The following is a 72089-nucleotide window of genomic DNA, read 5'->3' as shown; positions in this document are numbered from 1 at the left end:
GTCAGTTGATTTACACGAAGACAGTGAGATATCAAATGGACTAGCCAGGGAACGTATCGTTAATTGTGCCAGTTGTAAACATACTCATTCATTTTGGAATTCTGATAAGAGTAAAAATAATTATTTTGAAGTAAATGTTAGATAGTTTTATGGATTGAGAGTTATTGGGAAAGGACACACTGCAGCAGAAACAATGTGTGCCATAATGAATATGCCACACCCACCTTGTAAATTCGAAAAGTAAGCAGGATTTATTGGAACTGCTGTGGAATCTGTTGCATGTGAGTCAATGAAGGGTGTTGCAAATGAAGCTGTTGAAATAAATGATGGTATGACTGACATACCAGTAGCTTTTGATGGTACTTGGCAGAAGTTCTAAGAATTCTGTTGCTACAGTGACCAGTGTGGATACTGGAAAGGCAATAGATTTCCAGATTTTAACGAAACTGTTATAAGTGTAAATCAGAGAATGAAGAAGGGCATATCTGCGACAGAAATTATGAACAAGTCGTGTTATGGAGGCCTCTGCAGCTACTGAAATTTTTAGTCGATCTGTGAACGAAAGGGGAGTGTGTTATACAAAGTTCTTAGGTGATGGAGACTCAAAAACAAATAACAGTTTAGTAGCCGCTCAGCCTTATGGTGAGAAGATTATCACAAAACTGGAATGTGTTGGGCATATCCAGAAGAGGATGGGCACCAGCTTGAGGAAGTTGAAACAAAGTTTGAGAGACAAGAAACTTTCTGATCGTAGAACCATAAGAGACAGGCTGACACGCAAAATGATTGACAAACTGCAGCAGTATTATGGGATGGCCATTAGAAATAATACTGACGATTTGTTGAAAATGAAGCAGGCAGTGTGGGCTACCTTCTTCCACAGACTGTCAACTGATGAAAAACCAGTCCACCACCTTTGCGCTCTTGGACTCGATTCATAGTGCAATTACCGCAATGCCCAGCACTCAAACACTTCATACAGCCATAAACATTCCATCCCAGCAGCAGTCATGGATATCATAAAACCTATTTACAGAGATCTGGAAAATTACTGGGATTACTGGAGAAGTGTCTGCATGGTCAGACTCAAAATCCCAATGAGTCGTTCAATAATCTTATATGGACTCGCCTACCAAAAAATGTCTTTCTTGGAATGAAGACACTAAAGTGGGGCAACATCGATAGGGTGAAAGTGTTACAGCTTATGGGAATTAATCCTGGAATCTGAATCAGAGAACTTGAAAGGATGGACAAGGTTCGCAATGATAAAGCAGAGTATGCAGCTCAGTTGGCCACTAAGGAGTCCGGAAAGAATAAAAGAAGAAAAAACTTGGAAAACGATCAAGAGGATGATATACAGTATGGTGCAGGGTGCTTCTGAGTGACTAAAAATAAAAAAATAAGCATATGTTAAGTGAGTTACAGTCTTTAGAAACTTTAGAAGCAGTTCCTGAAAATTTACATTTTCTGTTGCATTTTTCCCTAAATCTCAGAAACCACTTCGAGTAGAGTATTCAAATTTTCAGGGAGTAATAACATACATATCTTGAGTCTACTGAACTAAAAGATCAACATAATGTTATGTATAATTAAAACTATTTAGGATAACGTACAAAAAAGTACACAAAATTTTAACTGTGTAATTAAAAAACTGTATTTCCGAAATCAGTGGCTAAAATGCAATTACTGTTGTTCAGTTGACTCAGGACATACAGTTTAATGTCCCGTAAAAGTTTCATGTCAATGGTTACAGTGGTTTCTGAAATACTGGGAAGCAAAGTGACTACATTTAATATTGTCGGGATAGGGCGTCCCAATTCCCCTTAAAGGTGGTTCGATGAACCCTCCTCCAGGCACTTAATTGTGAATTGCAGAGTAGTCATGTAGATGCAGAGGAGACGATGAGCACATACTCGTTGGGTCCAACTGTGGTGTGGTGAGCCTGCCTCCATATAGTTCCATTACTTCTGGAAAGGAAGAAGTGTGACTGGTACGTGTTACACAACCACATGTAACAGACACATACATCGAACAATAATAATATTTTCTGATATTCACCCAGGCCAATAAGTGAGTTTAGCCAACCGTCATATCCATCATTTGGGATATTATATGTATATCCTCATCGTTTTCCTGTCAATAATAAAGCATTCCCATCTGTGTCTGTGTTGTCAAAGTGCATCTAAAAATAAGAGAAAGCAATACATAAGCACTCTATGCAAGTTTAAATTATTGTTATTATTATTATTATTATTGGTAGAAGAAGTGGTAATAGTAGTAATACGTATCTGTTCCTCAATGCCCAGAGTCATTCCCCAGACTAGAAAATGTTGTCATGGCCTATGACAGCTCGATGTTGGTACGGTCTATAGAAAAAAACAGGAACAGATTAAGTATTGCATTGAAGAGCGGCAAAAATTAAGACCATCACATGTAAATGAGTATACTTACATTTGCCCACCTACAAATCAAGCATCATTAAAGCCATAGCTTGACTGTCAAGGTGCAGGGACGTCAGGCTATTTTCCTCCCACATATATACATGAGATCATTCAGAACAGCTAGGAAAAAAAATCTTATAAGCCTTGTCCACGGTATTTTTTGAAAAAAAGTTATACACAACGTGTAGATATGTGTACTTAGATACCTGCGAGTCATTCAGGAGGATAGTCAAAGAGCAATGTCAGTACGTCGTTATTACCTGATAAACGAGTACGCTTACCCGCACCACCACCACCACCACCACCATGAAGAGAAGCTGCTCGGACCGAATTATCGGAATGCATGTTTCAGCTTGCTCGTTCTGATGATGTAATCACCAACTCGTTCATATCGCAAATGTGCGTCTGCAAAACTTTTCCAGTTCCATATTTCATCATATCGACAACTCCTGACAGGATGAGTGCTCTAAGCAGTATGACTGCACGTGCTTTCACCACTTTTTCACGGCACGGAAGCAGTCAGCCGGTCACAGGACCGCACATGCATAATTTAGGGAAGTCAAATTACGCCACAGCGTTTACTCCACGGAGAGATTGCGTGTGAATGTCCACAGTGCATGCAGTACCACATGGAAGTGGGACTGCATGTACATTCGATATTTTTTCTTCCGTGATACTGAGCAGGCAGCCATCGGCGTTCGTGCTAAGTACACCGCATACACTCGCACATGCTGGTCTTGGGCATGGAGGCTGAGGTGTGTACCTCAGTTCATATTTTAAATGACTGGCATTGTACTATAAACAGAAAGGCCTGCAACGGCGTATGGCAGGAGGCTGCTGTGGACATTGTTGTAGGTTTAAAGTATATTTACGAATCTTCGACGTCTCCCGTTAGACAATATTCTATGTTATTAAGATATAGGAAAAGTACAAGTGAAGGTCATTATTGCCCAACTTACTGTGGTTGGATACTTTCTCCTTTACCGATTCAACAAAGACTTTGTAACATGTTTATTTGAGGCGGTACTCTTGCGACACTATATGTCGGAATAATCTTTACAATGCCCTGCCTTGGTGACATTTGACTGCAGCTCATATTACTCTGAGGCTCACAAAGACAATGGTATAGGTATGAGTATTCAAATACAGAGATATGTAAACAGGCAGAATACGGCGCTGTGGTCGGCAACGCCGATATAAGACAATAGGTGTCTGACGCAGTTGTTAGATCGATTATTGCTGCTACAATGGCAGGTAATCAAGATTTAAGTGGATCTGAACGTGATTTTACTGTCGGCGCACAAAAAATGGGTACAGCATCTCTGAGGTAGCAATAAAGAGGGGACTTGCCCGTGCGACTATTTCACGAGTGTACCGTGAATATCAGGAATCCGGTAAAATATCAGATCTCCGACGTCGCTGCGGCTGGAAAAAGATTCTGCAAGAACGGGACCAACGACGACTGAAGAGAATCTTTCAAAGTGACAGAAGTGCAACCCTTCCTCAAATTGCTTCAGACTTCAATGTCGGCCTATCAACAAGTGTCATTGTGCGGACCATTCAACGAAACATCATCGATAGGGGCTTTCGGAGCCGAAGGCTCCCTCGTGCACCCTTTAGGACTGCACGACACAAAGCTTTACGCCTCCCCTAAGACCATCGACATTGACATGTTAGTCGGCCGCGGTGGTCGAGCGATTCTAGGCGCTCAGTCCGGAACCGCGCGACTGCTACGGTCGCAGGTTCGAATCCTGCCCCGGGCATGGATGTGTGTGATGTCCCTAGGTTAGTTAGGTTTATGTAGTTTTTCTAGGGGACTGATGACCACAGATGTTAAGTCCCATAGTGCTCAGATCCATTTGAACCATTTTGACATGTTACTGTTGATGATTGGAAACATGTTGCCTCGTCAGACGAGTCTCGTTTCAAATTGTATCGAGCGGATGGAAGTGTACAGGTATGGAGACAACCTCACGAATCCATGGACTCTGCATGTCAGCAGGGGACTGTTCAAGCCGGTGGATGCTTTGTAATGGTGTGGGAAGTGTGCAGTTGGAGTGATAAGGGCCCCTGGTACGTCTAGATACGACTCTGACAGGTGACACGTACGTAAGCATCCTGTCTGATCACTTGCATCCATTCGTGTTCATTGTGCATTCCGACGGACTACGGCATTCCAGCAGAACAATGCGACACCGTGTACGTCTAGAATTGCTACAGAGTGAGTGCAGGAACACTCTTCTCAGTTTAAACACTTCCGCTGACCACCAAACTCCGCAGATATGAGCATTATTGAGTGTATCTGGGATGCCCTGCAACGTGATGTTTAGAAGAGATCTCTACCCCCTCGTACTGTTGCCGATTTATAGACAGTCATGCAGGATTCATGGCGTCAGTTCCCTCCAGCACTACTTCAGACATTAGTTGAGTCCATACCACGTCGTATTGCGACAGTTCTGTGTGCTCGCGGAGGCCCTACACCATATTAGGCAGGTGTTCCAGTTTATTTGACTCTTCGACGTATTTTTATATATGGAATCGCCTAAGATTGTAATGCTGGATTGCTTAATGCATTTTGAAGGTATGTTGAGAAGCTGTCTGTGGTTATTAGCTGTCGTGCAGCAGTCAAAGGGACGTTCCCTAAAACTTTCTGATCAGTTATCAGGACAGAGTTAAAGACAAGAAAGGTAGTAATGAGAAGAAAACTCCACGCCCCATTAAAACACTAAGACTTACACGAGACGACGTAAGTTCCAAATGCCAGGCACTTTTATTTTTCATCAGTCAGCTTACTGGCATCAAATCTTTGCTACTCAGCTGATTGATACAATACGTTAGTTTGAAGTGGTTCGTTGCCGGCTGTCAGAGATATGGATTCGACAAGCCTAGCATCTTACATTCTTGCAGCAATAACCACAGCATGGAATTATCTTATTTTCTGAAAGTGATGCAAATGTTACAGGTGAGCGTCAACCCTGCCATTGTCTAAAGGCCTCTGCTTGTTCCTCGAAGTTTCTTGCTCTCTGGCTACTTGGTTACGTGCATCTTGTGCTGTCTGGCAGTAGCGCGTGGCACTTAAGTTTTGAAATGTTTGTCTGGTGTACTTGTGGAACCATGCATTGCGAGCCGTTGTGTGTCTTTTATGAAATTTCGGAATACATTAGTGTACGTAACATACTTAAGTTATTAACATTACAAGATCATAGGCTAATGTAAGCGCGAGATAAGCCATTGCAAATGGGAAATGCTGGCTCGTTAATAACTGGTGTAACCGCCAGAATATTGAATGCAAGCATGCAAACGTGCATGCATTATGTTGTACAGGTGCCCGGGAGCTACATGCTTACTGCGCTTGGTCGTTCAGTACAGAGACTGTTAATGCAGTTTGTGGATGACGCAGGAGTTATTGCCCAATGATGTCCCATACGTGCTACATTGGAGACTGATCTGGTGATTGAGCAGGTCAAGGCAGCATGTCGATATTCTGTAGAGCTTGTAGTGTTACAAGAGCGGTCTGTGGACGAGCGTGTTCCTGTTGGAAAATACCCTCTGGAATGCTGCTTATGAGTGGCAGAACAAGTCGAGACACTAGACTGACGCAGAACTTTAGAGTTAGGGTGCGTGGTATAACGACGAGGGTGCTTCCGCCGTCATACGAAACCGCCCCCAGACCACAATTCCAGGTGTAGTTCCAGTGTGTCTAGCACACAGACAGATTGGTTGCAGGCCTCGACTTGCTTCCCCCTAAACAACACACGGTGGTCTTCCATCTCTTCCAGCGACCATACTTTTCCGAGGCTACCGCTGCCAGCAGTCACTCTACAGTGGCTGCATTCCTGCCAAGTCTTTCAGCAATATCGCGGAAGGAACATGCAGCTTCTCGTAGCCCTATTAAAAGATCTCGTCCAAACCCTCTGAGGTGCTGATAATGGTGTCTTTGTTGTTTAAAAGGCATTCTTGACTAATATCAATTCACCATGTCCAATATCAAAGGTAACTAACTCTCAGGTCCGTTAGAGCGTGTATTTAAAGCAAACCTGATTTGCATCCTCACAGTGGCACTACTAACGCCACTCGTACGCGACTGCTGCGAAATTTGAATAGAGATCAGCCTTCAGATGTAGAAACACTCCTTCCAAATATATTTTATGTCTCACAACCCCATCCTTGTGTTGTGATTTTTTTTTCCGTCAGTGTATTTATGTTTTAACGTCTGTTGGGCGTACCCTACTGCGAGGCTGTCAGTTCCTATTTTAGGTGCCCCGTCACCTTGGTGCTAGTGCGGTTTACGGTCGGACGTGTTTAGTTTGTAATGTCCGTTTAGTACAGGGCTTAACAACTGGCCGGTTTTGAGCGCGAGTACTCGCGTCTGCTCAGACACGTGCTCACGAGCAGCTGCAAGGTCGCTGAGTAGGGAAGGAGGGGAGGGAGGGGAAATGCGCGCGCACTTTTGAATAGGGCCGCAGCGTGCCTATTGAATTCGCGCCGACTGTGTAACGTTTAAAGTACTACGATCAGCTCTTAACAGTCACTTCGCTGGTCAAGAATTATGTGAAGTCACCGTTGTGTAACCCCAACCATACTTTCGCAGTTCAACCCCCATTGGGAGGAATTGTATCTGTTTACTGAAAAAGATGGTGTTGCAGTATGTTTAGTATGTCACAAAACGCTGAATTCTTTTACGAAATTTAATTTGCAGCGACATTATATGTCGTACCACGCGAAAGACTACGGACGTGGAAAATGTGATTGACCAGAACGCGCACATGAAGTTATTAAACTTAAAAGGAAGCTATCCGAAGAAGAACTGGACGACGAAGAAAAATCAACTGAGGCAGTCTCACAGTGGGTTACAAAATTGCTTTGCTTTTAGCAGAATCCCTGCGCCCCTTAACTGATGGCGATTTAATAAAAGAATGTTTGGTAGTTGCAGCGGAACATTTGTGTCCATCTCAAGTTGAACAGTTTCGGATTGTGCCATTATCTAACATTACCATTATGCGTCGCATACAGGACATGGCAGACGACGTCCAGAGCCAGCTTGCAAATATATGTAAAGATTTTATGGCGTATTCTCTAGCTCTGGACGAAAGTGTTGATATCACTGGAACAGCGCAGCTTGCCATATTTATTAGAGGTGTTAATAGAGATCTTCAGGTGAGGGAGGAGCTCCTCGATGTAGTAGCCATGAAGAACACAACAAGTAGTGTTGAAGAAAGTGTTGAAAATATAGGATTGTCGTGGAATTCTTTAGTTTCTACAGATGGTAGAGGCATACACTAAGCTAATAAAATTATGTGGCACGTGTACATTCTCCTTTATTTGTTTCATTTGTAGCAGTAATAATTCGTGAGTGATATCCCTGCAGGTGGCCGCGGATTTACATCGACTGGCGGCTGCTGTTGTGTGCCCCACGTGACTCTCCCCACTCTCCGCTCTGGTCCGGTAGTGGGGGTAGCGTGCTCACGCTGCTCCGTGCTCGCACCTTGCTGCTCACAGCTTGCTCCGCGAGCACGTATGTTGTGAAGCCCTGGTTAAGTAGTACCTACTGCGCAGGTGTTATTATTTCCCAGTAGGCGTGTCGCCAAGTTGATACTCGCGCGCTTGTGCATAGGAAGTAGCTTTGCTCTTCCTGCTTTGTATTCACTTAATCTGCTTAATGCTTCTATAGAGCAATTGTTATGATGTGTGTCGGGTGCGTCGATCGCTGGTGCTTATTTACCAAAATGTCACTAGCAAAGTCTGCTTAATTTGTGTTTCGCCATGTTTTACAGGCTCTTTTAAGTCAAGTGATATGACAATGTACATGAATGGCAAGCATATTAATGAAGTTTATTATGTTGCGGACAATATTTAGAATCATTATCATGGGTGGACTGTACATGTATGATATCATCTCCTGCCTGTTCTCAGTTAGTCCTGTTCATCTCCACAAAACATTTTTACGGAATGAGTTTTTGTAGCTGGCCAGCTGAATAAAATGATATGCCCCATCATAATTTGGTGAGTGGTTGTTTTACTTTATCCGTTTCGATTAAGATGGTACTTGTTCTGTTTATTGGCCAAGTATGTGTCTTCAGGATTTTTTGTATGGTTTTAGACGTTCCCATTTATAATATTTTAAGCTTGCTCCTCGTTAAACATGTAGCTTTAAAGTTTTACTTTTCGATTGACTACAATATCTTAGGGGCGAATACCATGTAATTATTTTATTAAATTATTACGAAACTTTTCGTCTTCCCTTGTGTGATTCTGTTATCTGGATTTCGCAAATTTTATTATCCATGGGCGGCTTTATAATTCACCAGCACTGGATTTTATCATTAAAATTTTGCGTTGCAGTTTATCTCTATTGCTGTAAAGATTTTGTATTTTTATTTCGTCCTGGTTAATTGTGGTAACTTTAACTGATTCTTCTAATGGTGACTAAACTGTAAATTATGCAAATGTGTAACCTTAGGAACTGTAGGTAATACGTAGATCCAAGTTATCTATGTTGGAAGCTACGCATTTTAATCTCGTACTTTATTTCTGGTGCCTTGTACTCTACAACTCAAGTTAAAACTACAAAACGGAAAAAAATCTTAATAACTTTTTTCATTTGGCACAAATAGTTCTTAAACGTTGGGTGCCTCACCTGACCAGTTTAAGTTATGCATTTGAAGGTTAATAAGCTGGTCAAACATTAATATCATATTCTGGATTGCCACTCAGGTTAACACGCCATGATTAAAAGTATGCTAACATGTTTGCTTCTCAATAGTTTACTTTCAATAATTATTATTAGCGCTACCGACCTATTGTTGGAGGTCTTACTCGTTACCTGTATTGTATTTGTACACTCCTGGAAATGGAAAAAAGAACACATTGACACCGGTGTGTCAGACCCACCATACTTGCTCCGGACACTGCGAGAGGGCTGTACAAGCAATGATCACACGCACGGCACAGCGGACACACCAGGAACCGCGGTGTTGGCCGTCGAATGGCGCTAGCTGCGCAGCATTTGTGCACCGCCGCCGTCAGTGTCAGCCAGTTTGCAGTGGCATACGGAGCTCCATCGCAGTCTTTAACACTGGTAGCATGCCGCGACAGCGTGGACGTGAACCGTATGTGCAGTTGACGGACTTTGAGCGAGGGCGTATAGTGGGCATGCGGGAGGCCGGGTGGACGTACCGCCGAATTGCTCAACACGTGGGGCGTGAGGTCGTATATCGATGTTGTCGCCAGTGGTCGGCGGAAGGTGCACGTGCCCGTCGACCTGGGACCGGACCGCAGCGACGCACGGATGCACGCCAAGGGGACCGCACCGCCACTTCCCAGCAAATTAGGGACACTGTTGCTCCTGGGGTATCGGCGAGGACCATTCGCAACCGTCTCCACGAAGCTGGGCTACGGTCCCGCACACCGTTAGGTCGTCTTCAGCTCACGCCCCAACATCGTGCAGCCCGCCTCCAGTGGTGTCGCGACAGGCGTGAATGGAGGGACGAATGGAGACATGTCGTCTTCAGCGATGAGAGTCGCTTCTGCCTTGGTGCCACTGATGGTCGTATGCGTGTTTGGCGCCGTGCAGGTGAGCGCCACAATCAGGACTGCATACGACCGAGGCACACAGGGCCAACACCCGGCATCATGGTGTGGGGAGCGATCTCCTACACTGGCCGTACACCACTGGTGACCGTCGAGGGGACACTGAATAGTGCACGGTACATCCAAACCGTCATCGAACCCATCGTTCTACCATTCCTAGACCGGCAAGGGAACTTGCTGTTCCAACAGGACAATGCACGTCCGCATGTATCCCGTGCCACCCAACGTGCTCTAGAAGGTGTAAGTCAACTACCCTGGCCAGCAAGATCTCCGGATCTGTCCCCCATTGAGCATGTTTGGGACTGGATGAAGCGTCGTCTCACGCGGTCTGCACGTCCAGCACGAACGCTGGTCCAACTGAGGCGCCAGGTGGAAATGGCATGGCAAGCCGTTCCACAGGACTACATCCAGCATCTCTACGATCGTCTCCATAGGAGAATAGCAGCCTGCATTGCTGCGAAAGGTGGATATACACTGTACTAGTGCCGACATTGTGCATGCTCTGTTGCCTGTGTCTATGTGCCTGTGGTTCTGTCAGTGTGATCATGTGATGTATCTGACCCCAGGAATGTGTCAATAAAGTTTCCCCTTCCTGGGACAATGAATTCACGGTGTTCTTATTTCAATTTCCAGGAGTGTATTTCTTACAACTTACTGGATCGTGTTGTAGTAAAGTCTGTGTGGTGTCACCGCCAGACACTTTAGTGTACACTTTAGTGTACGTCGGATCCGCGTGTCGCCACTATCAGTGTTTGCAAACCGAGCGCCGCCACACGGCAGGTCAAGTCTAAGACTCCCTAGCACTCGCCCCAGTTGTACAGCCGACTTTGCTAGCGATGGTTCACTGACTACATACGCTCTCAATTGCCGAGACGATAGTTTAGCATAGCCTTCAGCTACGTCATTTGCTACGTCCTAGCAAGGCGCCATATTCAGTTACTATTCTGAACAGATAATATTGTGAATCATGTACCGTCAAGAGCGACGTTCATCATTAATGGATTAAAGTTAAGTATCAACTAATTTCGTCCCCTTTCTGAATTCTAATTCCTTGTCATGTTCCAGGTCTCACGTCAGTATAGTCCTTCCCTCCTCATGCCAGCCTGCGTGAGCTAAATCGCGTGCATTTCGGCCTCCTCTGGTAACACAGTGTTGGCTCTTCAGCCAACACAACAGTTTGTCTTGTTAAAACTGTTTATAATCTCTGGTCCCAATAACTTAACACTTCCCGAACCAGCTCCTGTCTTTTCAGTTTCGTTTTTTCTGTGGTAATGTTACGAAGCACCTACTTCATGCAGTTTATCCCTATGACTAGAATAGTTATCGATTTGTGTTAGTCTTAAAGGACACTTTCGTCGGCAAGACGTTGTTGGAGCTCTTATTGCTCTAACAATGCCTGAGAAAACGGGAAAGGAGGATTCACGGTAATTCTCGATATCCAGCCTGTAAGACATCTTTATAGTGGTGGTGCAGCATACACACAGCATACAGTAATTGGAATAGGATTTTACAATTGGACTTGAAATACAATTAAGAGATCACGTTCTAGACATGTGAATAGCGTATTTATAGACTTGAAATAGTATTGGGGAGAGTGGGTTACTTGTAAAAATTAGCTGGTGGAATGTTCGTGTTTCGACACAGCGATGTGGGCTACCACCTGCAGGATGATGTTGGAAGGTGGCGTGCAGGATACTTTGCCTGAGTGGTTTACTGTGTTCGAATGTTACATGTGCATAACATGCTAGAGACTTATTCTGCATTGCATAGTATAACACCTAATTGGTGCAATACTAGTATCGTAGCGGTTGGCGGGACGTCTTTGGACCACCTCTTCTGACAGATGTTTTGGGTCTTCCAAAGGCTACAGATGAGTTAGAGATAACGACAGTTTACAAATCGTGTCAAGTTATAGCATGATCACGTGAAAAGATGGTTCTGTAATGGGTATAAAGGTTCTGTAGTGGGTATAAATTCTTCTTTCTAGGAAGTGTTTTAGTGTAGAGCCCGCCTCCTTTTCTGGATACAGAAAATGTTCGACTGCTGCCCTGGCCAGCACATTCTCCAGATCTCTCACCAACTGAAAACGTCTGGTCAATGGTGACCGAGCAACTGGCTCGTCACAATACCCCAGTCACTACTCTTGATGAACTGTGGTATCGTGTTGAAGCTGCATGGTCAGCTGTACCTGTAAACACCATTCAAGCTCTGTTTGACTCAATGCCCAGGCGTATCAAGGCCGTTATTACGGCCAGAGGTGGTTCCTCTTAGTTCTTATTTCTCAGGATCTGTGCACCCAAACTGCGTGGAAGTGTAATCATATGTCAGTTCTAGTATAATATATTTGTCCAATGAATACCCGTTTATCATCTGCATTTCCTCTTGGTGTAGCAATTTTAATGGCCAGCAGTGTAGTTTATAAGCACACTTAACAGCTAAAAAAGAAAGAAAATGGGCTGCTGCAGACGAAAAGGCAGAAAAATCGAACCATTTGGCAGTAACAGGAGAGAAACCGGACTAGGGAGTGACGTCGAACAAACGGAGCAGGTCATAAATGCGAGATACCTGGCGCTCATTCTGTATACACCTAGGCCCCGCGTGCTAAGGATTTCTTATTTTACAAGACATATTATAGACCTGATTGAATGTTCAAATCGCAAAGACAGCACGTAGACGCTAACAAATATAAAGTACGGAGGCTACAAAAGCTTTTAAGAATGCGCTTGTAATGACTCACTATCTACTATTCAGGCTTAAATAAGAATGGAAGACTAATTTCTACAATATTTTTTTTTAATCGCTTATCTTCGTCTTTTGAAACCTGAACAGGTAATTCACTTGTTTTGCAATCAAGGTTAAAGCCACAGAATTATCTTCCACAAGCTTTTGGACTCACGTGTTCAAGGAGACAAATATTACGGATGTTTCTCGCAGCTTAATGGTTAGAAGACTGGAGTGATAGATAATCTGAAGGTGCGGATTTGAAAGATGCATTTTTTCCACAGTGTAGCTAAAAACTAGATATTTATTAGTATTCGAGAATATACTTGCTTTGTGTTTGTTAAATTACTGATTGGAGAAAGAATGATGGGATTTGGATGTAGATTTAAATTAAAAGTTGAGTTAATCGGAATGTTATTAAGAGAACTCAATCACATTCTCAGTTCGAATATAATAAATTTCCTCGAGACAGAACACCTTGTGTCCACAAGTCAGCATGGTTTTGGAAAGCACTACTCGTTCGAAGCTCAGCTGTCGCATTTCTTGCGTGATATCCTGAGAGTCATGGGTGAGCGGCAACAGGCAGATTCCATATTCCTAGATTTCCGAAAATCATCTGACAGTGCCCCTTTGCAGAGTGATAACAAAGGTATGAGCATGTGGAATAGATTCCCAGATATGTGAGCGACTCGAAGACTTCCTAGTTAATAGAACCCAATACACTGTTCTCCACGAGTGTTTGTCAGAGACAAGGGTGTTCTCAGGAAAGCCCTAGGAACGAGTGACAGGACTGTTATTGTTCTCTGCATACATAAATGACATGATAGATTGAGCAGCAGTCAGCAACTATTTGTTGATGGATGCTGTGGTGTCCAGGACGGTAGAAAAATTTAAGTTAATTCAGGTGAATACGAAAAAAAATCCTGTAATGTTTCGGTACAGTATCAGTACGGTGCTGCTTGACATAGCTACATGTAACACAGAAAAGCAATGTGAACAGAAGCGTTTAAGGACTCTGGTAGTGATGGAAAATGGTCGACGTCGGTTTGATGGATGTTTTTTAGGACAGTTTGGCTCTCCTTTAAAGGATCCCGTGTTTAAGACACTTGTGTGACCCTCCGCTACGCACCATATGATGGTTTGCGGCGTATGTGTGTGTAGATGTAGGATAACACACTACTATTTACGATTGCTTCTTGTTCATTAGTTCTGTCGTGTGCAGGCAACAGCTGTTTCAAATACTAAATATTACAGTGCTTACGTGAATAGCAGTTACGAACGTTTTTTTCTGTTCTTGAAGGAGTATTTGCTCTAGTAATGACACATTTTGCCTCGTTGACGTAATTGGTTTTCTGTTGGTGTGTATCAAATAATCAAGAAGTGAAGGAAGTGATGTGAAAAGCGTACTGTATTTGTATCGACAGTAAATGAAACTGGAACTCCTAAACGAATGTTTGTTTGCTTACTGTTAATACTGCTTTTTGTTCGTTACATTTTCAGCTTTCAGCTGGCATGCACAACATTTTTAATGGACGCGTTTGCAAAAAACTAACCTACGTATTCTTTGATGGCCCATAAACGTGTGCAACGAGGAAAGAAGCAAGGGATGTTATCGTATCTTGCACATATCAACAAAGTGAAAGACTATTGAAATGTCAAAGTAACAGAAATACATGGTGGTATACCACTATGAAGAATAGAGTTGTTGTTTTATTAGACTCTCAGCGCATTTGTTTCATTGTAGTTTACAGATTTTATCACTTTGAAATCTTACCTATTATGCGTCAGTGTGTGACTAATAGTAGCAATTTACGGGGTGTAAAACGATATAATTTTTTAAACATGTTCCAACATTATGCAACACGGTAAATGTCATTCAGAGAACGGTCTCAAACGCTTAAGCCCCGTAAAAGGATATTTTTCTTTAACATGCATGTAAGTCACTTTTTACTAACCTATATAACATGGAGGTGTACCTTTCCAACAGTAGTCTATTTGCTTCTTTCCCTAGAGTACTTCTGCCAGTAGCTCTGTCAGTTTTTCAGGAATAAGCAAACATGTAACTATTGGAATTGACGTCTACTCTGATCATCTGTTTCATTTTAATTTTGAATTTCATTTTGAGGATTTTAAAGTATGTCTTTACCATGCTTTGTGATATACCAATAGTTCATTTCATTTTCCATGTATCATTTACACGATAAATCTTAATGATGTGGAATGAATCATTTTATATTAACATCAGTTTTTTATAACTATGCCTCCACACTGATCGTTTATTAGTTTTTTGTTTTCAATTAAAGACAGATATTAGTCAGTAATTCCTACCACCACCATTTACGCATCACAATAATAGATCAGGAGTAATTATCAAAGAGACACGTTTTCAGTTTATTTTCGAATTTTACTTTGGTGTCTGTCAGGCATTTTATATCACTGAGTAAGTGATAAAAACTCTTGATCGAAGCATTGTAAACCCCTGTTTATGGTTCAGACAACCTTAATGTGGCCTAATGAATATCATTTTTTTCTTATGGTATTGTAATTATGTACATAATTTTTCCTGTTGAATGCAGTGCAGGCAGTGGTGGCCGAGCGGTTCTAGGCTCTTCAGTCTGGAACCGCGCGACTACTACGGTCGTAGGTTCGAATTCTGCCTCGGGCATGGATATGTGTGATGTCCTTAGGTTAATTAGGTTTAAGTAGTTCTAAGTTCTAGGGGTTGCTCAGAGCCGTTTTTGAATTTGAATGCAGTGGTTTGTTTACTACAAACTTCATGAGGGAATAACTGTACAGTGAAGCCGATAGATTGCTAACGGCCAGCAGCAAGCAGGAACGCCTAAAAAAGTATTCACTTAAATTTTCTGCCAAAGCCTTCAGAACGGAAGCGCGCGCGCACACACACACACACACACACACACACACACACACACACACACACCACACGACCGCTGTGTCCAGTTCAATCCAGGGTATGTTTTAATGTGGAAAGAAATTTGAACAATGAATAATTATCGACGGGAGGAATTTAGGGCATGCTATGGAGCACCAACAACCAGCGTGATCACTTACCCATATGTTGTGGGTGGACGAGACCGTTGATGCAGTGTGGTTCTGATGTAGGAACGCTTGCGGTTTGGAAGACAATGAAAAACACAGAAAAGATTGAGAGGAAACAGCGCAGCCATAATTCGTGTACACGGTATAAAGTACTGCTTCAACGGCTCCACTTACGAATGAAATGTGATATCTTTAAACTTTGGATTACAATCGGCTCGATTACTACACCCCTAAACGAGACAAGCTGCCATTTTTGATGGAGCAACTGCGCCTCCACACAAACAAAGCACAAGGTGCTGCTTAGGATACGATCAAAAAAGCTGACACCGTTCCCCAACGGTCAAAACTAAGCGCGGTCACATCAGGGTGATATCACGGGAAAGCAGCTCCGAAGTGAACCGTGAGGGTATAACTACCTAATGTTTTGGGCTATACAAGATGGCGGAGGTCAGCTTCAAATTTGTGACGTAATGACAACTCCCATGTTGTTTTATCTCTGTGTTTATGTGTACACTTTCACAGAAATAATGCATATTTTTGAGCTAGGCGCCTATTATGCTAAAGGGTACGTGATTTTCCATGGCATATCTTCCAACATGGCGCCACTAAGCAATTGACTATCTTATTTTAATACTACGCTGATACTGATTCTCGAGGAAGGGATGGAAAGTGCTTCCGCCATCTTGGATTTTTACTTTATTTTATTTGTTAAAACTACATTCTGACTGCCTCACTCATTTTAATTCTACGCTGGGAATTGATGGAAAGGAAGGGGGGGGGGGTCAGGGGAGGGAAGAGGGAGAATATGACGTGACTTATCACTTGATGGTAATAACAGCGTTACTAATAAGAGAGGCGGGGCTTGTGAAGTCAACTTAACGTGCATTCCGAAGTGGTCACATGACTACAGTCGTTGCATTCCACAATGGATCAGAAATCACATGGCTATCCTGCTCGCAATGGGGAAGCATACAGCGTTAAAAAATGGTAAATTTTTGTATTTCCAAACATTTGCATAAGGTTAATTAACAATAGGTCTGAATATCAGTCGACTATTTAATTTTTACGTATAATTCTTGTATGTTGGTAAGAAAATAATCCGGATTTTCTAGCACTTTGTTTGCAATGGAAAGGAACGTGCTGTGTGGCTGTTTCTTGGCCAAATGCAGCAGATACACGTGTGTGCCTGTATGCTCCAAACACGATCTGATTACGCCCTTGCCTTGTAGCGTGAGACGCTGACAATTCAGTAACGGCAGGCTGTGCTAAAGGTACAATAAAGTGACTAATACTCTGATCGATAAAGTCACAAATGACGTGATTGTTCTAGTTTGAGTTTGTTTTGTAGGTTCCCATAACAAAATAGTTTTTGCTTTGGAGCCACACTGGGTTTGATATTGCCAAATATTTTTGTACATCTTTAGTTCTTTATTTCGGGTACAAATTTACAAAGCAAATATCCTGAACAATGTGTTCCATTTTATTTCATTGCTTCCCGACTGTCGGAGGGTGTCTTACGTTCCGCAGTAGATCGGTTTCCGACGGGGGGGGGTTATTGTATCTGTAGTGGGTGTTGTGTGCTAATAAGTGGTTATTGATTATGATCTTTAGAGCGCACATATTCTATAATAGATTCCTTCCATGGTCAGTCTTTACAGACAACACCCTTCCAGGTGAAGCTACGCAGATACTGAAAAAGCTTGCATAAATACATTTAAAAATTTTCGCGAAAATCCCTCCCATACATCTAATACTTGGGCTTATAACTTTTTAATATTTTACTGCTGAGTCACATCTGACTACTAGTCATGTATGTATTCGAAACGGTAAACACAACACTGTCTAAATACAAGATGAACTTGAAGTTCCTTGGTGCCTGAGTGCTCTATATCTGGTTTTTCTTCTTAAGTGCTTCGTCATTTCTGTGTAGCGATATTTCAGACGTATGTACTGTAAAATTCTCATTGGGTTAGAGTTCTACGTGCCTATCAGTAAACAGATAAAGCTCACATGTACAGCACGATGGAGAAAATCGGTGTCATTGTTGTTTGGAGGAAGCAACAATACAACGGCATGAAACGAATAAGAGAATCCATGGAAAACGTAACTCGCAGTGGCAGGGCCATGTTCTATTCTCGCTCGTCTCAAAACGAGTCGAGTATCATGCGCTGCTTTGTCTCCAATGGTAAGGACAGTTTCCCTTCAGCGCGAAGGAAAAAAATGTCATATCTTGAGACCCTGCGCGTCGCCTAGAGAATAGTTTATTTTACTGTTTGTATTAATTCATAAAAAATATTCTTTTCGCCTTCACCTTTCAAGAGAAGCTCGTTGATGTTCTGATTTTATAGGCACATATCTAAAGCAAAGAAATGCTTTATCTGTAGGTTGATAGAGATAGGAACTTCTAGTGTGGAATTAGGAGATTCTACATATCATCTCATCGATAAAACGAAAATAGTGTACGGGTCCTTGCTTCTGACTTTTCCAAACATTCTTGTAAATTACGTCTCTGACCAACGTCAGTCCCTGCTTACTTGTATGAGGCGCAAAAGCTGTGGTCCTTACATCCTACAAATATTAGCAATGGTGCTCTAGCAACAAACATACCGTACGTGGTTTTGTTTCAGACAGCAGTACGTAGACACGGCACGTAAGTAAGTACGCTAGGGTAAAAGTGAGGATACGTATTCGACACCTCTAAAGGGCATACAAAGCAAGTGAACAAGAGACATTAAAATGCATACATCTTTATGGTTTGGTAAAAAAAAAAAAACTGTTCAACTTAACAATGATATCCGTCTTAATGGACACTACATGACGCAAGAAATAGTATAAATTGGCATCTTGTAACATCTCAGTGTAATGAATGAAATGACATTACTTTTCCGTCACGACACAGGGTTATTTGTGGGATCCGGTTCTCAACGGATGCGAGTGGAGGGTGTGCAGAGAGTCTTGCTGAGCTTTCCAACGTTGCTTCAGCTTCAATTTCAGCCTCATCTTCAGCACGCAGCCATTCGACGACGTTCCACCCTCAGGTCGATTCCGCCAATTGGTGTCAACAAGATGTTATTTGGAGCCATGCGTAGCTTCGACTGCTTGTCTCCGACGGGCAGAAAGTCAAATTTCGACAGCAGATGTACCAGCGCCACCTTCACCTGCATCAACCCAAAACGCATCCCTGCAACAAAGTAAAAGTACCTTCAGTTCGTTGCACATGTAATTGATAATGTTACTTTTCTTCAGTCTTGAATTGTCGGTATGAGTGAAAAACTGAATTTCATTCGTTCCGCGTAAGACTGCAATGAAATTCGAAATACTTCGTTATAATGAACTAGTGCTGAGTCAAACCAATCAGAGAGAGGAATTAAGTGTACAAAAACGGAGAAATCCAGTAGTAAAACTGGTGTAATGAATACAGTCCACACAACAAATCACCCCATTCCTTTCTAGGTTCAGTTCAGTATTGCAAACTGAAATAAAATTTGACACAATCACCTTGTGGGTAAGAACTACCTACCTATCAAAGTTGTGGGGGTTGGAATCGGGGTTAAAAAGCTTTCTACGCGACACGTGAATTCCCAGACTTTATTTCAGAACGAGAGCACTTGGCGACTTGCAACAGACATCACACGATTTCAGACCTCCATGAAATTTTTTCTCGCTGACATCTCCTACAAAATGATGAAAGGAACAACGTTTACGCTTACTGTAGTGTCGGCGGAAGAGCCAACACCGAGTTACTACAGGTGGCCGAAATGCACGCGTTTTAGCTCACGTAGGCTGGCATCAGGAGGGAAGAACTATACTGACGTGAGGTCTGGAACATGACAAGGAATTAGAATTCAGAAATAGGACGGAATTAGTTTCATACTTAACTTTAATCCATTAATGATGAACGTCGCTCTTGACAGTACATGATTCACAATATTATCAGTTCAGAATACATTCTTGAAGAATATGGCGCCTTGCTAGGTCGTAGTAAATGACGTAGCTGAAGGCTTCGCTAAACTGTCGTCTCGGCAAATGAGATCGTATGTAGACAGTGAACCATCGCTGGCAAAGTCGGCTGTACCACTGGGCGAGTGCTAGGACGTCTCTCTAGACCTGCCGTGTGGCGGCGCTAGGTCTGCAATCACTGATAGTGGCGACACGCGGGTCCGACGTATACTAACGGACCGCGGCCGATTTAAAGGCTACCACCTAGCAAGTGTGGTGTGTGGCGGTGACACCACACTGCTTTTCAGTTGTTCACGCATTAAAAGTACCGCTTAAAGCATAACGTCATAATTTATTACTTCTTTACTACCAACTGTGCTCGCGACACATTTTACAGACAGTACCCACATATGCCGCTGAATGTCGCTACAATATTACATCATTGTACGACACGTGGTTCAGGAAATGTGGAAATATACCACTGGATACAAGTGCAAAATTATTCAGTGTACGACACACAGTTCGGAAGTTATGACGCCATAAATAACGAGATGCGTGACAAGTCGCTGCATCTTGCATGATGTTTAAATTTATTACTTCTTTGCCACTAACGCTATTCGAAATAAATATTGCAGACAGTATTGACATATGCTGCTGAACTACCTACGTTATTATTTCATTGTACAACACATAGTTCAGGAGATACGACGTGATAAACATTGAGATGCATGAGAATCTACCTCATCGTGCATGGCGTTTAAATTTATTTCTTCATTACTACTAACTCCATTCGAAAACATGGTGGAGACAGTATCCACATATGCCGTTGAGTGTACCTACAAAATTATAAATTGAACTTCATCCTATGTCTGGAGTGCTGGTCGATTTCCAATAATAAAATACCAACAGTCGTTATTTTGGTTTTATTTGTTACACAACCAGTTTCGGCGTTGCATTATGCCATCTTCAGGCTTGCATATAACGAGTAGGCCTAAACCTCGTATTAGAAACCAATGCAGCACTGTCAACTGGTATCGTACAGATTTTTTCCCACCTGCATGTGCGCTCCTTGGAGATGCTGACAGCTTTCAAAGGAGTGCACATGTCCGTGGGGGGGGGGGGGGGGGGGGGGAAAGAACTTCACAATACTAGTTGACAGTGCTGCATCGGTTTCTAACACGAGGGTTACTCGATATTGCAGGCCTGAAGATGGCATAATGTAATGCCGAAACTGGTTGCCTAACAAATAAAACCAAAATAACGACTGTATACCCTCTGCTTTATATTGTTTAGGTTCGCAACAACACACTGATCACAGTTTTACTTTTATTTTTATCCTGCTCTTTTAAACATTTATAGCTTTCATATTTAGTTTGCAGCCTTGTGTTTTCTGGGTTTTTAGTTCTAATGATGACTAATTAGAAGCACAACCTGTGAAAAGTTGTAAGTCAACCAAATGCAAACAAGGCATTTACGAATACCATAGAGTATTTCAAATAGATCGCATGCTCCATCTTGACAATTTTAAATTTCATTACAGTAGTGCTGAGAGCTTGAAATAATTTATTTCACAACCAAGGACCGTCATATATAAGTTGCTGTCGTGGATGAATTGCAGAGGGTTGTTTGACCCTCCAAAACGAAATGCACACAACGCTACACAGATAAGAAATGCATCTAAAGTGAATGGAGAGATAGTAGGTATTGTGGATCCACCTAACAGAAATTTTGTGTTTGATCTTCGTCAGCTCTAGTATATTTATTACCAGCTGACTTAGCAATGATCTGATTTTGCCTTACTATATAAGCACAATTTTTTTTAAAAAAACTTAAGTCTATGAAACGGGATGTATCTGACAGTCCAGTAAATAAGTTCACAATTTAAACGTCACAACGACAAGTTTAAGAAAAGGGGGTCAGTAAATAAAAATTTTTAGAACATCTCTACCAAATAAAAGAGAGCAGGTTAACAAAACTAAGTCCTGTAGTCCTGAAGAAAGAGGACAACGATAATGTGCCCCATAAAAATTAGAAAAGAATAGAAAAAAACATTAAGTTATCATCAGAAACTACAGATAGGATCACTTTTAAGTACTGAAGGCTCACGAGAAAAAAAATAAATAAATAAAAACATAGGCATGAGAAATTAAATGACAACATGCTGAAAAAAGGAAACAAAGAAAGTATTGAGTCTTCTTCCTTACCGAATCATCTTTATATTCTTACATGCCGGGGTTCAAGCATGTCATATAATCATGTTCACATCAACACGCTGCACTGTGGTCTCAGACAGAGTGGGCCATATACGAGAAGTGTAATGCAAGTTCCTGAAAGAGCTACGCGTCACATGTTCGTATAAATGTCTAAACGTCAAAAAATACATAGTAGCGCCAGGAAAAAAACTTTAAAAAGCAAAATATAAAAATTAGTGTTATATCAATTGAAGAAGTGCCATTAACAACGCTGTTCATTCCAGTTTTCCGGAATAAATGTGGAGCCGTATTTCAAGATATACCGATTTGGCACAGATTTTTAGTTATTAAGACACATTCATTACATTACAGGTCCACAGTTCGTGTGATTCCATTTCAGCTACTGTATCACTATTGATTCCACCCATTTTATTTCAGTGAGTTTCATTTACTTAATCAGGCACTTCGATTTTAGTTCATACAAGTGATTTAAATGTAAAGTTTCGTGCACAAAACAGCACGAACTGTGAGAGCTTTTGATAGATGACTTGTAGCGGGTTTATTTTTTCACTCAGTATAAAACTGAAAATTACGTGGATGAAGTACAGGGAGCCTAAGATTGACTAGTCGAATTAAATCTGGCGATGCTGAGGGAATTATATTAGGAAATAAGAGGCTAAAATAACAGCTGAGTTTTGCTATTTAGTCAGAAAAATAACTGACGACTGGGAATATTAAGCAAAAACTTCTCTGAACAAGATAATTCTTTCAACATTGAAAACATATCTAAATGCTAGAAACGCATTTCTGAAGGTATTTGGCTCGAGCTCAGCCTTGTACGGGAGTGAAACATGGACAGTAAACAGTCTATGCGAGAAGAGAATAATAGAATGCTGAAGATCAGACTGGTAGATCGAATAAAAAATGAGGAAGTACTGAACGATGTTGAGAAAAAAACAAATTGTGATATAGCTTGACTAATGAAAGGGATCGGATTATACACAAATGTAAGGTATCAAGTCTTTCTCGAAGTGTGGGGGTAACAATTGTAGAGAGAGGCCACGACTGAAATGGGTGTAAGTAGCTCTAGTTATTCAGAGATGACGAGTCTCGAACAGGATAGACTAAGATGAGAGTTGTATCGATCGAATCTGTGGCCTCACGACCACAACGACAACCATAGTAGTGATCGAACATTCAGCACGATTTATTATTTTGGTGTTTCACATTAACTAAATATATTTACCTAAGGTACTTACGTTTCGTGATATATTGGCAAAATCGTAATTGACACCAGATGTGAGTTGGTTAGGAACTGCATTAAACATAGATATCCTTCAACGTGTCACATATGTTAATAATCAATGTTATTGTGATACTTTTTCATCGTGTGCACTAGGCGTGAAAATATTTTCATATGAGTTATGTAAAAAAACCGAACAGCTGAAAATGAGACTTGCACTGTGTGGGTTCCGTACAAATTTAACAGTGTATATAGATAGTTCATCTTGCATTATAGGCTTTCATGAGTGAGCTTCCAAGTATCTAAATATGTGGCATAAAATGGTCACATCTTTTCATTCCATTGACTTACAAATATTAGCACCAGTAAAGGACTGTCGACTGTAATAACTGACATTAACTTCAGATTCTCTGTCCTCCGCTCCTGAGGAAAAGGGCAACAGTGCGATCCTATAAGGGTTCTGTTTTTACCGACTGAGGAACGGAATACTAAAACAACAAACAATAAAGGTGAAAGACGGAATGACTCACCAATGCAGATGCGTGGCCCTTCTCCAAAGGGTAGATAGCAGTACGAATGCCTGGATGCCTTCTGCTCCTCAGAGAAGTGCTCCGGGTCGAATTTCTCGGGGTTTCGGAAGAATTTCCTGTCATAATGGAGTCCCATGACTGGGATGAGCACCTTAGTTCCTTTCTCCAAGACACAGTCGTATCCTGGAAGCTTGTAGTCCTGCACCACCTCGCGATTCAAAACTGGAACGGGCGGATACATACGAAGGGTTTCTGAAAGAAAAAAGGGAACGATGTAAACAGAGGTGTTTTAATAAATATTCCACACTGGTCCTCGATGTGGTGTTTTATCTCCCTTAGCGATTGCAGTTCAGTTGTTATCTGAAAATAAGTCAAAGGATGTACAAGCGTGGTATTTACAATAGAGAAATAGAAGATGTGTTAATCTTTAAGTCCTAAACCGTTTGGTCAATTAACTGTTTTCTGAAGGACTTTGCCAACTGCTAAGTATTTTACGAAACGCACTACAGGCAGGTATCAATATGTGCTGTTTTGTCACTGTCGGTTTGTTAATAACCATCATCCCACATAATAATACATCTATTATTTATGTACCATGTCATGTTTTTTATGGCCTGCTTTCTGATGTACCTGTTATTTTCATCATTAAGTGTAGCAAAGTGTGTATTAGGAGTGGACAGCATGAGCAGTACATATTCCGAATTATTCTTCGGAGGAGTGAAAGACACTGAACATCACTGTGCAGGTTTTCATGCCCACTTCACATGCTGATTAGGATTAAAAAAAGAGAGTAGCGTACAGAACAATTAACAAAATGCCTGAAGGCGATGGACTTTTAATTCTTCTGGGTGCCTGTATTGCTGTTAGATTGAAGGGAGTGGAAGGTAGGGTTGCTACAAAATAGGATACTCATTAACAGTAGTCAGCGTATATTCAAGTGAAAACGCTTAAACTTGGGAGACGAAGTATAAGTTCTTCTTTCTATATCAAGCGTATCCATTTGTGGAACAATGCAATTATAAAACTAAATTGTTAGTCAAAACACTAACTTAAACTTGACGACGCCAGTCATACACAGTAACAATTCACTGCTCCTGGACCGTTGACAATAACTTCGAATAAAAATTCATCATAAATCTTATAGGAATTGTAACAAATAACTGGCAAAAATGATCCATAATTATTGCTTTTTGTAGTCTGAGGCATGGTGTATGGGTGATGCCACAAATCCATTAATAAATTTGAAAATACGGTTTAAGATGTAGTTACAGCATTCTGTGGCTGATAACAGTGAGTGCAGAGGGTCCTTTGTGCGAAACAGTTAAGAATGTAAAGTGTTGAATAAACGAACAACACAGGGAGGCGTTAAATACTCTCGCTCTTTCTGATGAATAAATGAAGAAATAAGTGCGGCATTAAATAGTCTCTCTCTCTTCCTCCCTCTCCCTCTCTCCATCCTTCTTCTCTCTCTCTCTCTCTCTCTCTCTCTCTCTCTCTCTCTCTCTCTCTCTCTTCTCTCTTGTATATGTGTGTGTGTGTGTGTGTGTGTGTGTGTGTGTGTGTGTGTGTGTCTGTGTGTGCGTGCGTGTGCGCACGCGCGCACGTGTACGTAGGACATAGGATGTAGGTTGTACCTGATTGCAGAGTAGAAGTGCGCTACCTTGTTAGAGCACTTTTCAGTATTCCGCGTCTAGACAGCCGTGCAAGAGAAGGTAAATGTATTCAATTACTCTGTCTTTAAATGATAGCATTCACTTGTTCAAATGGCTCTGAGCACTATGGGACTTCACATCTGAGGTCATCAGTCCCCTAGACTTAAAATACTTAAACCTAACTAACTTAATGTTGCGGCCACATCACACACATCCATGCTCGAGGCAAGATTCGAACCTGACACCGTAGCAGCCGCGTGGTTCCGGACTGTAGCGCCTAGAACCTCTCGACCACAGCGGCCGGCTTCACTTGTAATGTGGTGACTCTTTTTCTGAAATTACAAAAATTTATTCGCAAAAATCTTTTCCCAAACATGTACCTAGGAACAAATATATCGAACTGTTCCAACTGGGCCGGCCGGGGTGGCTGAGCGGTTCTAGGCACTACAGTCTGCAACCGTACGATCGCAGGTTTGAATCCTGCCTCGGGCATGGATGTGTGTGATGTCCTTAGGTTAGTTAGGTTTAAGTAGTTCTAAGTTCTAGGGGACTGATGACCTCAGAAGTTAAGTCCCATAGTGCTCAGAGCCATTTGAACCATTTTATTCCAACTGGGAAAATCTTGTCAGTATTGTATTTAACAGTATATTTGTTACATTGTTACCCTATTACACACCAATAATCATTAAGGGAAATCAGACTAAAGGGAAACATTATCAAAAACCAGTTTAAAGTCAGAAACATTTTGAAATACAAGCTATTGAAAACAGGTAAAATTTCAATTTTCAAGACAGGTCCAGTTGTTAAGACGGTAAAGAAACTCTGTCCACTCGCAGATATCACATGTTCCATGGTAGAAGACCTTGTCTCCGTTGTTAGGTACAACATGGTGCACGGCCGAAGGAATATGGCTTAATAATCCACATACATAGAAGTTTGCTCATCACGAAATTGTATAACTGCAGAACTAATAAAATCTTACAAATAGCGTTAGTATATTATAAGGCACTTACTTGTGTAGATCTAAAAATGCTCACAAATGTTGCACAAAACGTAACCTCAAATCTCACAAGAACGAAACAAACAGAAAATGCCAGAAACTGTTAATGGCTGTCTTTGGTGGCCTTGCCTTCGTGTGATCCTAAAATGAGTCATTAGACTGAAACATCGGCTAAGAAACATGTGTTCCTAGCTATATTATCCTAACGGTACAGCACTCTAAACAGCAAATAACAGAATTAGGTATTGCTATGCAGCGATGAAGTGGGAGTCTTCTTGCACACATAGACAACTTTTAAGGTAGGGACGGGATGCTGGAGAAGAAACGATTCGTGGACTGTTAATTCCATTCGTGCTTTTGCTTGATGTAATGGTTTTATTGCACTTTCAAAGTGCGTGAATTCAGCTTGCAGTGTTCATACGATGGCGTTAAAATGTGTGTGAATTCCTAAGGGACCAAACTGCTTAGGTCACCGTTCCCTAGACTTACACACTACTTAAACTAACTTATGCTAAGAACAACACATACATCCAAGTCCGAGGGAGGGCTCGAACCTCGGGTGGGAGGGACCGCGCAGTCCGTGACATGACACGTACGATGGCGTTCAATGAGTAATACAACAGATATATTTTCACGGCCATAATGTTGTCTTTGTTGTGGGGCATCGTGGAATATTCCCGCTTCAACTCCTATAGTTCCATGACGTTCAGATACGTGACGTTGCTGTACGTAGGTGCGTTTCGAGCAGAGAGCTATCGTTGAGTTTCTTTTTGCTGAAAACCAGAGTATCGCAGATATTCATATGCGCTTCAGAATGTCTTCGGAGACATGGCAGTGAACAAAAGCACGGGGAGTTGTTGGGTGGGGCGTCTGTCATCATCGTAACAAGATCGCGCAAACATGTCCGATCTCTCACGTGACTGCCGGCTGCACACAGCCGTGACTCCTGCAATGTTGGAACGTGTGGACACTCTTGTTCGAGGTTATTCACGGGTCGTAGTAAAACAACTAGCTACACAACTGCATGTGTCTGTTGATAGTGCTGACACACTCGTTCAGCAGTTGGGTACTCACGGATGTGCGCCGGCAGGGTTCCTCGCCGCCTAAGAGAAGACCATAAAGATTAACGAAGGACCTTCTGTGGAACTGCTGGCACGTTACATAGGTGATCGTGACTTTTTTTTAACATCGTCACAGGCGATGAAACATGGGCTCATCTCTTCGACCCGGAAACAAATTGGTAATGCGTGGAGTGGCGCCAAGTTAAAGCCACACCCTCAGCCGGTAAATTAATGGCGACGGTCTTCTGGGACTATGATGTGGTTATTCTGTTTGATGTCCTACCTCATGGTCAACGCTCAACTCTGAACTGTATTGTGCCACCCTCAGGAAACTGTAGAATTGACATCAGCGTTTTCTTCGCCACAAAAATGCAAACGAACTTCTCCTTCTCCATGACAACCACAGGCCGAACACAAGTCTGCGCATCAAAGAGGAGAACAAATCTTCACTGGATTGTTTTCCTTCATCCGCCCTACAGCCAGCACCTCGCATCTTCTGATTTCCATTTGTCTGGCCCAATGAAGGATGCACTCCGCAGGAAGTACTGCTTGGACGCTGGGGAGGTTATTGACAAGACTTTCGTTCCGACGTCAACCAGTAAGAGTGGTAGCATCCGGGCATACAGGCCATGGCGGTGTAAGGCCATCGCATTAAACGGAGATTACGTTGAAAAATAGGATTGTATTGCAGTGTATGATAACCGGGGGCCTAGAAACGACGGAGACGCTCCGTCCCCGCCGCAGCCGCAGTGGTCCGCAACCCCACGACGAGTACCGCAGTCCACTTCACCCCTCCGTCGTCCCACACCGAACCCAGGGTTATTGTGCGGATCGTCCCCCGGTGGACTCCCCAGGGAACGTCTCACACCAGACGAGTGTAACCCCTATGTTTGAGTGGTAGAATAATGGTGGTGTACGCCTACGTGGAGAACTTGTTTGCGCCTCAACCGCCGGCATAGTGTAGCTGAGGCGAAATAAGGGGAACCAGTCCGCATTCGCCGTGGCGGATGGAAAACCGCCTAAAATCCATCCATAGACAGGCCGGCTCGCCGGACCTCGACCCAAGTCCGCCAGGCGGATTCGTGCCGGAGACCAGCCGCTCCTTCCCGCCCGGAAAGCCGTGCATTAGACCGCACGGCTAACCGGAGGGCTAAAAATAGGATTAGTAGCCAAAAGAGTGAGCAATAATAAAGTGTATCGGAAGCCTGAATAAAACCCAACTACTTTCTGAAAAAAATTCGTTGCATTACTTATTCAACGCCTCTCGTACATTAGTGATTGGCCCATACTGTAAAGAAATGAGCATAAATCTTCATAGCAATACTGTTGTGTATGGACGTCAGTGAGTGATCAGTTTGTAGAAGTGAACTGTGTCATAATACGTGAACGAGTAGTATATGGAGCAAGTTATGTAATTACGTCGTTTGTTTCGACTGATGTTCACAAGGATAGACATAATGTTATAATTATCATCCCAAAGATTTGAAGTTTCTTTGCGGCTACATGTCTCAGTCCAGGTACACACTGAAATCCCCAGCCTACAGCAGAAGACCACTAGCGGAGCCGAAAGAAAATAACGCAGCCACTGTCAAACAGAGATGGGCTGCATCACTCTGGTTTGGTCCCAATAGCCGATTCCTACGACATTGCGGCGTGGCGATTTCATTGTGTACCTGCAGAGATATACCTGCATACCAAAACAAACAAAAAATTCCGTAGTTTAATTTTTTCGATGTGATAATTGTAACTTTTTTATACCACTTGTAATAATTAAGATCGCCTTCGCTAATGGCCATTAATGTGTTCAGAATCCTACTTTAATTATAATAACGTATGATCAAAGTAATGAAAAACACAACGTACCGTTCACCACCTTTTCCAAGTACGGCATCTGGGTCATTATAATATCGTACGTCACATCGCCGTTGTTCTTTTTCAGTACGTCGTCAATTTCTTCTTGCACCTTCTTCTGGATATCCGGATGTCTAGCGAGCTCATACAGACAGAAGCTTACGGTGGTGGAGGATGTTTCGAACCCTGCGAGGAAGAACACCCACGCCTGTGCTGCCACCTCCTTGGTCGTCAGCCTCTTACTTGTCTCTGTCAGGTACAAAATATGTTCGTAAACAGACTGTTACTTGTGCCATAAACCAAATCAGCTTAAAGATACGAACCACCATCTCACATTGAATCGTTAGAAGCTACTTCCTGAAAATTGGTTTCAGAATGTTCTTACGTCATAACAAACTGTAATACCAACAGTAATGATTGCAGAAAACATAGCTGTAACTCATATTATCTCTAAATTAGTAATATGGAGAAAATAATTCGTAGTCTTAAATATGATACATAATAATTTATACACGATGTTTGAAGCAATTAGTCCCATCCTCTTATGAGGCAGTGTTGGTGAAACTAAAAATAGGCGGTATAAAGGTATGTCCGTAAAGAAATATGGCTATGTTAAGATATGGGCTATTTTACTTGTTTCAAGGACGACGCTCATTGCTTATTTCTTACGGCTGACAGTCTTTGTACTTCTCCCACTAATGCTAATGTCAGTTACAACCAGTTTCTGACAATGACCGAGTCCTGAAGCGGAATGCTGAAGACGTGCAATTCGTAGATTGCACTGTATTTACATATATGTTGAGTTCCACATGGAATTATTTAATACATCTACATCTACATTGATACTCCGCAAGCCACCCAACGGTGTGTGACGGAGGGCACTTTACGTGCCACTGTCATTACCTCCCTTTCCTGTTCCAGTCGCGTATGGTTCGCGGGAAGAACGACTGTCTGAAAGCCTCCGTGCGCGCTCTAATCTCTCTAATTTTACATTCGTGATCTCCTCGGGAGGTATAAGTAGGGGGAAGCAATATATTCGATACCTCATCCAGAAACGCACCCTCTCGAAACCTGGACAGCAAGCTACACCGCGATGCAGAGCGCCTCTCTTGCAGAGTCTGCCACTTGAGTTTATTAAACATCTCCGTAACGCTATCACGGTTACCAAATAACCCGGTGACGAAACGCGCCGCTCTTCTTTGGATCTTTTCTATCTCCTCCGTCAACCCGACCTGGTACGGATCCCACACTGATGAGCAATACTCAAGTATAGGTCGAACGAGTGTTTTGTAAGCCACCTCCTTTGTTGATGGACTACATTTTCTAAGCACTCTCCCAATGAATCTCAACCTGGTACCCGCCTTACCAACAATTAATTTTATATGATCATTCCACTTCAAATCGTTCCGTACGCATACTCCCAGATATTTTACAGAAGTAACTGCTTCCAGTGTTTGTTCCGCTATCATATAATCATACAATAAAGGATCCTTCTTTCTATGTATTCGCAATACATTACATTTGTCTATGTTAAGGGTCAGTTGCCACTCCCTGCACCAAGGTGCCTATCCGCTGCAGATCTTCCTACATTTCGCTACAATTTTCTAATGCAGCAACTTCTCTGTATACTACAGCATCATCCGCGAAAAGCCGCATGGAACTTCCGACACTATCTACTAAGTCATTTATATATATTGTGAAAAGCAATGGTCCCATAACACTCCCCTGTGGCACGCCAGAGGTTACTTTAACGTCTGTAGACGTCTCTCCATTGATAACAACATGCTGTGTTCTGTTTGCTAAAAACTCTTCAATCCAGCCACACAGCTGGTCTGATATTCCGTAGGCTCTTACTTTGTTTATCAGGCGACAGTGCGGAACTGTATCGAACGCCTTCCGGAAGTCAAGAAAAATAGCATCTACCTGGGAGCCTGTATCTAATATTTTCTGGGTCTCATGAACAAATAAGGCGAGTTGGGTCTCACACGATCGCTGTTTCCGGAATCCATGTTGATTCCTACATAGTAGATTCTGGGTTTCCAGAAATGACATGATACGCGAGCAAAAAACATGTTCTAAAATTCTACAAGAGATTGACGTAAGAGATATAGGTCTATAGTTTTGCGCATCTGCTCGACGACCCTTCTTGAAGACTGGGACTATCTGTGCTCTTTTCCAATCATTTGGAACCCTCCGTTCCTCTAGAGACTTGCGGTACACGGCTGTTAGAAGGGGGGCAAGTTCTTTCGCGTACTCTGTGTAGAATCGAATTGGTATCCCGTCAGGTCCAGTGGACTTTCCTCTATTGAGTGATTCCAGTTGCTTTTCTATTCCTTGGACACTTATTTCGATGTCAGCCATTTTTTCGTTTGTGCGAGGATTTAGAGAAGGAACTGCAGTGCGGTCTTCCTCTGTGAAACAGCTTTGGAAAAAGGTGTTTAGTATTTCAGCTTTACGCGTGTCATCCTCTGTTTCAATGCCATCATCATCCCGTAGTGTCTGGATATGCTGTTTCGAGCCACTTACTGATTTAACGTAAGACCAGAACTTCCTAGGATTTTCTGTCAAGTCGCTACATAGAATTTTACTTTCGAATTCAATGAACGCTTCACGCATAGCGCTCCTTACGCTAACTTTGACATCGTTTAGCTTCTGTTTGTCTGAGAGGTTTTGGCTGCGTTTAAACTTGGAGTGGAGCTCTCTTTGCTTTCGCAGTAGTTTCCTACCTTTGTTGTTGTACCACGATGGGTTTTTCCCATCCCTCACGGTTTTACTCGGCACGTACCTGTCTAAAACGCATTTTACGATTGCCTTGAACTTTTTCCATGAACACTCAACATTGTCAGTGTCGGAACAGAAATTTTCGTTTTGATCTGTTAGGTAGTCTGAAATCTGCCTTCTATTACTCTTGCTAAACAGATAAACCTTCCTCCCTTTTTTTATATTCCTATTAACTTCCATATTCAGGGATGCTGCAACGGCCTTATGATCACTGATTCCCTGTTCTGTACATACAGAGTCGAAAAGTTCGGGTCTGTTTGTTATCAGTAGGTCCAAGATGTTATCTCCACGAGTCGGTTCTCTGTTTAATTGCTCGAGGTAGTTTTCGGATAGTGCACTCAGTATAATGTCACTCGATGCTCTGTCCCTACCACCCGTCCTAAACATCTGAGTGTCCCAGTCTATATCTGGTAAATTGAAATCTCCACCTAAGACTATAACATACTGAGAAAATTTATGTGAAATGTATTCCAAATTTTCTCTCAGTTGTTCTGCCACTAATGCTGCTGAGTCGGGAGGTCGGTAAAAGGAGCCAATTATTAACCTAGTTCGGTTGTTTAGTGTAACCTCCACCCATAATAATTCACAGGAACTATCCACTTCTACTTCACTACAGGATAAACTACTACTAACAGCGACGAACACTCCACCACCGGTTGCATGCAATCTATCTTTTCTAAACACCGTCTGTACCTTTGTAAAAATTTCGGCAGAATTTATCTCTGGCTTAAGCCAGCTTTCTGTACCTATAACGATTTCAGCTTCGGTGCTTTCTATCAGCGCTTGAAGTTCCGGTACTTTACCAACGCAGCTTCGACAGTTGACAATTACAATACCGATTGCTGCTTGGTCCCCGCATGTCCTGACTTTGCCCCGCACCCGTTGAGGCTGTTGCCCTTTCTGTACTTGCCCAAGGCCATCTAACCTAAAAAACCGCCCAGCCCACGCCACACAACCCCTGCTACCCGTGTAGCCGCTTGTTGCGTGTAGTGGACTCCTGACCTATCCAGCGGAACCCGAAACCCCACCACCCTATGGCGCAAGTCGAGGAATCTGCAGCCCACACGGTCGCAGAACCGTCTCAGCCTCTGATTCAGACCCTCCACTCGGCTCTGTACCAAAGGTCCGCAGTCAGTCCTGTCGACGATGCTGCAGATGGTGAGCTCTGCTTTCATCCCGCTAGCGAGACTGGCAGTCTTCACCAAATCAGATAGCCGCCGGAAGCCAGAGAGGATTTCCTCCAATCCATAGCGACACACATCATTGGTGCCGACATGAGCGACCACCTGCAGATGGGTGCACCCTGTACCCTCCATGGCATCCGGAAGGACCCTTTCCACATCTGGAATGACTCCCCCCGGTATGCACACGGAGTGCACATTGGTTTTCTTCCCCTCTCTTGCTGCCATTTCCCTAAGGGGCCCCATTACGCGCCTGACGTTGGAGCTCCCAACTACCAGTAAGCCCACCCTCTGCGACTGCCCGGATCTTGCAGACTGAGGGGCAACCTCTGGAACAGGACAAGCAGCCATGTCAGGCCGAAGATCAGTATCAGCCTGAGACAGAGCCTGAAACCGGTTCGTCAGACAAACTGGAGAGGCTTTCCGTTCAGCCCTCTGGAATGTCTTTCGCCCCCTGCCACACCTTGAAACGACCTCCCACTCTACCACAGGTGAGGGATCAGCCTCAATGCGGGCAGTATCCCGGGCAACCACAGTCTTAGTCCGATCAGGGGATGCGTGGGACGAGCTGGCCGTCCCCGACAAACCCCCATCCGGACCCCCACAGTGATGCCCATTGGCAACAGCCTCAAGCTGTGTGACCGAAGCCAACACTGCCTGAAGCTGGGAGCGAAGGGATGCCAACTCAGCCTGCATCCGAACACAGCAGTTGCAGTCCCTATCCATGCTAAAAACTGTTTTGCAAAGAACGTCTGAACTAATCTACAGAGAGCGCAAACAAATCGACAAAATTTAAACGGTTATTAAAATACAAGATTGCCTAGTAAATGCAGTAATGCTGCTACTTGCGCACTGCTGACACTGCTCGGTGGCGTAAGGAGACTAAGCGAAATTACACTATTCAGGTACTAAAACACGATGCTACACTCTCAAATACTATAATACGCCCGAAATTTATGAATTAAACAATGCAAGTACCAAAAACACGCAAAGAAATTAAGAATTAAACTATGTAGCAAATGAGTGAGCTTGGAGTATACGACTTGCTGCTGCAGCTGCTTATCCAACGGCGGCAGGGAGCACACTGACTGCGACCAACCGACGCTGGCCGTTCAAAACAAAAACAGTAGACAAACGACTACGCGAATTTACACTATTCAGGTACTAAAACGCGATGCTACAACTCTCAAATACTATAATACGCCCGAAATTTATGAATTAAACAATGCAAGTACCAAAAACACGCAAAGAAATTGAGAATTAAACTATGTAACAAATGAGTGAGCTAGGAGTATACGACTTGCTGCTCAGCTGCTTATCCAACGGCGGCAGGGAGCACACTGACTGCGACCAACCGACACTGGCCGTTCAAAACAAAAACAGTAGACAAACGACTACGCTAATTTACACTATTCAGGTACTAAAACGCGATGCTACAACTCTCAAATACTATAATACGCCCGAAATTTATGAATTAAACAATGCAAGTACCAAAAACACGCAAAGAAATTAAGAATTAAACTATGTAACAAATGAGTGAGCTAGGAGTATACGACTTGCTGCTCAGCTGCTTATCCAACGGCGGCAGGGAGCACACTGACTGCGACCAACCGACACTGGCCGTTCAAAACAAAAACAGTAGACAAACGACTACGCGAATTTACACTATTCAGGTACTAAAACGCGATGCTACAACTCTCAAATACTATAATACGACCGAAATTTATGAATTAAACAATGCAAGTACCAAAAACACGCAAAGAAATTAAGAATTAAACTATGTAGCAAATGAGTGAGCTAGGAGTATACGACTTGCTGCTGCAGCTGCTTATCCAACGACTTATGGTCAAGGTGAAATACTCGATCGATCACGGAATCAAATAATCTGTTTCGATTTAGTGTAATTGTTTCAGTGTGTAGAATGAGTGACTAGAATCACGAGGCCACACATTTCACCAGAGTAATTAACAAGTGGTGTTTGCAAATTTACTCATGCTATTGGAGAACGTTACCCTTGTAGAAGACCGTATGGAAGCCACCCAATTTTTCTTGATCTCGTAGGACAGTATGTTAAAGAAATATTTATTTTGCGGAGTTTCAGTAACAAGGCCTTCCCACTCACCTGACTTTAATCACTGATATTAATAATTTCATTTCATCTTCACCGAAGCGCAAGTCCCTGAAGGGACGTCAAACAGGAAGATTTGCGCCATTCGAATAACACCGGATGTAGTCAGCCGGCCATACGATCTGGTGTAACGCGCGCCAATCAGCAATGAACACAGCTTAGAAGACCTTGTCTGCTATGCATGGGGCAAAATCTGATGGCAATCAGATGTATTCTCACAAATTCGCGAATCTTTGTGTAAGTGAGCTGAAAGGTGGCTAAGAATAACTGGTAAACATGTCAAGGGTCAGTTTAAGATCGGGTGATTGTACAAATTACTGAACATGCTGGGTTCACTGCTTCCATTCTCACCGTAATTAGTAACAAAAACACAAAAGTGTGTGCCTCATGCTCTCATTACTGTCATATTCACTAACATAATTTTACTTAAGGCGTTTGATGCAAAGGCCACGGAAATGTCGTCTATTACCTGGGCGTAATCCGCGCCTTGGGACACAAAAAGGAATTTAAATGATTGCTATATGAGCCACGGCATTATTCCACGACTTCTGATCTCTATATGCATTCAGTGTTTGGATCACTTTTTAAAAATATCATTGTATAGTGCATTAGACACCAACTACCTACCTAAATCTTCAAGGTATGCAGGCACATGTTGTCTTTTAACATGGATACAACTGGATGAGTGCTAGTATGGCAGAAATATCTATTACTGTTCATTCAGAACAAGGCGAAGGGAGTTCGTAGCACTAATTTCCTTATCATAGTGCCAATATCCTGCGTTGTATCTCAAAACCTCCCCACAATATGGCATGGAAAGAGAGCAAGAGACACTGTAGATGGCGAAACCAAAACAACTAAAGTGGTGTATTGATAAATATTTTTCCAAGCACAACATCTTTAGGGAATTAAGACGCCAGTTATTGATCACTTGAATGAATTGCGGCATGATGAGAGACTGCTCACACAGTTGCTATCAATGAAGAAAGATTCTGTTAGGAGATTAAGAAAGCGGATTTTTTTGTCCTACTACATATTCCTAGTGACACCTCTAGAGACGATGGAGCTGATAACATGAAAGCAATTTATTGGTATTAATATCATTCTTAAAGAGTGAAGTGCCGTTGTGCGAGTACATTCTAGATAAAAATATTCACCAAAATTGTTACTACGACTGCGAGAGTGATACATGAATAATTTGTTTGACAATGTCTAAAGTAGTAGGGCTGACCATTAAGGACTTAGAATAAAACTGCAGTAACCAATGATGTCTTAGTAATCTACAACATTAAATCTCATGTCATTGAATGAGATCTTTGTTGTCTATATTATGAATGAAAGCAGAGCAACAGTACGGTATATTGACACAAAAATGTTTTAAGCTGACACTGGTAAATGTAAGATTTCTGAAGGTACCGGGATAAGGAGCTAATGTGGTTTCAGAGGAGCCAGATTATGGACAATGGTGGCACCTAAAGGCTGAATCAGAAGGCTTACTGCATGCGTAAACAGGCCTTACAAGCCACATGAAGGCAACCTGCCTAGGGATGAGACCCTAAAATAAACACCTCTGATCCTCCAGGTTTCGGGTCCTGCTTTGGGGTGGTACCTAACACTCGTAAGTTTCATAGAAAAAAGCCAGACAGATCCAATAGACGCAACCAAGGCTAGGAAAAAGGCAAACGATTTGGCAGAGCCGATATATTGACGACTGCTGCATAGAATGTAAGAAGTCTCAACGTGAAGGAGCTTGAGTTATAAAGAAAGTAAAAACAAAGAAACGTAAATATGGCAATGATTAGTGGAACTAAGAAAAAATGTAAAGGGCACCGAAGGTGGCTTGAGTACATACTGATGTGTAGTGGCATAGAACACCAAAACAGGGTAAGTGCTGGAATTGAACTATTAAAAGACAAAAAGTGGTAAAAGACCCTCACATCCTTGAGATACGTACATGAGAAAATAATTATTGCTCCACATTAAGACTGAAAGAGGTTATCTCACCCTGCTGGACTATACGCACCATGTGAATGAAGGGTAGACTATACAGAGTAGTTCTGTCGTACACTGCAGGAGGAAATAGAAGAAAAGAAGAAGATTATATAACTCTGACAAGAGATTTAAACGCAAGAGTGGGGAATATGGAAACAGAAAATGTGGTAGGAAAACATGGAGAAGCACACCTTAACAAAAATGGAGTAAAATTTAGAGCATTCAGTAGCTACAACAAACTAAAAATTACAAACAAATTTTTCCAAAAAAGAAAGACACGAATATATTTGGAGTTCCATATAACTGAGATCACTAATAAACTATGTATTAGTCAGTGAAAAAATGAAGGAAATGGTACAGGGTGCATGAGTCTACAGGGGAAGTGACAATTTAAAGATCATTTTCTACTCGTTAGTAAAATGATTCTGTGGCCAAAGTGGAAGGGAAGCAGTATAAAGGAGACAGGATTTTAGAATAAGAGATCTTTATCAAAGACGGCTGACTAGGTACATGTTAGAAATACCAGCAACAGAAGACACAGGCATAGCATGGAACAACATCAGACAATAATTTATAAGAACGATATGGAATACAGAAAGAGACATTTAGAGAAAAACAAAATGCTTTTTGAATTTAATATAAAATGACTCACAAGAATCAAGAGAAAAATAAAAATAACGACGACAGAAACCAAAAGCAGTAATAAGGATTGCTGGAATAGGTTTGTCACCCAAACAGAGAATGATGTGCTTGGGTGTACACACTTTTGTTATAAATTGTTGTTGAGTAACCTGACTAAGATGGTGAGAGATACTGTGAAGACAATTATAGCAGAAAGTCAGGGTTCGGTGGAAAATCATAAAAATCTTTAGTGCGATGATAATCAGTTGATGGAAGAAGAGGAGATGATGGAAACAAACAGCTTGATCCAATTCCAGAAATACTACTGCAATATCGATTTATGCACTTGACAAATACGTGCTGGCTTGGAAACAGGATACTAGAGCAGTGGAGGGGAACAAATCTAGAATCAGTCTTCAAGACAGGACTTACATCCAGCACAAAAGTAATGGAGGAAAATAACTGTCGTGAACACAGGATACAAAATATACGCTAAGATACTTAATGCTCATTTGCAACCCATAGCAGAGGCCAAGTTATCGGAAGTTCAGTGTGGGTTGAGGACAGAAAGATCTTGCTTAAATAATGTACACACAACAAAGACAATAATGCAGAAGTGTAGAGAATATAAGCTTCTGATATACACATCACAATCATCGATTTTAGAAAGGTGTTTGACAGGGTAGACAGGAATATACTATGGAAAATTTTCCAAAGACATGGGCACTGTAAACATTTTACATCAGCAATGAAGAGCCTGTATTTGAACATACAGATAGTGCTGCAGGAAGGAAGAGAGCATCAGATATTAATTATAAATTGAACAGTAAGATTTAACTATGCCCTTTCTCTGATCTTTGTAACACTATTATCAATTTCACTTTACTTATCTTATATAATATCTTTGTCTGCTCGTGTTTAATTTAATCTCTGTAGCACCATATTCTTTGATGAAACATCTATGAAACTGTCTTGTTAATAATTTTTGTGACTATAGATAATGCATATATGTAATTTCGGAAGCAATGCTCTGCAAAAGTTCTGAAATATTAAAATTATTCTTGTAGAACTGGTTCGTGCATAAGGAAAGTTTCTTTGTAATCATGTAAAACCTGGACATAAGTCCCTCCACAAAGAAACTGGCTTGGCAGGAACGGAAAAGGTGGATTCCGCAAGGCTCCTTCCTGGTGCAAGTCGGTTGGTGGTTAGCCTGCAAACTGTTTACAACTTTTGTGCTGAATGAGGCAAGAGGAGCTATAAGAGTAATGAATATTACTCCGGATGTGGAAGACTTTTGGCTCATTTTTCACGGCATGCATTGCTTAGCTCTGAACTACGAATATCCGGCACTAAGAAGAGAAATTCCAGAGCTTTTTATACAAAAGGAGGTGTGACGACTTTTCTGCCTTTTTTAGTTGACACAGAAGATCGCCATAGCTATCACCTTCGTCTCAAAATGAACGCTGTAAAATTGAATTGATCAGTTATTTAGTTTCATACTAAAATAGTAACAGTGTTTTGTTCGAACTTCGTGTTGAGACCTATATTTTAACCTTAAGTCATTTACCTAGACAGGGTCTTTTGCCAAGTGCCGCAAATGTTTCCAACTATACTACTTAACTTAACTGAAAAGTAATTGCTTTAATGAATAACGTTTGATAACTTTTGTTGAGCAGGAGATTTCTTTAACATTCAGTGATTCTTTTTTCGGAAGTACACTAGGTGATTTTTATGGAACAATAGTTAAAGTTATACCGAAATGTAATTACAAAGGAAGATCAAAAGTATTTTCTTTAGATGTCATTCTTAGTACAGTATTAAAGTTATTTGCATAAAACTCTGATTTTTCAAGGTAGTTACTGACTAATAAATTGGAAAGTCTAGCACATGGAAATCAATGTGCAGCTTTGTAACAGTGTTTACATTTTCACGTATCTGTAGTTAAAAGTGTTTCCTCATGTTGAAGTTAGTTGTGCCCCACCATCAACAATCAATTGCATGTAATGGTCAGTAACTTACATGCATTAAAGTATAAACGGTAAGTATTATTGAGACCCAGTTGTTGCCAAACGATTTCATGTTACTTCTGCCTAGTTCATATCAAATCACTGTTAAAATGCTTGCTAAGTTGTGCTACTGTTTGATATCCCATTTCAATACCTAATTTCAATATCAACTAAAGTCAATCCCTATAGTTAATTTTCTTCATGAACAGTGCAAGTACTTGGCACAAGTTTGGCTAATTAGAGTGACGAGCATTTTCTTCTAAATAATTTGAGTTTACTTCATAACTAATGGAACTTTGGTGTGAAAGCCGTTTGTTCTGCTACTGCTAGTCTTTCATGTAACAAAATTTGTCTAATACCTTTAGATTTCACAAAATCACTGTCAAACCAAATTCCTTTCAAAGGAGTAACATTATCCTCGTATTGCCAATTTAATATTAGTGTTATATGGTGTTTAATATACATTTATATAGCACCATTCGTATGTGGCAATTTCAGTTCCATCACAATGTGTTGACCCAGGAGAAACCAGACTTGTTAATATGCTGCTATCCGATGACGACCTGCTGCTTATAGACAAAAGAGAAGGTGGATTCCAAAGAACGTTACATAAGTTGCACCTGTGCTCAACTCAATATAATCTGAATACTTCCACAAGCAAAATAAATACGATGGCGTTCATAGTGAGAAACCCCTTAAAAGCCCAAATAAAGTATAAATAACCAGCTAATTGAACAAGACCCTAGCTACTGTGGCTAAAATATATCATTTGACGACAATACGAACATAAATACTAAATTAAATAAGTTCCAAATGATATACAGCACTATAGGGAGAACATTAAAGAACAAAATCCGTAAAGACGTCCAGCTCAAATTCTATAATGTAATGGCTGTCCCTAAGCTGCTTAATGGAATGAGTCATGGATAATAGAGAGAAAGACACACACACACACACACACACACACACACACACACACACACACACACAGAGAGAGAGAGAGAGAGAGAGAGAGAGAGAGAGAGAGAGAGAGAGACAGACAGTTAAAAGAGGCGGAAATAAAATTTCTTAGATCTGTGAAAAGATGTTCTAAAGAAGACCGATTTATAAATAAAGAGACCAGAGAAGTGTTGGAAATATGCAACCTAAATGATAAAATACAGCTTCATAAAAAGTGGAAAGATTGTCTGGACCATATGAGTGAAAGAAGACTGCCAAAAATTGCAAGTAGGTATAAGCCAGTCGGAGAAAGGAGCGTGGGAAGCCCAAGGAAAGATAAGAATAAATTATGTGAAACCAGGATAGGTTACGAAGGCCTGATCCTTGTTGGGAAGAAGAAGAGAAGAAGAAAACGCTGAGAAAGGAGACTTACGTTCAGTACTCTTCCGCCCAGTGATTGAGAAGCTGTCATCAACATATCCAATATTCTTCAACTGAACCATCAACTGCATGAAGTCCTTCCTAATGACGCCAGTCTTCTCTCGATGTTTGACCGTGTCATCAACGACGCGTGTAAAGTACTCTGTGATGTCCTTTGGTGTGAAGGGTATTGGCAGCAGGTTGCGCAGTTTGGGATTAGAGAATCCCAGAGCCTGAGTCAGGTAAGAACGGACAGATGGCTTGAAGAAGCGCCGTCCCCACTGGCGGAACTCCGCCTCGGGGTTGTGCTGGCTGTCAACGTCGATGCCGAAGGCGCAGGAAGCAATGACGTCGGTGGAGTAGCGGGCAATCAGCTCGCGGACTTCCACAACACTGCCCGCAGGTGTGACGTCAGCCAGAACCCGCGCGCATTCGAGCACTATGCCGAACATGGCGCGCATTTTTCCCGACGTGAACGTGGGCGTCAGCTTCTGGCGCAGACCCTTCCACTTGGTTCCTCCGAGGAAGAAGAGGTGCGCCGTCAAGTGATCTGTTTCCTCGTCTACATAGATGCCCCGGTCGGGAAAGTAGTTGAAATCCTTTACTATGATCGTTTTGATCAGCTCTGGATCCCTCACAACAAGAAGAGGGTTGTTTAATGAGTAAATACCCACGACTTCCTTCCCTTCTGTTTCAAAATAAACGTCTTTCATATCTTCACCAGGACATTTCCTCATTAGTGTCGTGTTCCAGCCATTTCCTAGTGGAAAAGACGGCTCCAAGTATGGCAGACCCTTCTTTTTCCAGTAGGTGTAATTGATTTTGAAGGTAACGTACAGTACCGCAAAAACTGTTGACAGTACAGCCAACATTTCAGTCACCCATGAATCGAAGAAGATAGCCATTTTGGTTCCTATGGAGAAGAAAAAATGGATTAGATCATTAATATGATCGGATTATATGCATTACAGTATTTACTATTTACATGACTTTCTGTGTTGCTCAAGCAACTGACCGCTACAACTATGTAAAATAGTAAAGCTGACTGTTAACTGTATTTCAGTGACTGTATTAGTTTATTGGTTTACATTCAGAATCTATATAAATAAAAATGTAAATGTTTGTTATTCCAGAATAGTGTATCCCCAAAAGTTCTAGACCGATTGCAAAGAAATTTTGACACAACGTTGCTTTCAAATACAGAAGTGTTTCTGGGTACCTATTTCTTTAATATATGACATACAATAATGATGTATCTTTGTGAGACTTTTTGTAAAAATGCATTCCTGTTATTAAATTTACATACGTTTACATACACACTTTGCGACAGTGAAAACTGAAAATAATGCAGTGGATCTCAATCTCTTCTTGCACAGTCTGATGGGCATAATTTTTCTAAAAGTAGTATCGAAAATCCGTCATTCAATGAGCGTTAGAACAGCTTAGTTTCCTACATTTATATACGCGCATATATATATACATGTATAAATATTATCTTATGAAATTATTTCGTTAATCACAGTATAAACTCTCGAGTAATGACTTGGAAATGAACAAATCCGTTCGAACTAGTCACAATTAACTTACACGTTAATGTGTCTAAGCAAGTTAATGAAATGGTAAGACTAAATAAATGTTGCTAATTCTTCTGCCGACGCAGTGTTGGAATTCCATATCAGCAGCATTCTCTTGTTAAAGAGAGCCACATGTACCAGCACTACTCTGTTTCAGAGAGATTTTCTTTTCGGCTATCTTACATAATAAATTTCCTATTCAGGATATTTCTTTTAACTTTACCGTTTTGCATTCACTTATTATTATATTTGTCGAGTCAACATTCTTTTTCTGATACTTTTTTACCTCCTTTATGCTATTCTTTGTCACGTAGGCAGCCCATTGTGTTAAAACGTTCTAAATCATCCTTTTTTATTAGTCAAGGTTTATGTAATTTGTGAACTTAAGCACTGCCATTTTTTTACGTAGCACTGTTATTCCTGGTCTGAAATATTACTTTTACTGTCTCAATTATTTCTTCAAATAAGAATATTCCTCCTTTATTACCTTCCTTTTTATATTCTTTATTTAGCGTAGCGTTTTCCCATGGATCTGTTACTCCACCCTGTCCTTCTCAGAATTTAGAAGATATTACAATGCCTGATACCTTTTCTGGATCGACAGTGCAAAGAAGTTCTTTTATTTTTCTTCATTACATTTTCCATTAAGAAGCGCAACATTAGAATTGTTTCCGCGGTGCCACTACCTTTTTGCAAAGCAAAAACGTATCAGAATTTTGCGTGTGGAAAACTCTCCAAGTTCCGCACATAAACTTGCTACAAGTTTTCTCGCAAATGCCGCTGGCATCTGCATTAAAACAGCATAGAAAAACCTCTGTTCTGCACAATGGATAACTGCATTATGACGTAAATACACTGCTCGGGGTTGCCGCCGGATCGTACTGTGTAAAACGCACAACATTACATTGATGCAACAGCTCGACATATTCAGGTCGTAGTTGTTGCTGCAACTACCACCGTCTGAAGATGTCGAGCTGTTGCATCGACGAAATATTGTGCGATTTACTCAATGCGATCGGGCGGGAAACCCGAGCAGTGTATTTGCAACAGATTCATCTGGAAAGAACGAAAAGTCACATCTGTATTGTGATCTTCGTGATGAGGGTACTTACGTAGTTTCACTAATTTCCTTAACTTCCGTACATCTATGCCTGCATTTTATTTCTGCTCAGAGAGAGATTGTACATTGTTCTGTTAAAGACTGTTAAGCTGTTATTATTATTATTATTATTATTGTGTATATTATTAAGTTTACATTACGTATTCAAGTTTACAGCGAGAAAGTAGTGTAACACTCATTTTCTCTTGGTACGTTAATCTTCTCATCAATTCCGTAGCATTCTCTTTTATAGCGTACTATCTGTTTACGCCTCACATCACACTTGAAATAGTCTCAGATCTTCGTGTACGCTTTTTAGTGGCGACTGAGGCAATGTCTGAGTCAGTGCCAAAGAGGACTGCTCCAACTCCATTGAAAGCTGCACGTGACTGTGCAGAACGTTTGCATCTAGATCTACATCTACATCTGCGCTCCTTAAGCCACCTTATGATGTGCGTTGAAGTGTACCTCTATTATTTTACCCCTTGCCTGATGTGCTTAGGAAGAACGACTGTCGATAAAGTTCTGTGTGAGTTCTGATTTTACTGACTTTTTTCGTCTTGGCCGTTATTCCAGACATATATGGGAGGAAGTAGTATGTTGTCCATCTCTTCTCCGAATGTTCGCTCTCTGAATATCCACCGTAGCCTACTCCGTAATACAGAACGCGTCTATTGTAGTGACTGCAACTGGAGATTGTCGAGGATCTGCTAAACGACTTCACGCTTGCTAATCGATTACATGACGAAAGGCGGCACTCTTTATTGGATCTACTCTGGTTCTTCTGTTAAGTCTCTTTGGCAAGAAAGACGCCAAACTGATGAAAAATACCCAGTACCGAAACAGCATTTCTTTCACGTCGTGTGTCTCTTCTCTTGCATCTATGCTTTTATGAGTCACAACTAATAACAGCATATACGTGTACAGGTTTTTCCATAATAATCGTTCAGTTAAATTCTGTTTGAGAAAGCACAAGCTCTTACACATATGTGTTACTTTATGGTTCTGTTTTCAGCTGAAATGCAATGAATTGAGCGTATGGCATTGTTGGCCGGGAGGCCCCATTCGGGGGAGTTCGGCCACCGTATTGCAAGTCCTCTTCAGTTGACGCCACATCGGCGACTTGCGAGTCAATGATGATGAAGTACACACAACACTCAGTCTCCTGTCGGGAATCGAACCCGGGCCCCCTGTGTGGTAGGTTGTAACGCTACCGCTACGCTACGGATGCGGACTGTTTTCAGCTAGTCAAAGTTCGTAGGCCAAATAATTTTGACCTATACGCTTCATTTATAATGTTTATTACAGAAAAGGGTCAAAAAAGCGATTTGAAGCCCTACAAAAATACAAAAAAAATATTTTTGTAAAAAAACTGTATACAATCCACTAATCAGTAAGATAATCAGTGACAGAAAAAAGAGTACAACTTTCCGAGTCTAGGGTTACATCTGGACAAAGTCTACTGCTTCCATTTCAGTAAAAATATTCCAACAAACGAGGCGGAAGTAAAATACCTGAATGTGAATGCTGTTCTGCCTCACATGAATTTCTATTCAGAAGCTTCGTGGAAGGGATCACAACACATTTGTGACGTTCCTACCGATTGCTTACTACACGCACTGTGGCTCATGCTCATGTCATTCGTCATAAAGAGAAACAGCGAAAGTACTGCTGTGGTGACCTGGACTTGCACGGGAACAAATGTGCGGGATGAAGCGCCAAGTTTGTGCAAGTGTTTTTTGAGCCACAGAGAAGTATGACACCACCACATAAGTTTTCTCAGTCACTTGAGTGTTAACATAAGGCGAAACCTCCCTCGAAATGCGCACTGACGTATTTTGTTTCACTGAAAAAATACTTGATACTGTCCACACAATAATATCACGACGTTGCTTATGGGCGCGCTTGCGTGCGCGCGCGCGCGCGCGTGCGCGTGCGTGTGCGTGCGTGTGTGTGTGTGTTTGAATTTTTGCGGACAGTATTAACTTGGGAGAAAATTTGGCTGTCTTTTTTTGGCGTGAAACTGCGCCACTAAAATTTAAACAACGAAATTAAACATATACACTCAGTGACTCACAATCAAGAATTAATTATCAAACAAACAGAATGGTCTGTAATAGAAAAAGCTATAGCTGTCAAAAATAGTAAAAAATATTAGTCTAGTTAGACAAAAGAATAAGTAATCTGGATTGCAGTTTTATGACGTCCCCTTTTGCTTAACCGGCTGGGTGGTGACAAAGTTATTCTACAACAAATATACTTCAAAGACGTATAAGTATCAGTTTAGTGGAGCATGATGTATGAGAAATTCTATGGCAGTTGAAACAAAGTAAAGAAAGAATTACCATTCTAACCCACTGCTGCTACGTATGACACCTGAGCTGAATTTTGAAAAGTTTGTAGTCTGTTTTTACAAATCAGACACGAGCAAACGATTAACGACATTATTTTCCGCGAGAATTTAACTACAATTTATTAATTAAACTGAAGAATAACGAACGTAATCTACAGAACTTGGTACTGGCCAATATGAACTGCGTCTCTTGGTTTAATGTCTCCACCACAAACCACCCAAGACGTTTCCCGGGAAGTGTAACCGCCTGATTTATTGGTATCACATTATATATGTGAATACTCATAATCACACATCACTCAATATTCTCCGGCTGGCTATAGGTCTGTTAGCAGTAAATAAACAATTTAGGTGCTTATTCCTGCTGAATCAATACTCTGCGACCGTAAATGTCACACAACTTCCAAAACATTTGACTGAATAGGCCCTATACGCCGCACAGTGCATAATTATTTCACATTTTTATGAAGCTGATGAAGAATAATACGTAAACAATTGCATAGCGAACGTGATTGACGCATATCTTTAGCGCAGCTGGAATGTTGTTGTTGTTGTGGTCTTCAGTCCTGAGACAGGTTTGATGCAGCTCTCCATGCTACTCTATCCTGTGCAAGCTTCTTCATCTCCCAGCACATACTGCAACCTACATCCTTCTGAATCTGCTTAGTGTATTCATCTCTTGGTCTCCCTCTACGATTTTTACACTCCACGCTGCCCTCCAATGCTAAATTTGTGATCCCTTGATGTCTCAGAACATGTCCTACCGACCGATCCCTTCTTCTAGTCAAGTTGTGCCACAAGCTCCTCTTCTCCCCAATTCTATTCAATACTGCCTCATTAGTTATGTGATCTACCCATCTAATCTTCAGCATTCTTCTGTAGCATCACATTTCGAATGCTTCTATTCTCTTCTTGTCCAAACTAGTTATCGTCCATGTTTCACTTCCATACATGGCTACACACCATACAAATACTTTCAGAAACGACTTAAATCTATACTCGATGTTAACGAATTTCTCTTCTTCAGAAACGCTTTCCTTGCCATTGCCAGTCTACATTTTATATCCTCTCTACTTCGACCATCATCAGTTATTTTGCTCCCCAAATAGCAAAACTCCTTTACTACTTTAAGTGTCTCATTTCCTAATCTAATCCCCTCAGCATCACCCGACTTAATTCGACTACATTCCATTGTCTTCGTTTTGCTTTTGTTGATGTTCATCTTATAACCTCCTTTCAAGACACTGTCCATTCCTTTCAACTGCTCTTCCAAGTCCTTTGCTGTCTCTGACAGAATTACAATGTCATCGGCGAACCTCAAAGTTTTCATTTCTTCTCCATGGATTTTAGTACCAACTCCGAAGTTTTCTTTTGTTTCCTTTACTGCTTGCTCAATATACAGATTGAATAACATCGAGGATAGGCTACAACCCTGTCTCACTCCCTTCCCAACCACTGCTCCCCTTTCATTCCACTCTTATAACTGCCATCTGGTTTCTTTACAAATTGTAAATAGCCTTTCGCTCCCTGTATTTTATTCTTGCCACCTTCAGAATTTGAAAGAGAGTATTCCCGTCAACACTGTGTAAAGCTTTCTCTAAGTCTACAAATGCTAGAAACATAGGCTTGCCTTTCCTTAATCTTTCTTCTAAGATAAGTCGTAGGGTCAGTATGGCCTCACTTGTACCAACATTTCTACGGAATCCAAACTGGTCTTCCCCGAGGTCGCTTCTACTAGTTTTTCCATTCGTCTGTAAAGAATTCACGTTAGTATTTTGCAGCTGTGACTTATTAAACTGATAGTTCGGTAATTTTCGTATCTGTCAACACCTGCTTTCTTTGGGATTGGAATTATTATATTCTTCTTGAAGTCTGAGGGTATTTCGCCTGTCTCATACATCTGGCTCACCAGATGGTAGAGTTTTGTCAGGACTGGAATAAGTAGATAAATCTTAAAAAAATAACGTAAATCAGTAACTTTTAGTGACTAACACGCGGAGCCGTTCATTTGGAAACACTGTCACACGGTTAATAACCGATATTCTTCGCAGTAAAAAGTTGGCAGGTGGGGCAGTATAGGAAACACTCTAGGCGCGCAGTCCGGAACCGCGCGACTGCTACGGTCGCAGGTTCGAATCCTGCCTCGGGCATGGATGTGTGTGATGTCCTTAGGTTAGTTAGGTTTAAGTAGTTCTAAGTTCTAGGGGACTGATGACCACAGTAGTTAAATCCCATAGTGCTCAGAGCTATTGTTTTAGGAACCACTTATGAAATGCATTTCAGCAGTGTAAGCAAATAAATTTGAGCGCATTCAGAAAACAACAAGCGAGTTTGCATACACTAGACGGTGAACAGAAAGCCCTGGGCAAAGCCTAGTGTCGACGTCCACGAAGACGTAACGTTCCAGCACTGAAGCAATATTTCTCTAGTTAATTCCGAAGTACAACGGTGCCCATAAGCTACGAACGAAAACAAAGAGAGCGGGCAATAGATTCGGAGTTCCACGTAACTACGATTAATATTATCCCGTGCCCAGTGCCAGTAAAATGTTATAGCCACTAGGTAGCTGTATAATGAACACAGGAACGCATGATAGGACAGTTACTACCTGTCTTGTCAGTTCGTAAAGCATTTGTTATGCGGAAGAGAAACCTGGTTTTATACTAGACCCACACTTGGAAATTTTAAATAAAATAAAAATTAAATAACTTCGAGAATATGTGCCGTAAATATCGCCATACCACCAGAACTGAATTGCCTCCTGCGTATTGGTATTTCATCACTTGAATATGAGTGCGGTAATTCTCACTAACAGCAAAGATAAATATTTTCATCCCATTTACATAGTCCATTCTGATGAAACGCTACATTTTATGACAAATTTTTAAAGTATGTATGATGGAACACCGTAGGTTCGAATTTTATTCACTAACTGACAGCTTGATTAAATTGTTTAAGCAATGCTCCGATTCCAATTTGATGTAATGGTAATAGAAGTACATGCATACGTATGTTTAGTACAAGCGAAAGAAAACGGGCAAGAGTGCAAACGAGTAGCCCGCAGAACGAAAGATGCCATGACGCCAGGATAGGCCAGTACTTGCCTGTTGCCGACGCAGCTGCTGTTGTGGACCACTGTGCGATGGATTCTGCACGCAGCTTATATATCTTTCGCGAGTCTCGTATCTGCACGTGACTAAGTACGAGATGTGGAGACGCCCGCGCCTCAGCAGCACTTAAAGCCTTACATCTGGGCGCAGTTCAAGTTCTGCGCAGGTGACTGACAGCGATTCGCCACGGTTACACCCGCTACTGAACTGCTTTGCGTGGTCCGTTTGGGTGCCTCGTGTGAAGTCGCACATCCACATCTGAACTCCTCAAGCCGCCGTACGGTGTATTGGGAGGGTACATGGTTTACTAGCACCACCTTACCCTCTCCTGTTGTGTTTGTAGATGAAGAGCGAGAATACAAAAGAATCTCGTGTGCTACTATGAATTCGCTCGATTTTACTTAATCTCTCCATCACAAAACGAGACTGCGACTTAATTACAATACTGGCCATTAAAATTGCTACACCAAGAAGAAATGCAGATGATAAACGGGTATTCATTGGACAAATATATTATAGTAGAAGTGATATGTGATTACATTTTCACGCAATTTGGGTGCATAGATCCTGAGAAATCAGTACCCAGAACAACCATCTCTGGCCATAATAACGGCCTTGATACGCCTGGGCATTGAGTCAAACAGAGCTTGGATGGCGTGTACAGGTACAGCTGCCCATGCAGCTTCAACACGATACCACAGTTCATCAAGAGTAGTGACTGGCCAGGGCAGCAGTCGAACATTTACTGTATCCAGAAAGACCCATACAGGACCTGCTGAAATGTAGGGTCTCGCAGGGATCGAATGAAGGGTAGAGCCACGGGTCGTAACACATCCGAAATATAACGTCCACTGTTCAAAGTTCCGTCAGTGCGAACAAGAGGTGCCCGAGACGTGTAACCAACGGCACCCAACGCCATCACGCCGGGTGATACGCCAATATGGCGATGACGAATACACGCTTCCAATGTGCGTTCACCGCGATGTCGCCAAACATGGATGTGACCATCATGATGCTGTAAACAGAGCCTGGATTCATCCGAAAAAATATTGTTTGGCAATTCGTGTAACCAGGTTCGTCGCTGAGTACACCATCGCAGGCGATCCTGTCTGTGATGCAGCGTCAAGGGTAACCGCAGCCATTGTCTCCGAGCTGATAGTCCACGCTGCTGCAAACGCCGTCGAACTGTTCAAATGGTTCAAATGGCTCTGAGCGCTATGGGACTTAACATCTGTGGTCGTCAGTCCCCTAGAACTTAGAACTACTTAAACCTAACTAATCTAAGGACATCACACACATCCATGCCCGAGGCAGGATTCGAACCTGCGACCGTAGCAGTCGCGCGGTTCCGGACTGAGCGCCTAGAAGAACTGTTCGTGCAGATGGTTGTTGTCTTGCAAACGTCCCCATCTGTTGACTCAGGGATCGAGACGTGGCTGCACGATCCGTTACAGCCATACGGATAAGATGCCTGTCATCACTGCTAGTGATACGAGGCCATTCGGATCCAGCACGGCGTCCCGTATTACCATCCTGAACCCACCGATTCCATATTCTGCTAACAGTCATTAGATCTCGACCAACGCTAGCAGCAATGTCGCGATACGATAAACCGCAATCGCGATAGGCTACAATCCGACCTTTATCAAAGTCGGAAACGTGATGGTACGCATTTTCCCTCCTTACATGAGGCATCACAACAACGTTTCACCAGGCAACGCCGGTCAACTGCTGTTTGTGTATGAGAAATCGGTCAGCACGTTGTAGGTGTCGCCACCGACGCCATCGTTGTGTGAATGCTCTGAAAAGCTAATCATTTGCATATCACAGCATCTTCTTCCTGTACGTTAAATTTCGTGTCTGTAGCACGTCATTTTCCTGGTGTAGAAATTTTAATGGCCAGTGGTGTATAAGACCTGAGTGGGCTTTTGTAGAACTTCGTTAGAAAAGTTAAATGCTGGAAAGGGGTGTTTCAGACATTCGCCAGGTAAGTAGAGGAAACGAAGCGAAAATCTTTGCCAGAACCACGGACTGGCCTTTGAAAATAGTTTTTTTTCTTTTTTTTACTCTTCTCATTCTCCAGTCCTAGAGGTGGAGTGGGCTGTTCGATATTAAAGAATCGCCATTATATTCAGCCAGCTATCATCAAATAAGCTGATAGTGCGACAAATAGGGAATCCCAATTGAGAATAAATGGGAGTGCGCTTACCAGTTCCGGCACGCGCCTTACAACCAAGCGAAACCTCACGAAGACCTTGGTCGGAACCGGGGGATCGGAACTTCCCGATGAGGCAGAGACCTGAAGCTTTCATCATAGATCAGAAGAGGGCGACAGTGTAAGATTAATTCGCTTTTTTTTGTCTGGTGTAGGGCGGAGGGCGCTTTGTTCTCCTGTCCGGTCTAATGTTCAGTACACATCAATTTTAAACTAACTATCGGTTTAGCTACAGACTTAAGACTTTCAACATGGCTTGGAAGCGGATGCAAAGCTATATTAATTCGATTTCTTGTCTGGTGTGTAGCGGAAGGTGCTTTATTTTCAGCAAATCAAATTCAGAACCTTCTGCTGCATTCTGTCAATTTCAGTAAAGTATTGAGCAAGTAAAGGAGACATCTTTTCAGCCTTGTGTTTCGATGCGTCAGTGCCTACGCTGTCAAACGAAACTTCTTTCAATTGCTTTACGCATTCCGACATGGAGTGTGGCGCGAGAATATTTTTAACGATCCCTGTAGCATTGGTCCTGGCTGCAGACTGGTTTGTGGTGACTTTGGAGTCAGGATACATTGCATAATTCATTTTCACGGTACAGTCAAGAGAAATGAAGTACTGATGGTTCAAATGGCTCTGAGCACTATGGCACTCAACTTCTGAGGTCATTAGTCCCCTGTAACTTAGAACTAGTTAAACCTAACTAACCTAAGGACATCACACACATCCATGCCCGAGGCAGGATTCGAACCTGCGACCGTAGCGGTCTCGCGGTTCCAGACTGCAGCGCCTAAAACCGCACGGCCACTTCGGCGGGGGAAGGACTGATGATGCTTGACAACTTTATAAGCTGTTGTTAGTTCTGCAACAGCAATGAACAATTCTTCGTGGGTATCATGAATGTAGAAATAGGCTTTGATGTCGACGCTATCGCCCGTATATTGGTATGATTATTAATAGAAATGTGATGCCTCACATTTGGCTTACCTCAGTGAGTTTCTGAGATGAAACTGCTACAAATCTCACACAACATTCCCCGTTTCCGTAAGTCCTTTCTTGACGAAAGGTCATTTTTGTGAATCATCCGAGAAGTGACATTTTCTCTTTCCATCCTCAGAGGTTTCCGTAAGGTATGATAAGTTTATTGGTCGGTGAACAGTCGATAGTAACACTTTAGTAATCGAAGTACACATCGCTATACAATTCACGTCCAATATACCCGCAGCAAACACTTCAGACATTACTTACCAACTTGCAGACGTTGATCGTATTACATTTTTAAAAAAAACCGACTTATCAAATCGCTATTCAAATGGGAACTGCCAGACTTTTCCGCTCGGCGCTGCTACTAGAGAAGTCCGATATTTTCTCGAATCTAGAGGGTGCTTGCATCGTCGACACAGGGTACGCAACAACCAAGACCATCTATGAGACGACCATGTCAGCGTAAACTTATTGACAAATAAAACTAGCTGAGGCAGCAGTTACAGCCGGCCGCGGTGGCCGAGCGGTTCTAGGCGCTTCAGTCCGGAACCGCGCGACTGCTACGGTCACAGGTTTGAATCCTGGCTCGGGCATGGATGTGTGTGATGTCCTTAGGTTAGTTAGGTTTAAGTAGTTCTAAGTTCTAGGGGACTGATGACCTCAGCTGTTAAGTCATGTAGTGCTCAGAGCCATTTGAGCGCATTTACATGTTTCACTAATATAAGGCATTGCTTCCGAACTTGAGCCAATCTCTTAACAGTATTTTGCAAAATCGGGACAAAACTTAGTCTTGTCGGAATGTTGGAACAAGAAGGTCCATAACGCTGACGGTTGCAATTTATCGGGACGGGTGGCAACTCCAATGGGGCATAATCGTCTTTCGTTGATGTCGTTGTCCCAGTGTGCATATATCTTGTGTGAGTGTGTGTGTTTTATTGAAAGAGTGCAGTGTTGTCAACGAAATTTCAATTCATACTGTAGTCAATAAGTAGCATTTTTGCATAGTAATTCAACTGCGAACAATAACGGTAACCACTGAGAAAAACACATGCAGCATGCTCGTAGATAGAAGAAGTTAACTGTTTCTTGATTTATATTGAAACATGATCTTGAGGAATTTCAAGTTTAAGGTTTTACGCTGGAAACAGAGCCATTCTAACATCGTCTTCTAACACGTAAGATGGCGCAGTGGTTAGCACACTCGACTCGCATTCTGTGCGACACCGCTTCAAATCCGCCTCAAGTCACCCCGATTAAATTTTTGCGTGATGTCCCGAAATCGCACCAGTCAAATGCCGAGATGGCTACGTTGAAAAGGGCACGGCTGATTTTCTTCCCCATCCTTCCGTAATCCTAACTTGTGCTCCGTCTCTAATGACAGGACTGTCGACAGGATGTTAATCTATGATTTTCCATTTTTTAAAGTAGCATCTCCCAGTGGAGTACGTTGGACAATTATGTGTCGGCCTCTGCGACTAAACCAACTCGTCATAACATAAGTTTGAAAGGTGGAAGACGAGCTACTGGCAGAATTGAAGCTGTGGGGACGGGTCGTGGGTCGTGCTTCGGTAGCTCGGAAGGTAGAGCACTTGCTCGTGAAAGGTAAAGGTCCCGAGTTCGAGACTCGGGCCTGCACACAGTTTTAATCTGCCAGGAAGTTTCATATCAGCGCACACTCCGCTGCAGAGTGAAAATCTCATTCTGGAAACATCCCCCAGGCTGTGGCTAAGCCCTGTCTCCACAATATTCTTCCTTTCAGGAGTGCAAGTCCTTCGAGGTTCGCAGAAGAGCTCCTGTGAAGTTTGGAAGGTAGGAGACAAGGTACTGGCAGAATTGAAGCTGTAGGCATGGGTTGTGAGTCGTGCTTGGGTAGCTCAGATGGTAGAGCACTTGCCCACGAAAGGCAAAGGTCCCGAGTTCAAGTCTCGGCCCGGCAAACAGTTTTAATCTGCCAGGAAGTTTCATATCAGTGTGCACTCCGCTGCAGCGTGAAACATCTCATTCTCTTCATAACATAGCTCGCAGCAGGCCTTTGAATTACGTCTTCCGATAATCCTACCTGGTATGAGCCCCACTGAATAACATTCGCAAATCAGAAGAACGAAGGATTTTTAAGCGACCCTCTTCGTGGATAAATTTACTTCCATAGGACTCTTCCGATGAATTATAGCCCCGTGTGTGTTTTCTCCACCACTTGATTTCAGTGACCTGTCTACAAGTCTGATCTTCTCATGTTATTATGGGGATATTCAGTCTTCTTCAGCCAGAATCCACAAGCGAATGCATAACACGATAAAAGGAGGATGAATGTTTAATATACAGAATTTACCGGCCGCGGTGGCCGAGCGGTTCTAGGCGCTTCAGTCCGGAACCGCGCAACTGCTACGGTCGGAGCTTCGAATCCTGATTCGGGCATGGATGTGTGTGATGTCCTTAGGTTAGTTGGGTTTAAGTAGTTCTAAGTTCTAGGGGACTGATGACCTCAGAAATTAAGTCCCATAGTGCTCAGAGCCATTTGAACCATTTTTGTACAGATTTAACCTTGTACGTGCACCGTTTGTTACGGTCCTGTGATATCTGTATTTCATTCCCTATTGAAACGTTAATTTAAAATGTAAAACAAGATTAAGAATCGCAAATAGTTGCTAAGTAATGGGCGAACGGCAATAGGTGAAAAAAACTTGTTAATTAATTGTTTGTAGAATTCAGTTGTATATCTTCCGCAAGAAGAGTCCGAGGCGCCACGGGGCATTGAGTTCTGAACTCGAGTATCCAGGAAACAAACGTTGTTGTGATGGAGGCCTGGAGCAATAGATTTTTTATATAATAAATAATTATGATTTGATTGTAAACCTGTCAATCTTTGTTTCGTATTAATTTTAAATTTAAGGATTGAAAATCTGCACCGGGCTAAGGCTATTCCAATTATTACTGATTCAAGACATTAAGCTGCACCTACATTGGATCCGTAATTCTCCCGAACGATCCCATCCGATGTTGACCACCATCGCAAGGGAACAAACACTAAGGCCACAACGTGAAGCCGCGTACACAATGCCATTCGAAAGATATTTTCTGCGGTGTTTCGCAGTATGTTCCAACTTTATTTCTTGTCTCTGTCTACAATGTCGGTAAACATTTCTCGTTGTGCATTTGCAATGTCTACAACGCTTTTTGTCGCGTTGTTTTCGTATTTCCTGCTACATTGTGTCTAGATATTGAGGAAACAGTAATGGGAGCTACTAGATTATAAGTACTCGAAAGGTTTCTTTTTGGCTTTCGGTTCGTATTCTTTCAGCCAGTCAGTAATGGAAAAACGATGTGACAGTGTATTGGAGACGAGTGTCTTGTAAGCCACGACGATACAAACGAAAGGACAACGGTAAGTCCCCGAGCAGAGCAATCCTCGACCCGGCCGGGAATAGAACCCGGGCTTCCTTGGTCACTGATCTGCCGCGCTAACCCCGCAGCTACCGAGACGGACAAACTCGAAGATTAACGCAAACAAAATGATCGGCATAATCGTCGTTAGTGCACAAGAAATGGCGGGAATAACTTGCTATGGGAAATGAAAACGGGAGGCGGCACTGGTTTCTATAATTTCACTCGTATGTCGTATACCGAATTTGAATTTCTGGCAAGTACCATTCGCTTCAAGAAAATTACAGGAAAGTAACTACAATCAACGATAGACATGCTGTTACTCTTCTTGTCAACAGAAGGTTCGTTTCAGAATCTTGCGTTTTTATTTCACATTTCGAAGCAAGGTACAACAAGCGGCCCTGTTTTCCTTTTGAAGTAGTTTTTGTCAGTCCCAAACACAGCGGCAGTTCTCTACAGAACATCTTGTTCTTGACTGCCGTTGTACTTCTGGATCCGTATACTCATAATCAGTCCTCAACCTGGTATGTACGGAGGCAACTCGACAGTCTGTTGTCTCGTCCACTCCATTTTCTTTCGGAAAAACTCATTACAGCGATCGAAAACACAACACTCAAAAACTCTTTCCAGCGGACGGCACAAAGTGAAATTTAAACATACACTAGCGTCGTATGGTAGCTGACCTGAAAAAATGTTTCCCTTGATTTGTACGACGCTGCTACGGATAGCTGTTCCAGTGTTTCGAAACATGTACTGAAACATGTTTCCAAACCAACCGGAACCATGTTTTGGAAATACGTTTGAGGCTTAGTGCGTCAGGGCTACGTGGAAGCGGAAGCCCGATCAGACAACAGCCGATGACGCTCGAATACGGATCGATGAGTTGACGTACCAAACATGTTTGTTTCCAGTCCGACATCGGGGCACGAAGGAACACAATGACTGCGAAAACTATCTCTAGATGATACAGAGGTAATCATTAACAGGCCCGCATCTCGTGGTCGTGCGGTAACGTTCTCGCTTCCCACGCCCGGGTTCCCGGGTTCGATTCCCGGCGGGGTCAGGGATTTTCTCTGCCTCGTGATGGCTGGGTGTTGTGTGCTGTCCTTAGGTTAGTTAGGTTTAAGTAGTTCTAAGTTCTAGGGGACTGATGACCATAGATGTTACGTCCCATAGTGCTCAGAGCCAGTCATTAATCATTAACAGTTCTTTATTGATAATGGCAACATTAGTGTGAAAATGTTACTAAACAAAGTTATGTGAAGGTAGTATCTGTTCCCGAAAGAACAGATAACACTGATGACCGTGCTGCTTCTCTAGAATAAAATGATCATTAAATCGACACACTAGCTGCAAACAGGCGTGCAGGGGATAAGTCCGTGCATACGTACTATCTTCTTTGCCCTCGGTGTTTCAGATGGATAGAGCGTCTGCCATGTAAGCAGGGGATCCTGGGTTCGTGTCCAGGTCGGAGCACACACTTTCAACATGTTGAAAGGTGGCTACTCTGAGTCACAGCGGCAGAGATTGCGCCAAAGAGTTTCATTCCACCGCCTCCACTGGAGCAGTAGTAGTTCGGAGGTTGCCGTGGGCAGTGCTTGTTGAGAGGATGTCGGTAGCAGTACTAGCTGAAGGTATGTCGTGTGCAGTTGTCCTGTTGGGCGAGACAGCAGATGCTGTTTGATTGGGGATGTTGCAATGATCACAGTGTATTTTTCGTCAATATATATGAAGGTAAAAAAAAATTTTATTTCAAATTTCGTAAATAACAATGCCTCTTGGTCAAAGGTTCAGTCAACAAAGCATCTGGCTTGTGTTCATGTATTAGACTTTAATTCTTGTTTCTATGTGCAATTATAGTATTTCCAGTTTTTTAATTACTTCATGGTAAATGGTGTTTAAAATACCTTGTCGTATTGAGGAAGAACCGTGCCAGATGTGTACGGTGAATCACACTTCCACACACAGAACAGTTACACTTGTGCTTTGTTGTTTCGTAGCTTTTATAGTTGCTGGGGACTTAATTAATCATATGTGTTAACGGAAATTTCCTTTCATTCTTTATTGTTATTCTATGCAGTCAGATTGCGTACTAATACTACTCAGGGCATCTACATCTACATCTACATGACTTTTCTGCAATTCACATTTAAGTGCTTGGCAGAGGGTTCGTCGAACCACAATCATACTATCTCTCTACCATTCCACTCCCGAACAGCGCGCGGGAAAAACGAACACCTAAACCTTTCTGTGCGAGCTCTGATTTCTCTTATTTTATTTTGATGATCATTCCTAACTGTGTAGGTTGGGCTCAACAAAGTATTTTCGCATTCGGAAGAGAAAGTTGGTGACTGAAATTTCGTAAATAGATCTCGCCGCGACGAAAAACGTCTTTGCTGTAATGACTTCCATCCCAACTCGCGAATCATATCTGCCACACTCTCTCCCCTACTACGTGATAATACAAAACGAGCTGCCCTTTTTTGCACCCTTTCGATGTCCTCCGTCAATCCCACCTGGTAAGGATCCCACACCGCGCAGGACGAACGAGTGTAGTGTAAGCTGTCTCTTTAGTGGACTTGTTGCATCTTCTAAGTGTCCTGCCAATGAAACGCAACCGTTGGCTCGCCTTCCCCACAATATTATCTATGTGGTCTTTCCAACTGAAGTTGTTCGTAATTTTAACACCCAGGTACTTAGTTGAATTGACAGCCTTGAGAATTGTACTATTTATCGAGTAATCGAATTCCAACGGATTTCTTTTGGAACTCATGTGGATCACCTCACACTTTTCATTATTTAGCGTCAACTGCCACCTGCCACACCATACAGCAATCTTTTCTAAATCGCTTTGCAACTGATACTGGTCTTCGGATGACCTTACTGGACGGTAAATTACAGCATCATCTGCGAACAACCTAAGAGAACTGCTCAGATTGTCACCCAGGTCACGTATATAGATCAGGAACAGCAGAGGTCCCAGGACGCTTCCCTGGGGAACACCTGATATCACTTCAGTTTTACTCGATGATTTGCCGTACATTACTACGAACTGCGACCTTCCTGACAGGAAATCACTAATCCAGTCGCACAACTGAGACGATACCCCATAGGCCCGCAGCTTGATTAGAAGTCGCTTGTGAGGAACGTTGTCAAAAGCTTTCCGGAAATCTAGAAATACGGAATCAACTTGAGATCCCCTGTCGATAGCGGCCATTACTTCGTGCGAATAAGGAGCTAGCTGCGTTGCACAAGAACGAAGTTTTCTGAAACCATGCTGATTACATATCAATAGATCGTTCCCTTCGAGGTGAATCATAATGTTTGAATACAGTATAAGCTCCAAAACCTTACTGCAAACCGACGTCAATGATATAGGTCTGTAGTTCGATGGATTACTCCTACTACCCTTCTTAAACACTGGTGCGACCTGCGCAATTTTCCAATCTGTAGGTACAGATCTATCGGTGAGCGAGCGGTTGTATATGAGTGCTAAGTAGGGAGCTATTGTATCAGCGTAATCTGAAAGGAACCTAATCGGTATACAATCTGGACCTGAAGACTTGCCCGTATCAAGCGATTTGAGTTGCTTCGCAACCCCTAAGGTATCTACTTCTAAGAAAGTCATGCTAGCAGCTGTTCGTGTTTCAAATTCTGGAATATTCCATTCATCTTCCCTGGTGAAGGAATTTCGGAAAACTGCGTTCAATAACTCCACTTTAGCGGCACAGTCGTCGGTAACAGTACCATCGGCACTGCGCAGCGAAGGTAATGACTGCGTTTTGCCGCTTGTGTACTTTACATACGACCAGAATTTCTTCGGATTTTCTACCAAATTTCGAGACAATGTTTCGTTGTGGAACCTATTAAAGGCATCTCGCATTGAAGCTCGTGCCAAATTTCGCGCGTCTGCAAATTTTAGCCAATCTTCGGGATTTCGCGTTCTTCTGAACTTCGTATGCTTTTTCCGTTGCCTCTGCAACAGAGTTCGGACTTGTTTTGTGTACCACGGGGGATCAGTTCCATCTCTTACCAATTTATGAAGTATGAATCTCTCAGTTGCTGTTGCTACTATATCTTTGAATTTGAGCCACATCTCGTCTACATTTGCATAGTCAGTTCGGAAGGAATGGAGATTGTCTTTTAGGAATGCTTATAGTGACACTTTATCCGCTTTTTTAAATAAAATTATTTTGCGTTTGTTTCTGATGGATTTGGAACAAACGGTATTGAGCCTAGCCACAACGACCTTGTGATCACTAATCCCTGTATCAGTCATGATGCTCTCTATCAGCTCTGGATTGTTTGTGGCTAAGAGGTCAAGTGTGTTTTCGCAACCATTTACAATTCGCGTGGGCTCGTGGACTAACTGCTCGAAATAATTTTCGGAGAGATCATTTAGGACAATCTCGGAAGATGTTTTCTGCCTACCACCGGTTTTGAACAAGTATTTTTGCCAACATATCGAGGGAAGGTTGAAGTCCCCACCAACTATAACCGTATGAGTGGGGTATTTATTTGTTACGAGACTCAAATTCTCTCTGAACTGTTCCGCAACTATATTATCGCAGTCTGGGGGTCGGTAGAAGGAGCCAATTATTAACTTAGTTCGGCTGTTAAGTATAACCTCCACCCATACCAATTCGCACGGAGTATCTACTTCGACTTCACTACAAGATAAACCACTACTGACAGGCACAAACACTCCACCACCAACTCTGCCTAATCTATCTTTCCTGAACACCCTCTGAGACTTCGTAAAAATTTCTGCAGAACTTATTTCAGGCTTTAGCCAGCTTTCTGTACCTATAACGATTTCAGCTTCTGTGCTTTCTATTAGCGCTTGAAGCTCAGGGACTTTCCCAGCACAACTACAACAATTTACAACTACAATTCCGACGGTTCCTTGATCCAAGCACGTCCTGTATTTGCCATGCACCCTTTGAGATTGCAGCCCACACCGTACTTTCCCGAGGCCTTCTAACCTAAAAAACCGCCCAGTCCACGCCACACAGCCTCCGCTACCCGTGTAGCCGCCAGCTGAGCGTAGTGAACTCCTGACGTATTCAGCGGAACCCGAAACCCGACCACCCTATGGCGCAAGTCAAGGAATCTGCAGCCAACACGGTCGCAAAACCGTCTGAGCCTCTGATTCATACCCTCCACCCGGCTCTGCACCAAAGGTCCGCAGTCGGTTCTGTCAACGATGCTGCAGATGGTGAGCTCTGCCTTCTTCTCATAAGCAAGACCGGCAGCCTTCACCAAATCAGATAGCCGCTGGAATCCAGAGAGAATTTCCTCAAATCCAAAGCGACACACGTCATTAGTGCCGACATGTGCCACCATCTGCAGCTGGCTGCACCCTGTGCTCTTCATGGCATCCGGAAGGACCCTTTCCACATCAGGAATGACTCCACCCGGAATGCACACGGAGTGCACACTGGATTTCTTCCCCTCCTTAGCCGCCATATCGCTAAGGGGCCCCATTGCGCGCCTAACATTGGAGCTCCCAACTACCAATAAGCCCACCCTCTGTGATTGCCCGGACCTTGAAGACTAAGAATCATCTTAGGGCAGGCAGCTGCATCTGGCTCAGCCAGAGACAGTGCCTGAAACCTGTTTGCCAGACGCACCGGGGAGGCTTTCTGATCAGCCTCCGGGGACGTCTTTTGCTGCCTGTCACGCCTTGGAACGACCTCCCAATCAATCACAGGCGAGGGCTCAGCCCCACTGCGGGCAGCAACCGGGGCAACCACAGCGGCAGACCGATCTGGGGACAGACGGGACGAGGTTGACATCCCCGTGATACCCAAGTCCGGCTCTCCACAGTGGTGCCCATTGGCAACAGCCTCAAGCTGCGCGACCGAAGTCAGCGCCGCTTGCAGCTGTGAGCGAAGGGATGCCAACCCAGCCCTCATCCGAACACAGCAATCACAGTCCCTGTCCATTCTAATCGATGTTGAAAACAGTTACTGAAACACGAGTCAGTGCCTAGATAACGCAAGGGAAACACGCAAAGAATGTATTAACTAACCTGTACAAAGGCCTAACGACTGCGCTACAATCTGCCTGAATTTACGATTACAGCAACTAAAACTCGAAATTACACCTCCTATACGAAACTCACACGCAATTTAAGTAAGAATCTACGAAGTAAACACTAAAGCGCGATGCTACAACTCTCAAATACTATAATACGCTCGAAATTTATGAATTAAACAATGCAAGTACCCAAAAACACGCAAAGAAATTAAGAATGAAACTATGTAACAAATAAGTAAGCTAGGGGTATGCGACTTGCTGCTGCAGCTGCTTATCCAACGGCGGCAGGGAGCACACTGGCTGTGACCAACCGAGACTGACCGTTCAAAACAAAAACAGAAGACAGACGACTGCGCGAATTTACACTATTCAGGTACTAAAGCGCGAAAAGCGCTCGTAGCCGGCGTCAGGGCTGCCACTACACTATGAATCTACGAAGTCCCATACGAATTGGGCATAGCGTGTGCGTTCGCACAAGAAGATCAATGGCCGGGTAGCCATATTTTAATCACGAGACTTCGTAACCGGACAAACAGCTACTAAAATTATTTGCATTATATATAATTAAGCCCCCATGCAATGTCCCCAATGATGTACATCAACGCGTCTTTGCAGCTAGGGTGTCGATTTAATTATCATTTCACTCTAGAGAAGCTGCATGGGAACTGGTACTACCTTCGGGAATAGGTACTACCTTCATTCCGTCCCAGTCGGGGCACATATTTTCAACATGTACCCAATGGTGTATATCAACGCCAGTTTGGAACTAGGGTGTCGATTTAATTATCATTTCACTCTAGAGGAGCTGCACGGTCGTCAGTGGTATCTATTCTTTCGGGAACAGATACTACGTTCATATATAGTTAAAATATGGCTACCCGGCCATTGACCTTCTTGTGCGAACGCACACGCTATGCCCCAATTCGTATGGGACTTCGTAGATTCATAGTGTAGTGGCGGCCCTGACGCCGGCTACGAGCGCTTTTCGCTTGCTGTGTTACAAGATAAGTAATTTAGCTAGTAATTAATCGTTTTTGCTGTCTATTCTATAGTATTTACGTGCGTTAGTGTCAGATAAATTAAAGGTTGCAGTTTTTATTTGCGTCTGAATAATATAAGCGAAGTTTCTATTGAGGACAGTTCCGGGTGTACGCAAACGTTTGTTTACTTTCTTAACTGACGGTAAATACGCGGGATTATCAATTAATTCGGTGCAAAATACTCAGTATTGGCGATTATTAGTGTCATTTAGGCTCGATAGATTGAAGGTAGCAGTTTTTATACGTTTTATTAGGTTATTTTTCGTGTGAACGTAAACGTTTGTTTATGGTATCAATACGGGGGTTAATAAGTTTAAGTTAGTGTACAATACTCAGTATTCACGTTTATTAGTGTCGTTTAGACTCGATACATTGAAGCTAGCAGTTTTTATACGTTTTATTAGGAATAGTGATACTGACAGTGATTTATAACCTCACTTGTATACGTTTGACTAGCGCAACCTGCGACCGTTAACAGTTAAGCAAATGAAAAATACGTGGTAAATTTGTATTACACGACAATATCTGAGTAAATCAGTGTTACAATACAACTTCTGAGCCCTTCTTACATACGGTTTAGTCAGCAGAAAGCTAAAATTCACCACGCCGCCTGATTAAATTCCTTAGCTTGTTGTGGGCTTTAGTGATCGTGTACTGTAAGCCCATCGGTTCCTATAGAGTAGAGTTCGTATTTGTGCTTTACATTCTGAACTCTTATTGTCAGGTAAAGGTTTTGTTTTGTACCTGCATCTGTCAGTGTACAATACCCAGTGTTTACGTTTATTAGTGTCATTTAGACTCAGTACATTAAAGGTAGCAGTTTTTATAGTTTTATTAGGTCACTTTCGCGTGTACGTAAACCTTGTTTAAATTACAAATACGAGGGATAATCAGTAGGTGCAGCTTACCGTAGGTCACTGTTTAATTCGTTTATAATATTCACTAGATATCCCCTAGCAGTTTACTGTAGTTCACTGTCTTATTCTTTAGTATTCAATAAATAACCCCTAGCAGGAAAATAAGCACCAGATCTCGCTTCTACCATAAATTTTTATTTTCATTATTGAGTGTCCTTTCTGCCAACTAGAGTGTAGCTGTTAACCTTGTGTGACAGTAGGTTTCCTTAAGTTTTTTATAGTAAATCAGTTATTAGCTAGATGGATAATAGGGACTGTGTCTGTTGTGTGCGGATGCAGGGGGAGTTGGCCACAGTCCAAACGCAGATGGAAGCTTTGTTGGCCACAGTCAACAAGCTCCAGAGTGCCATCTTGAGGTGCGGTGGGGATGGAGGAAGGGGAAGAAGTCCAATGTTCACTCGGTGTGCTTGACGGGGGGCCTCGTCCGGGATGTGGAAGAGGCTCTTCCGGCGGCTATCGAGCCTGCTGGGTGCAGCCAGCTGCAGATTGTTGCACATGTCGACACCAACGATGCCCGTCGTCGGGGTTCCGAGGAAATCCTTGAGTCCTTTCGACGGCTGGCTAAATTGGTGAAGGCGGCCTCCATCTCTCTAGGAGTGGAAGCCAAGCTGACGATCTGCGGCATCGTACCCTTGGTGGACTGGGGTCCTTTGGCTTGGAGTCGAGTGGAGAATCTAAACCAGAGGCTACGTCGACTCTGTGACGAAAATGGTTGTAGATACCTACGCTATGGGGTGGAAGGTTGTAGGACGCCTCTCGATAGATCAGGGGTGCGCTACACGCAGGAAGCAGCTACATGGGTAGCACATTACTTGTGGCGTGCACATGGGGGCTTTTTAGATTAGGTTCCTCCCCATGGAAAACAAACCGCTGGCCTGAAAAATTACCAGTTCATGACGCTGATGTGGGTGTGCCAACTGTAAAAATTGTTAGTTCGCCTAAACAGGTCATTCCAAAGGATTTAAATATGCTTAATCTCATGTTAGTAAACTGTCGAAGTGTCTGTAGCAAGATACCCGAGTTATCTCCGAAATAATCAGTAGCAATGCCAATATTGTATTAGGTACCGAAAGCTGGTTGAAGCCAGACATAAAAGGCAGTGAAATTTTGAATTCGTATTGGACAATGTCCAGGAAGGATAGGACTGATGTTATGGGAGATGGTGTGTTCATTCCAGTTAAAAGTTTTTTTAACGCAGTTGAGCTCGATACTGGGTCGGACTGTGAAATAGTCTCGATAAAGCTGTCATTCAAACTACGATTGACCATTGTATTAGGCTGTTTTTATTGGCCACCAGCATCGCAGAACGTTTCAGGGAAAGTCTTGAGTACATAGGAAGTAAATATCCAAATTATCCATTAGTTATAGGTGGAGACTTTAATCTGGCATCTAGTGACTGGGAAAATTACACGTTTATCACAGGAGGCAGAAACAAAGATTCATGTGAAGTTATTCTAGGAGTGTTCTCAACATACAACCTTGAGCAATTGGTTAGAAAACCAACTCGAGATGGAAACATATTAGATATCTTGGCGACAAACAGACCTGATCTTTGTGAGGAAGTTAATCTAGAAGAAGGTATTAGCGACCATAATGTCGTTGTGTTCTCTATGTCAGTGGAAGTTACAAAAAAACCAAAGAATCAGAATGGAGTTTTCTCGTTTCAGAAAGCAAATAAAAGTGTCATTAATGAATATCTTCATTGTGACCTCCAAGCATTCACCGCGGGACGAAAGGATATTGAGCATCTTTGGTCGGAATTTCAAGGTATTGTCCACCATGTGCTAGAGAAGTACGTGCCTAGCAAAAATATAGGGGAGGGAAAGGATCGCCTTGGTACAACAAACGTATTAGGAAGTTGCGGAGAAAGCAAAGAATTTTGCACAGTCGTTTTAAACGTAGTCACTGCCCCGCTGACAAACAAATTATGTGAAATGAAAGCAGCTGTCAGAAGGACAATGAGAGGATCTGTTAACGAATTTGAAAGCAATATTTTATCTGAAGATTCTGGAAGTAACCCCAAAAAATTTTGGTCGTACGTAAAATCTATGAACGCTACAAATAATTCAATACCTTCTCTTACTGACAGTATGGGTAATGTAACTGATGATGATAAACAGAAGGCCGAAATTCTAAACCTAGCTTTCATAAACTCGTTTACGATGGAGGACTGCAGCACCATTCCCCCTTTCAATTATCGAACAAACGAAAGGATGGCTGACATTGTGTTTAGTGTATCTGGGATTGTACAACAGTTAAGATCCTTAGACGCCAGGAAGGCATCTGGCCCAGACGGTATCTCCGTAAGATTTTGTGTTGACTATGCTACAAATATAGCACCATTCATCTATCAGAGATCATTGGAATGGCTGAAACTTCCACGGGACTGAAAGAAGGCCCAAGTCATAGCAATCTATAAAAAGGGTAGAAAATCGGATGCACATAATTACCGGCCAGTTTCACTGACATCGATTTGTTGTAGAATCATGGAACATATTTTGTATTCAGACATAATGACCTTTCTAGACTCTGAGAAGCTCATCTGCAGAAACCAGCACGGTTTTAGGAAACAGCGATCATGCGAGACACAGCTGGCCCTCTTTGTGCATGATATACAACAGGCTCTAAATACCAGCTACCAGGTTAATGCCATATTTCTCGACTTTCAAAAGGCATTCGACTCAGTTCCGCACTGTCGCTTGCTAGAAAAAGTGCAGGCTTACGGTCTATCCCATGACATATGCGGTTGGATAAAAAGTTTTCTAACAGACGGGGAGCAGTATCTCGTCCTGAAAGTGGTGACTTCAACAGAACCAAGCGTAACTTCAGGTGTGCCCCAGGGCAGCGTAATAGGTCCTCTGCTTTTTACGATTTACATAAACGATCTGGTTGATGGTACTGACAGCGGCCTTAGACTGTTTGCCGATGATGCTGTAGTCTACAGGAAAGTAGTATCACACGAAAGTTGCGAACAAATCAATGAGGATTTGCAGAAAATAAATGCGTGGTGTAATGACTGGCAGTTACCTCTCAATATTAGTGTAAGTGTAACCTACTGCGTATAACAAGGCGAAAATCCCCATCAATGTACGAATACAAAATAAATGCCCAGTCTTTGGAAGCGGTAACGTCCGTCAAGTATCTGGGTGTGACTAATCGAAATGATCTCAAATGGAATGATCAGATTACACAAGTAACGGGTAAGGCGAACTCTAGATTGTGGTTTATTGGTAGAATCCTGAAGCGATGCAGTCCTTCAACAAAGGAAATAGTTTACAATACGATAGTTCGCCCAGTCTTGGAGTATTGTTCGTCTGTATGGGACCCTTGCCAGTTGGATCCGATTCAAGAGATTGAGGAGGTCCAAAGAAGAGCGGCAAGATTCGTGATTGGTACATTTAGCCATCGCGAGAGCGATATAAATCTCATAGAAAGTTTGAAGTGGGACACACTTGCCGATAGACGGCGCGCTAAACAGAAGGGGCTGCTCACTAAATTCGGACATCCGATCTTCACCAAGGATGTAGAGCATGTATTATTACCACCAACTTTCAAATCGCGCAATGATCGCCATTCAAAGATAAGGGAAGTAAGAGCTCGTACTGAGGCGTTCAGATAGTCGTTTCTCCCTCGCGCGATCCGCGAGTGGAACAGAGGGGGGAGAATATGACTTCGGCGCGAATTGTGCCCTCCGCCACACACTGCTTGGTGGCTAGAGGAGTATGTATGTAGATGGAGATGTAGATTAATCTGCCACGAGTAATGAGTGTGATGGGCAAACATCTATTAGGCGCACTACGAATGTAGTGGTGTGGACATGGGAATCTGGGTATCGCGGAACGCGTGTAAGGGATAAGTCCCTGCAGGCACTTTATCTTCTGTTCCCTCCGTGGTTCAGATGGATAGAGCATCTGCCATGTAAGCAGGAGATCCCGGGTTCGAGTCTCAGTTGTGGCACACATTTTCAACATGTCCCTCATGATGTTAACAAAGTTATTTTTGATCGCTTATTTTGTGTTGCTATTGTGGTCTTCAGTCCGAAGATCGGTTTGATGCAGCTGTCCATGCTACTCTATCCTATGCAAGCCTTTTCATCTGTGAGTAACTACTGCAACCTAAATCCTTCTGAATTTGCTTATTGTATTCATCTCTTGGTCTCCCTCTAAAATTTTTATTCCTCCCCCCCCCCTCCCCCACGCTTCTCCCCAGTACTAAATTGGTGAAACCTTCAAGTCTCAGATTCAGCTGTGATGAATGGCTGGTCTGATGAACAGTTGTTGCATGTAACCAAGGTTAGATTAACGGTTGAAGCGAAGACATATGAAAGGTATTCTGAGGCCTTAAGGAAGGCAGGACAGATTAAGCAATTGAAGGAAGTGCTTTTACAAAGGTACAAGAAACAGAATAGCGCTCTGTACTTTAGGGAGAGGTTGAGTACAATGACGAAGAGACAGGGGGAGACGGTAGAGAAATTTGCGGACAGAATAAGAGAAATTAACGAGTACACTTACGAGTTGGGTCAGAGCGATGAAGTGAATGGTGTTCTGTTACCGGATCATATATCGCGGAATGTGCGTGAAGGGACTCCGAAAGATTTGTATTTGGCCATTCAGCTGGCAATCCAATGTGAGGAAATAGACGTGGCTACAGGGTACGTGATAGACAAACAGTGTTAACAGCGGGTATAAAGTGCTGTAAGTGTGATCATACGGGACATGTGCAGAGCCAATGTACCCAGTCACCGAGGAATAGAGAAAGGGGTGGAAATCAGCAACGTGGAGGATGGAGAAGTGGAGTTAGTAGAGGTGCTCAATCATTAAGCGGCAGAGGGGGCCCAAGACCCACCTAAGGGAGCTCCCGTTTAATTTGAATGCTACAAATACATATGCAGAGGTGGAATGTTCATTGGTAAGATCCATAGGAACTAAAATGTTTAAGATTTTGTTGGCACAGGGGTACAAGTGTCAGTAGCTACTAAGAGTAAGGAGGTCACACCTTTGGGGTCAGTGACAGTGGACTTTCGCATGGGGAAAGTCCGATTTGATGCGTGCATGGGGGTGACATGATTCTAGGAATAGATTTCTTGCATCAACATCATGTCAAAATTGACCTTGTACAACGAACTGTGGAACTTGGTGGAATATTATTTCAGCTAAGGGAAACTGTTGTCGATGCAGAGCTGTAGCGAGGGGCGTTCAACGTAATGAACAAACCAATTGAACTTCGTGCATTAGCATTAAGGCTTAATTCGCATGAGTGTGTGTCTGGTGGTACCGGGAAGTCACTTTGGGTAAGTGTGGAGTCGAATCTACCTGTGGGTACAGTATGTATTATTGGACCATTGGACGATAATGAAGTTTTGGGTTACTTGGCCTGTTTTGTGAAACGTAGTATTGTACGCGGACAGGAGGGGAGCGACGGGCGAGTAGTTCCCATGAACGTGGATAATTTTAACGCTGTAGACGCGAATTTGAGAAAAGGAGTTTTAGTAGCAAATTTGGATGTCCCAGATGATGAAGACTGGTGTTCGAGAGGTAGGCGAAGCGATCAACCACTAACTGCTGATAGAACTGCAATGTGTGACAAAATTAAGCATTTGAAAGGAGGGGAAACAGAGCATATGGAAAAATTATTGTGCGAATTTAAGGATTTGGTTTTTCCGCAAGGAATGTTGCTAGCAACTCCATTAGTTCTACATAGGATACCAACAGGGAATGAAGTACCTGTTTACCGTAAACCACACAGAATACCGAGGTATTTGCTGCAGCTTGTGGAGGATTTTATTGATCAGCAGCTTGCGGATTGTATTATAGAGCATAGTAATAGTTGCTGGGGAGTGGGCATTGTCATTGTGCCTAAAAAATCTATGGACGGAACTAAGAAATTAAGATTCTGTTGTGACTACCGATACCTCCGTAACAAGACAGTAATGGACGCATACCCCATTCCAAACATATCGGAGACTTTGGATCGTTTAGGACAGTGCCAGTACTTTTCTACGATGGATTTGACAAGTGGTTATCATCAATTAGAGGTGGCTCCAGAGGATCGTCCCAAAACTGCTGTCTCTACTCCTGCAGGCCATTACCAGAACATTAGAATGCCATTCGGTTTGAAAAACGCTCCGGTAACGTTTCAGAGGTTGCTAGACAGTGTATTGAGGGGTTTGAAACCACGGCAGTGTCTTGTCTATTTGGATGACATTATAGTGTTTTCAAGTTGTATGGAGCAACATAGACGGTGGTTAAGGGAAGTCTTTATGAGGTTAAGAGCAGCTCGTTTGATGTTGAGCCTGGAGAAGTGTCATTTTGCATTAGAAGAAGTAAAATATTTCGGTCATATCATCAGTAAGGACGGGGTGCGAACAGATCCGAGGTTGGTACAGGCTGTAAAGGATTTTCGGGAACCGAAAACAGTTAAGGAAGTGCAATCATTCGTCGGAATTTGCAATTTGTATCCAAAGTTCGGGAAGGGTTTTGCAGATTTAGCGCTGCGCGGGATTAGCCGAGCGGTCTAAGGCGTTGCAGTCATGGAGTGTGCGGCTGGTCCCGGCGGAGGTTCGAGTCCTCCCTCGGGGATGGATGTGTGTGTTTGTCCTTAGGATAATTTCGGTTAAGTAGTGTGTAAGCTTAGGGACTGATGACCTTAGCAATTAAGTCCCATAAGATTTCACACACATTTGAACATTTTTCAGATTTAGCACAGCCGTTGACGTGATTGTTACGGAAGGGTGTGAAATTTGAGTGAACAGAAGAGTGTCAGAAAGCGTTTGACAAACTGAAAGAAGTGTTAACATCAAGTCCAGTTCTTGTGTTTCCAGATTTTGAAATGGAGTTCATACTAGCATGCGATGCATCGGGTCAAGCATTAGGATGTGTTCTTAGCCAAGAAATTGATGGGAAAGAATACCCTGTAGCCTATGCATCTAGGCAGTTGAATGCAGCAGAGAGGAATTATTTAACAACAGAGAGGGAGATGCTTAGCATTATCTATGGAATCACATATTTTTTATGTTATTTATATGGGAGAAGATTTCGGGTAGTGACAGTTCATGCTGCGTTGAAGTGGTTGTTGGGGATGAAGGATCCATCCGCTAGACTCGCTAGATGGGCTGTGAGGCTTAGTGAATTCGACTACGAGGTGGTGCAGAAGCCTGGGAACAAGCTTGGTAATGCGGATGCACTAAGCAGGAAGGTGGCAAAAGTAGAAGTCATTGATTATGCCCTAGCGATATGGCAAGAATTACAGGACGCTGAGAAAATAAATTGTGTCAGACACAGTCACAGTTTAATGTGTACGACGGTCTTCTGTGCACGGAAACGAAGTTAGGACCAAGGATAGTAGTGCCAGCGAAGCTGAGAGATGAGGTTTTAAGGGAAGCACTTGATCACCTGTTATCTTGTCATGGTGGGTGTAGGGCGACGAATAGGAGAGTGATGGAGATGTATTGGTGGAGAGGTAGGAAAGTAGATGCGGATCAGTATGTCAAGAATTGTATACCATGTGTGCAGGCAGCAGATTTGAGTCGGAAAAAAGTACAAAGAATGGTTCAAATGGCTCTGAGCACTATGGGACTTAACTTCTGTGGTCTTTGGTGTGACGTCATAAGCGCGTGACTGCGTGTGAGATCGCTCTCTAAGTTTTCATCTATTTTTAGGTTTCAGATATATATTTTAACTGTTTTTGTGATAATATTTACTATATAAGTGACTTATTAGTGGTTTCTTCATTCACCTCTGCATTTCTTGTGTTGTGGCCTGATATTTGTGAGTGTTTCGTATCGAGCAACTTAACCTCTTACCCGTGTTTACATTCCGCGCTGACCAGTTGCAGCTGTAGCGGCGCATCGAAAGCTAAGTACTAATTAATTGTTTGTGTATAGTAGTTTATTTAGGAACTTTAGTAGTCTTCAACCGGTGTTCTTGGTGTTTTCCGGTGAAATAACTTCAGAAGAAATTTTTGCGAACTGCTTTCAGTTTCGTTACTGTCATTAGACGTTTGATTTTCTTTCTGTGTTAGTATTTTGTTATAT

General features: G+C 42.5%; 1 protein-coding gene across 1 annotated transcript; it reads right to left on the bottom strand.

Moving 5' to 3' along the window:
- Positions 1–18578: 18578 nt before the first annotated feature.
- On the bottom strand, positions 18579–49496 carry LOC124615446 (cytochrome P450 6k1-like). The gene is made up of 5 exons (XM_047143338.1): positions 49479–49496; positions 41362–42261; positions 29293–29529; positions 23717–23968; positions 18579–18993 (listed from the first exon to the last, which is right to left on the bottom strand). The coding sequence occupies exons 2-5, from the start codon at positions 42251–42253 to the stop codon at positions 18815–18817; spliced, it is 1560 nt and encodes a 519-aa protein (XP_046999294.1). The 5' UTR covers positions 42254–42261; positions 49479–49496; the 3' UTR covers positions 18579–18814.
- Positions 49497–72089: the final 22593 nt, after the last annotated feature.

The sequence above is a fragment of the Schistocerca americana genome, chromosome 5, assembly GCF_021461395.2.
Source record: "Schistocerca americana isolate TAMUIC-IGC-003095 chromosome 5, iqSchAmer2.1, whole genome shotgun sequence".
In the NCBI taxonomy this organism is placed as follows: Eukaryota; Metazoa; Arthropoda; class Insecta; order Orthoptera; family Acrididae; genus Schistocerca; species Schistocerca americana.
This window is presented reverse-complemented; position numbering and strand designations above follow the sequence as displayed.

Coding starts and splice junctions, on each gene's coding strand:
- LOC124615446 (XM_047143338.1), bottom strand. CDS start 42,253: ATGGCTATCTTCTTCGATTCATGGGTGACTGAAATGTTGGCTGTACTG. Junction 23,969..29,292: donor CTTGGAAAAGGTGGTGAACG/GTACGTTGTGTT, acceptor TTTTTCTTTCAG/AAACCCTTCGTATGTATCCG. Junction 18,994..23,716: donor AGGGCCACGCATCTGCATTG/GTGAGTCATTCC, acceptor ACTTTGTTGCAG/GGATGCGTTTTGGGTTGATG.